Source organism: Mytilus trossulus, chromosome 12 (assembly GCF_036588685.1).
Source record: "Mytilus trossulus isolate FHL-02 chromosome 12, PNRI_Mtr1.1.1.hap1, whole genome shotgun sequence".
Taxonomy (NCBI): Eukaryota; Metazoa; Mollusca; class Bivalvia; order Mytilida; family Mytilidae; genus Mytilus; species Mytilus trossulus.
The window spans coordinates 52,831,966-52,904,054 of NC_086384.1; the positions used below are offsets into that span (position 1 = coordinate 52,831,966).

The following is a 72,089-nucleotide window of genomic DNA, read 5'->3' on the forward strand; positions in this document are numbered from 1 at the left end:
AGTCATCGACAAAATTGAAAATCCTTTTCTAAAAGGTGCAATGACAACAAACGTTTCATAAGTGAATATGTAACGAATAGGTAACAGGGGTTTAACCGAGCGCTGGAACGGGAACATACACGCTAATAGGCTCATTTTATCTCTAAGAACACATTGTTACCACCAGAGACATGGACAGAATTGAAAATCCTTTTCTAAAAGGTGCAACGTACAACAAACGTATTATAAGTAAATAGGTAACGAACAGGTAACGAATAGGTAACAGGGTATAAACCGATCTCTGGAACGGGTTAATGCGCGCTAATAGGGTCACTTCATCTCTAAGACACATTGTTACCACCAGAGACATTGACACAATTGAAAATCCTTTTCTTAAAGCTTAAGGTGCAACGTACAACAAACGTATTATAAGTGAATAGGTCACGAATAGTCAACGAATATGTAACAGGGTATAAACCGAAAGCTGGAACGCGTACATGCGCGCTAATAGGGTCATTTCATCTCTACGAATACATTGTTACCACCAGAGACATGAACAAAATTAAAAAACGATTTATTTTAAGGTGCAACGTATACCCTGCGCATCAAAAACCGAAAGAAACAAATAAGTAACCGGGTATTATCCGAGCGCTTGAACGGGTATATGCGCGCTAATAGGATCATTTCATATCTAAGAACACATTGTTACCACCAGAAACATGGACACAATTGAAAATCATTTCATAAAAGGTGCAACGTACAACAAACGCATTATAAGTGAATAGGTAACTAATAGGTAACAGGGTATTAACCGAGCGCTGGAACGGGTACATGCGCTGTAATAGGGTCATTTCATCTCTAAGAACACATTGTTACCACAAGAGACATGGAGACAATTAAAAATCCTTTTCTCAAAGTTGCAACGTACAACAAACGTATTATAAGTGAATAGGTAACGAATAGGTAACAGGGTATTAACCGAGCACTGGAACGGGTTCATGCGCTCTAATAGGGTCATTTCATCTCTAATTACACATTGTCACCACCAGAGACATGAAATTAAATTAAAAATTAAAAATGATTTATTTCAAGGTGCAACGTATACCTCGTGCATTAATTGCAAATAAGGAACGAATAAGTAACAGGGTTTATCTGAGCGCTGGAACGGGTACATACGCTCAATAGGGGTATTTCATCAAAAAGAACACATTATTACCACCAGAGATATGAACACAATTGAAAATCCTTTTCTAAAAGGTGCAACGTACAACAAACTTTTTAAAAGCGAATAAGTAACGAATATTTAACAGGGTATTATCCGAGCGCTGGAACGGATACAAATGCACTTACAGAGTTCTATCATCTCCAAGAGCCCAAATCTTCCTCCAGAGACAACAAAACAATTGAAAATGATGTTTTATTATAAGCGAATTATAATCGAGTGATGGAACGAATTAAACAAGGCAATAGCATGCTCCGAAACGATGTACACCCTGCTTACATGTTTAACTCCACCACATTATGTTAGTATGTGCCTGTCCCTAGACAAGAGCCTGAAATTAAGTAGTTATCGTTTGTTTTTGTGTTATATATTTCCGTTTATTTTTTTGTATATGAAATACGGCCGTCAGTTTTGTTGTTTGAATTGTATGAGGTTGTCATGTCTGGGCTTTTTATAGGTGACTACACGGTTTGGGCTATGCTCATTGTTGAAGGCCGTACAGTAAACTATTATAGTTGATAATTTCTGTGTCATGTTGGTCTAATGTGGAGTGTTGTCTCATTGGCAATCATACCACATCTTCTTTTTTATGCAAGCGCTAACACGGTGATTTTATCCCGTCGAACCAAGATCCATCTTCAAACATACGGACATAAAGCAGTTAAAAGGTAGAACGTATAAAAAACAAGTAAGGAACAAATGCGTATCGAACATGAAGTAAAAGGATCGGTTGAGCACAAACACATATAAATAGGTCATAAAAAGATCATTTTACCTCAACAAATTTAGAACTATTACCATTTGTAAGAGTATTAAAAACTAAATTTGTAATTGCTAGCAATAACGGATGGCACCCTTCCCCCTATTACCAGGTGAGCGGCAGCCATTTTGACAATTCCAAAGTCAAAGAGAGCATCTACAGATGTTTAGTAACATTTTTGCAAAGTTTCATTAAGTTTGACCATTTTGAAATTTTTGATATTTTTGTTGTTTCCATGGTTACGGCGGCCATTTTGAAAATTCTAACTTCAAAATCCAACTCTGCCTATGCCAGTTACCATTCCTGTAAAGTTTCATCCAGTTTACTCAAAATTCTGATTTTTGACCTTTTTGTATTGTTTCCATGGTAACAAGACCTATTTTAGAATTCCAACTTCAAATGCCACATCTACCAATGTTGCATATCATTACTGTGAAGTTTCATGAAGTTTTGAGCTTTTTAAGAATTTTGAAAATTTTGGTGTAGTTTCCATGGCAACTTAGTAGTTCCAATGATCGCCAAAATCATCCAACACCTGCATGTATATAGAGGGCATATACATTGTTTTAAAATATAATGATTCTGAGTTGAAGCATATCCAAACAGTTCACCAAAACCAAAAACTGATTTTTTTCACAATTGTGCCGTTTCCATGGTAACGGCAGCCATATTATACTATTCCATGCCATAATAAAAAAGGGGGAAGGATATTAAAAATCAAATAAGTAACAAATAGGTAACGAATAGGTAATAGGTAACGAATAGGCAACGAATAGGGAATAGGGAATAGGTAACGAAAAGGTAACGAATAGGGAATAGGGAATAGGTAACGAATAGGCAACGAATAGGGAATAGGGAATAGGTAACGAATAGGCAACGAATAGGGAATAGGGAATAGGTAACGAATAGGTAACGAATTGGGAATAGGGAATAGGTAACGAATAGGCAACGAATAGGGAATAGGGAATAGGTAACGAATAGGTAACGAATTGGGAATAGGGAATAGGTAACGAATAGGGAATAGGGAATAGGTAACCAACTTGACGCCCATATTACCTTAGCCGTATACGTATTTGTTCCAACCTTTTTGGAATGTTTGGTCCTCAATGCTCTTCAACTTTTTTCTTGTTTGGCTTTTATATCTATTTTGATCTGAGCGTCACTGATGAGTCTCATGTAGACGAAACACGTGTCTGGCGTATTAAACTATAATCTTGGTACCTTAGAAAACTACTATCATTATTCTTTATTTTTTGGGAATAATTTTATGTCTTATTTGTTGTCCTTTCCCCTCGACTTTTGAGATTTGAAAATCTCCTTAGTATTTTCCGGTCCTTTTTAACAGAATTAAAAATCACAATATTTTCTCTCGCCTTACTTCACTTATTTTTTTTCATAGAAGAATCATAAACCGGCATACTATTTAATGCATTTATTTATTAAATAATGTAATAGTTTGCTTTTGTTTCATCTATTTGTTAAAGCTTTCGTTTTATTCATTTATTATATTTTTTGTTTTATATGTGCCAGTTAAAGCAAAATATTATATAAAAAAAAGAAGATTTATACATGTTTGTTGAGTTATTATTACAGATTATCGTTGATCATCTCAACGAGATTGATTTTCTCGCTTGAGCTTGTACAGCGAAAGTGAGAAAAGCAATCGAGTTATATTTTGTTATTTGTTTTTTTAAATGTCAAGTCGGTTAAGAGCTCTACAGAGGTTATGTTTTCTGTGTTAATTTGTACATATCATGCCCGACTCTAAATATTTACTTACTTACTTACTTACTTACTTACTTACTTACTTACTTACTTACTTACTTACTTACTTACTTACTTACTTACTTACTTACTTACTTACTCACTCACTCACTCACTCACTCACTCACTCACTCACTCACTCACTTACTTACTTACTTACTTACTTACTTACTTACTAACTTACTTACTTACTTACTCACTCACTCACTCACTCACTCACTCACTCACTCACTCACTCACTTACTTACTTACTTACTTACTTACTTACTTACTTACTTACTTACTTACTTACTTACTTACTTACTTACTTACTTACTTACTTACTTACTTACTTACTTACTTACTTACTTACTTACTTACTTACTTACTTACTTACTTACTTACTTACTTACTTACTTACTTACTTACTCACTCACTTAACTGTGTAAGGCAATGCCTAACAAATAAACATTTGGTGGTACGAACGTACACGCGTTTGCTTTATGTAATACCTAGCACAGTCAGTTTACATTGTTTAACTGTTAGCATAATAATACTATATTTCTAGCACGAAGTCCTTATGCTGGAAATTCTACATTTTATCAAATTAAAACAAATGTTTTCCCATCAGTCCTTATACTCAGTGTCTGACCATCTATCTTTGTTGTTTCAAGTGTCAGAAGAAACATCCAATGCATACTTCCTTATCCCTGAAACATTTAGTGTAGTAGGTCCATCCAGCTGATAAAGACTGGGGGATTGCAGAAACAAGACCAGGGTCAAACGACAACAATTCACATCTGCAAAGAAATAGCATCATATAGTTTAGAAAATCATAAAATCTTAAACATATAAAACTATTATTAAAAATAGAACAAAAATAGATTTAAAAGACTTTTGTAAGTCAATATGAAATTTAAAAAATACTGTGGATTCTTTTATTTTCGTTGGTACCAATTTTTTTGAATTAGGGAAACCTTGCATTTTCGTGGATATTTGATTTCGTGGTTCTTCCAAAGGCTGGATACACGTTAATAGAAATTTGTTTTTCGTTGAACATTCAAATTCGTGGTTCACGTGTACCCACGAAACCCACGAATATTGATGTCAAGCGAATAATGAATCCACAATATACATTATATTAACCTTCAGATGTCATAGCAATTTCTTGTTTCTATTGTAAGATTTCCGTTGAACTTGCGTGAGAACCACAGCTACGTGTATTTAAAATATAGCAGATATTTCATCATTGATAATTCCTATGATCCTGGGTATTTTTAAATCATTACGGTTAATGTTTTTCTTATTTATTTTTTTCGGTGAATTTGAGAACTTATAAGTATGGTCAATGTTCATTTATGTACATATTAGAATGAACCTTTTGTTATGAAGTAGAAAGTGTTACATTGCTACTTGCATTCATATAACTTGGTGGGGGACTGGTCTTTTGAGACTAAAGTTATTGTTGAATCTTATTCGCCCCTGTTTAAAAGCCCAGCATCATCTAATATTCGTGTATAAATATTATAATAGCAGTTAAACTTCTTGGAATATTTTGATTTCAACCAAATGTCTAACATAAACAAAAATCTTCAAATTCTCTACTGTAGATCACGGCATTGGTAAAGAATAAGGATTCGATAAATTCGTTCAACGGGCTTTATGTAAATTTATTTCAATAAGTCGAAGAGCTATACTGCAATCCAAATAAAATATAAAATATATTTATGTTTTTGAGTAATCCATGCAATCACTGATGAGTCTTATGTTACTCAACTATAATCGTGGTACCTTTGATAACTAATTATAAGATGATTATATTAGATGAAACTTTTAATCGTATTTTTTTAGAGATCATTGTATCAAATGTAACCTTAGCTAACATGTTTAACCCCGCCACATTATTTATAAATGTGCATGTCCCAAGTCAGGAGCCTGTTATTCAGTAGTTGTCGTTTGTTTATGTGTTACATATTTGTTTTTCGTTATATTTTTTTTACATAAATAAGGCCGTTAGTTTTCTCGCTTGAACTGTTTTACATTGTCTTATCGGGGCCTTTTATAACTGACTATATGCGGTATGGGCTTTGCTCATTGTTGAAGGCCGTATGGTGACCTATAATTGTTAATGTTTGTGTCATTTTGGTCTTTTGTGGATAGTTGTCTCATTGGCAATCATACCTCATCTTCTTTTTTTTTTTTTATATTAGATTAAAAAATATGCAAGTGTTCAGTAAACAGGAAGTTGTCGAGTGATGAATCTGAAAACGCATCACACGGTATAGCTGACTTATATAAATCCTGAAACCAAATTTCAGAAATCCTTGTATTGTAGTTCCTGAGAAAAATGTGACGAAAATTTTCAACTTGGCTATCATGTGTAAAATCATACAAGTGTTCGGTAAACAGGAAGTTGTCAAGTGATCAATCTGAAAACGCATCACACGGTATAGCTGACTTAGATCAATCCTGAAACCAAATTTCAGAAATCCTTGTATTGTAGTTCCTGAGGAAAATGTTACGAAAATTTTCAACTTGGCTATCATGTGTAAAATCATACAAGTGTTCGGTAAACAGGAAGTTGTCAAGTGATCAATCTGAAAACGCATCACACGGTATAACTGACTTAGATAAATCCTGAAACCAAATTTCAGAAATCCTTGTATTGTAGTTCCTGAGGAAAATGTTACGAAAATTTTCAACTTGGCTATCATGTGTAAAATCATACAAGTGTTCGGTAAACAGGAAGTTGTCAAGTGTTCAATCTGAAAACGCATCACACGGTATAACTGACTTAGATAAATCCTGAAATAAAATTTCAGAAATCCTTGTATTGTAGTTCCTGAGAAAAATGTGACGAAAATTTTCAACTTGGCTATCATGTGTAAAATCATACAAGTGTTCGGTAAACAGGAAGTTGTCAAGTGATCAATCTGAAAACGCATCACACGGTATAGCTGACTTATATAAACCCTGTAACCAAATTTCAGAAATCCTTGTATTGTAGTTCCTTAGAAAAATGTGACGAAAGTTTCATGGGACGGACTGACTTACGGACGGACTGACGGACGGACTGAAGGACTGACGGACTGACGGACAGACAGAGGTAAAACAGTATACCCCCCTTTTATAAAGCGGGGGCATAAAAATGTTTTCTATTTCAATAATATTTTATTCAATTTTACAAGTGTCGACCTTTTTCTGGCGTACTAAATTATAATCCTGGTATCTTGGAAAACTACTCACTATAGTGACAAACCATTGGAAATATACATTTATTGTTGATATTTGTTTTATTTCTATACTACCTTGACATTTGAGAGCTGTAATTTATTCCTACGCAATCTGTCATCTTTGCGCAAATAGCGATACATTGGACTTTCTCTGTGAAGACTACCTTAAGATTCATCAAACTTGCTTTGTTGTCATTCCTATTGCAGTTACTGAAAAATCCAGTTGATTCATCTGCAACTATTCAATTTCAAAATAGATAAAGGATTTCATTTCTTCTTGTGTACTTAAATTCAAAGATAAAATAAAATAAGAGATGAGTCTTTTTTCCCTCTATTTCTCACACTATTTGGTTGAAAGACAAAGAACACGGAACAAATTAAGTCGAAATATTCCTCCGCATATAGAATTGACAACATATGACTTCATTTTCTTACCTTACAAGTATCTATTTTATAGTATTATTTACATAAAAAATATTCTCAGTACCACATATCGTTTAGATATATGTATTTCTCTAATTTTATGGAAATTTATCCCTTTCCGAACCCATAGTATAAAAAAATGTAATCAACGTGTGGTTGCTGGTGATCTCAAAAGATCATTGGATGATTTTAAGGGTCATGACCTTTTAATCTAACGGAAGGAATCAAAATATGCTAACAGGTGTTAATGAAATTGACAACTTCGTGCAATGTGAAAGGCACTGGAGGGGATTTTCGGCTAATAAAAAAGAAAATGCATTTTAATCATTAGAGAAACAGATTTTACATAGTTACTCGTGGCACTCAGTAACTATACACATGTTTTAACCATCTCGATAGTTAAATTATAAATTTTAAAGTCCTCGCCGAGGCGGCTCAGACTTTAAAATTGATAATTTAACTATCTCGATTGGATAAATCCGATAATCCACTGGTATCAATGTAAGAATCTATATATATACATTAACATATGCAGTAGATATACAAATATTTTTAATGTCGCCTTGAAATTGTAACTAGATTTTCTCATATTCCTGATCTTGATTCGATTTGCGTTAATTGTGCATAATTTATGTGTGATGTAGAATTGTAGTTAGCATTGACACAAGATGGACGGCTGTCGTTTTATGTCTTTTAATACAACTTATTTTCCTTGAATAGAATTGAGTGCTATTGAATCTTTTCAATTGTGTTACATCGATAACACCGTGACACATCTATTCCTGATCAAATACATTAATTGTTTAAATATAGACTAAGCTGATTGCTTAACAAACAATTTAATGCAATTAAAATTACTATCTAAAATGCCCTAGTGTGTACTGTATACATGGTATTCAAGATTGTGTGACATTTCAAAATATAAATATTTAAGATTCACGAGCATAAGAAAAAATGTGCTTATTTGTGCATTTCTCTGTCTTGAAAGTTCTTGCATTCTTTTTACTGTATTCCTGTTGTCATTTTAGTGTTATATTTAGTGTACATTACCATAAAAGAGTGAGGTTTGGCTATTCACAACACTTGGTTTAACCCACCATTCTTTCTTTAATTGTCCTGTACCAAGTCAGGAAAATGACAGTTGTTGTTTTATGGTTCGTTTCTGTGTGTGTTGCATTGTTGTTTGCTCTTTTTTTTTTATACTTAAGTCGATTAAATTGATGTACTTACCATCAATTTCTATTTTCCAATCCCCATCATAATTTCTCGAGTAGATTCCTGCAGATTTAACTTCAAAGGAGTTAGGGTCTGTCCAACTACATTGTACATTTTGACCAAGTATTCCCCCTGTACCTAACGTAAGGGTTTCGTCTTCCCAGCTTGCCCACAATAGTCGATATTGGTTGCAGTCTAAAAGTCCATCGATATTGAACTTCTCGCTAACATTATTTGTATCATTACCATCCGATCGTCGGAGTGCAGTTATTTTATTTCCCCATCCCCCAATCAGAATTTCGTATCTTAAAGTTGAATCAGCCATGATTTCCGAATTAGCTAGGAATAGCTTAGCTTGTACACATATTTTTATTTCAAAGACCAATGTTTCACTTTTTTTTCGTCCATACTTTGCAAGGTTCGTAACATGATCAGTTATGACGTTGAATTGAAAGAAATCTAAAGGCTTGGAATCCAAAGTTTTGATTTGATATCGAACTCTTACACCTGAAAAAGTAGATATACTTAATCCAAATAATATACTTAACTAGAGTACATATTAATTTAGGTATTATTAAAGAAATATAAAAAAAAATGTGTCACATGAAATTGTTCTATATAGGTACTATAGGATTAAACACATTTTTTCTAGAGGTTATTGATGTGTATACCGGGGCGGTAAACTCACAAACTGAATAAAAGTCCGAAGGACTTTTATGTCAAGTTTGGGAGTTAAAGACCCGGTTTACACATCAATAACCTGTAGAAAAAATGTGTTTAATCCTTATAATTCTTCAGCCAAACATGCGCGATTATTAATTTACATTATTACTCTGATGGCTACTATATATACCTTCAGAAGCACAATGGCATGTCGTAACGAAGGAGTAAGCCGCCATCTTGACTTTCTAAAAAACTTAAATGTTCGATAAATGCAACATAATCTGAAATGAACTAGCACCTACCTCAAAAACTTCGTTTTAATTTGATATTATCCGAATTTGACGCGTACAAGTAACGAAATACTCTTCCGTCTGAAAGTTTTCAATCGTATGACGTCGTGTTTCTATGACGTAAGTTCGCCAAATCATTCGTGAAATTTCCCGGAATTTTATTTAAATTCTATTTTTATACATTTTCGAAGCTTTAGTGCATTTATTTTATTACTTTGTTTTGTTATATATGCATTAGAATAGAAACAACTGTTATGCAATTGTTTTATAATCTTAACTTGCTGAAAATCCCAGTATCCCTGCAAGAATGTGTATCGCGCATGAAAAGATTACAAAAGTAGTTTCGGAAATATGATTTATCGAAGTGTAAACCAAGAGAAAAATTCTACTTGACCAATCCAATTCAAGTATTTATAGATATGCAAATGATATAAGAATTATAGTTCCTTAACCCGACTAACTGATTCGTATATTGAATATGTTAGATGGTTTTCGAATGCTCAATTTTTAACATATTGACAACTCGAGTAATCCTTTACCATATATAGTTTATTTTTGTGGTCATCTTTTTAACAGGTGTTTGTGAAAAGAAAACATTGAAAAGATTTAATTATACAATTGTTATAAAATGTAAAACCTAGTTATCAGAATCATTGTTTTAATTTTCATGTAATTGGTGACAGCAATTTAAACATTTTCACCAAATCTTCAGTTTATAAATCAGCAAACCCGAACAATGAACTTGCTGATGTATAAGTCAATCAAACATATGTATTGAGCTAAAGAACAATTTACCTATCTGTATGTTTATAAGAAAAACTAAAGGAATAGGTCCGGTAAGGACCGATTTTGGCCTCAAATTTCAGGTTCATCTGACGAAAGATTTTGACCACTTTTTAAACAATTAAGTGTCTCTTTCATTTGAATCAATTAGTTTATGTGAACGATTTTAACTGATTTTGTCATCATATGAAAAATCTACAAAATATGCCGAAAATTGACATTTTCAGATGGTTTTCGTCAAAAATGAAAGTGGCCGCATCCGTGTTCATCCTCAATCTTTATATATGTTATGTATTATCATCAAGTACAACTTCCATTTCAATATTTTGGATGAACCCGAAAGCGACCACTTTCGTTTTACACGGAAACCGTCTTAAATTTAACTAAAATACTCGAATTGTGAAGATTTCAGTAATTTAGCATGACTTTATGGTGCTAGTACCCAATAATTGTGCATTGTATTGTCAAAAACAGCACATATTTATGTAGCAGAACCATTCTACTATGTAATAAATAACTAAAAATTTATATTTTAACAATTTTGTAAAACTGCTTTATTTTGGGGCCAAAAAGGGGTCTTACTGGACCTACTCCTTCAGCAAAAATAAGCATAGTCTAGGAACTGTGGGTCCTCTACATGAAAACAATTTATTGTAATTTCACATTTTAACTTTAATACATTTATTCATATATCTTTTATACGTCGTTATAAGAAAGTCAAGTGGCATTATCCTTCACAGTTCAACCGTCAATAGGAATATCATTAGATAATTTAGACATATGTTTAAAACTTTTTCAATATAACAATAAAGATAAATGTATGTAAGTTTAACAAAAAGTCATTGACCATTACAAATGATTTAGATCCCTTTTATAAATTCGATCTTAAAGGATACCTAATAAGGCCTAAAATATCCATAAAACATTATCTAACATTATCTAACATACAACTATCCTATACAGTTGGTGATTTTTTATTTTGTGAAATCAAAACATTTTACGTACAATTAGCACCACCATCTACTTTTAAATAAACGTTTGTGTCCCAAACTAAATAATAAAAAATCGATAGTTTAAACGAAAATGCATTGAATTTACATCAAGTTATTAAATACAATGCTTAATGTCTACGTTTTGGCGCAGATTTTATTATTTAATTTTGGAAAAAAACAACAACATCTTGCCTCACTTTTGTTGTTTTTTAGGGGTTTCAATCTGCTATATCACCCTCTCAGCTATGTGTTATTTATATAGTATAGTTTATATGCTTTTGAACCACCAGAGAGAGGCAAGTAGGTTCACAATGACATAATATCACGATCTACATTTGTGTACCTTCTACTTATTCCAAAAGCTGTAAGACAACTCTTTTTACAAACTATTGCTAATAATTGACCTTTAGATTGGTTATACACTATCTAGATTCAAAAACGATTACTTTAAATGTCGTCATATTATCTATGGATAGGATTTTTTTACTTGAAAATGGATACATGAACCGTCAACAGTAGAGAAGGTTAAACGATGTTAGTCATGGTAAAACAATAAGCAAAGAGGCAAATCTTCATTGTTTATGAAATTGAACAGCGGTATACTACTGTTGCCTCTATTTTTTATATTCTTGCCACTCCTGAAATGTCAACGTCATAAACTATGGCACGTTGTTTTTAAATATACACTGTTGTTTGCAGAAAAAAAGATTTTTTACAACGAATCAGCCTATAAAAACAGAACTATGCATATTAAAGAATGCTTATTTTTCAAAGATTTATGGCATTAATAAATATTGTACCAAAATCCTGTTAAAATACTGCTTTTGAAAGTATGCAGGGATTCTCAAATAAGCATGATCGAATTTTACATTATTCTGGTGCACATTCTTATTTTTTGGCCCACGGAATTTGATTTGTTAGTTTGAGTGTAATAAGGTCTAAACATGTCTTTAGTCATTTTCTTCTACAGACACAATACCAATTTCAGCAGCAACAAAAGTGTCCGCTGTGTTCTGACAGATGTCAGTGGCCTATCGTTGCACAAAACATTGTCTATGTTAATGGTGCTTTAATTTTATCGATTTGAATTACTAACTCTTGAGAAGTGATAAAATAAGACTCCGAAAGTGAAAGGAAAGCACTTCCGATGACATGTTAGAACTACAAGAATAACGATTATAAAACGTCGACCATGAACATTAAGTCGGAAATTTTTTTGTTGAAAGAGCAATTATTCCATTAATAAAAATGTGACTTTCTATTCGCTGTAAAATGTTGTACATGTATATGCATGAATTTTGCATTGTAGATTAATTATGTAAAAGGAACTGCGCTAACAAAGTGAACAATCCTGTTTTCGATCAGACGAAAGCAAACGAAAACAATCACAAGTGCTGTTGTTTATTTCCGATGATTATAAATGAAGACAAAAGAATATCATTATAGATACCTTAGAAATTAAGTTTTGAATATTACAAATTGTATATGATAGTACTTTTTATGGAACGAGCAGAATTGAAATGCGGGATAAGGTTAAGGTTTGATAATATTTAGTCAATTTATGAAAAACAATAACGCATCTATCATTAAAGATAATAAGTATCTGATGTTGGAACGATCGTAATAATTTGTTTTAGATTACTCAGGTTTATTTTTTTTTAAATTTTCTTACATATAAAAAACCTGATCAACGAATTTGAAGTACAAATTTTAACTAGAGTAGAAACAAGTTTCATTTTTCATCAATGCATCTTGTTTCTTCTCACAAACTATTGCATTGCTACTTTAATCCATTGTTGAATGACCATTACAAATGATTTAGATTCCTTTTATAAATTCAATCTGAAAGGAGACGTAATAAGGCCTAAAATATCCATTAAACATGATCTAACATTATCTGACGTACAACTATCCTATTATCTACCTACAATAACTTATATGTCTGCTAATTCAAATTTTGTACTTCATAATATGTTAAAGTGCAAATATGAATTCTAAAAATTATAAAAATAAGACGAACAACAAAAATGCTGATTTAACCGTGATATTTTCAAAAAATTTCTTCAAACTCATTAGAGTCTAAAAAGACAATGTTTTGTGCTCGAAAACTAATTTCGAGCACATCTTTTACCTGATCAGACTAGACACATTCTAGACAGTCATTTACTGTAAACAACTGTACTCGACTTCGTTCTCCACATCACTTAATAAGTCTGTCTCAGTATTTGATAATCGTGGTATTGTCTGACATGGTCTCAACAAAAGCTTGACAAATCACGATTCAGAATCGACCTGTCTCGACCAGGCTGGACTCAGTCACAAACAGTCTTGATCTGTCGTGACCAGTCTAAACCTTCTCGATCTGTCTAGGCTTAGTCTTTGCCTTGTGATGTAGTATCAAATGGTCTGTATTGGTTCATTTAACGCAATTATACATTGATCTTACAATATTGCAGGTCATTTGGTAGTTTTGCTCATTGCTATCCAATAAATGATTTAATTAATAGGTAAAAAAGCTAATATTTTTAGTTTTGATTAAATTCAGATAGTCATCTTTAATTATTTCTATATCTTTTTCATATCAACTTTGATTTTCATGAAACTCGACAGATATTTTAATCAAACATTGATTTTACAGAATGCCAGGTTGTTTGGTGGTTTTGATTTTTGATATGAAATTCAAGGATTTAATTGATAGGTAAAAAATGCTAGAAATTTTAGTTCGGACTAAAATCGATAGTCATCTTTAAAATGTATACATTTATTTTTCAAATTTACTTTCATTTTCATAAAACTATACAGCAATATCGGTTATATATTGACCTTACAGAATGCCAGTTTGTTTTAAAGTGTGGAAAACTGCTGTCAAATATAAGGATTTCATTAATAGGTAAAAAAAAGCTAGAATTTTTTAGTTCGGACTAAATTCGATATTTACCAAACACAAGTTATAATTAATCTAAAATTATATACACTTTTATATAGGTAAACAATATGTGTTGCTTGATTAATCTTTGTATAATGTGCTTTTGTATTTGTTCAAAAGTTTTTTTAGAGCTTGTGTTGTATATTTCAACTTATGCCTAATAAAAAAACAAATCTTATCTTATTCTTCGTATCTTTTCTTTTGTTTTGTAAATGTAACAGCTGAAATTTAAAATTCTTACCAAATTCAGGTTAATTTTTCGATTTATTGAATTATGCGAACATTTGTTAATTCCTGCATTTGAAAATGGCGACCAAAGACATACCAATTGTGGATATGACGGTAAATGAACGTCAATGAAAAAAAGATGTTCCTAACAAACACACTTCACATAATACTTTTACCAACATACTGAAATCATTTAAGGCCAAAAAGAGTTCCATTCAATTGCAGAACAAACGAGGTTAGCATATCCACTCATATTGTTTTAACAGCTATGATATCACTGTATTCCAATTTTCAGTAAGATTTCCGTAAAAACATTGTTCACCGATTTTATATTGAGTCAGCAGGCTGATTGGTCAAATATTCTCTTCTAAGTAATTAATACCTTGAGCTATGAGTTTTTGGTCTTGAACCGACATATCCAGGTAATTTATAAATACTTTAGGGAAACACATGAGTTTAAATTTTAATCCCATCCATGACAAAGGTGTTAACACCATGACCAAATAGTTACTACTTAACTGAACAATGTAAATTTTCAATATTATATTCTATACGTGTTAATTCAAACAACTTCAAAATTTAATGTGTTGAAGTTATATTTTTAATCAGACAAAAAGTACTTTTTGTATTGATAGAGAACTAATCGTTTGATTTTCGTTTGTTTGAGTTTAGATGTCATTCGTTTCGAGGAAGCAGAGCCATCAAACATATTCCGAATAGTCTATAATAAATTTTGCTTCGGAAGACGCATTATTACTATGATAACCCTATAATCACCTCAAACTAGTTTTTAAACAGTTATCAGTTCAACTATGGTTGATCCTATATACAAAATATTGTTAACAGAAAAATTAAAAAAAAACCAAAGATTCTTACTCAGCAGTGATCTGCAATTTGATTGTATTTTTTTACATCATAAATAAAATTAATTGAGTAAATTGAATATTTTACCTGCAGCTGTAGATAAACATAAACAAACGAAAGCTAATATGAACGCTTTCATTTCTAATATAAGTCCACTGTATAATGTTAACATATATATGAACAAAATCACTTAACAAACTTCTCACATTGTAACTCTTTCTGTTGATTTGTGTCAATGCCTTTAAATTACAAGTTATAATTGGCAATATTGGTGCATGCGTACATCTCTTAAAATAGACATGTGAATTATTGAATTGCTTTACTCCAGGATTCGTATGCATTTAACATCTAAAGCGTGCCTTTAACTTATAACTATATTTCACAAAGGATTTCTTTAATAAAGTACTTTTCGTAGGTCTTATACATAAAATTACATAAGTTTTCACTTAACTGAAAAAATATTAAATAGGAATATTGCTCTTTAACAATGTGATATGTGATTGGCTAACTCCGTGAACTCATCCGTGCAAAAGGTTGTTCTGATTTACATTGATTGAACAAATAATACTTTTATAACATCCATGCGTTCAATTACAATTATGGTGCGTAATTGATTTTTAATATACGTAACAAACTGAAATATCTAAACAAAAATGTACCATTGCTGCATAAGTCAAATGGATATTTTAAAGTATAAAACTATTAGTTCAGGCAAGGTCGGAAAGAACAAACAAGAAAGAAGAACATATTTTAAACAAAATAGTTCAAAGGCATTGCTGTATATTTGTCAATAGTGGAAATAATGGGTAGTTTCAGTATCAAATGAAAGCTTGGGGACTTGTTAAAAGTTTTATTTGAATAATAAAGAAGCATATGAAATTTTAATAGGAGGGCTTATATGGCATTTTGTTCAGATCAGAAGTTCCGGTTTTTGTACTATCAAACTTCCGGGAACCAGTACGCTCTAATATGCAATTAAATGTATGTTGAATTTTTCAGCACAAGTCAGGATAAGGTACAGTTTTGACATGAAATAACTGCCACTTTTTTTGAATTTAAGATATAGTAGCCAATAATTCTTTAAATTGCAGAATTTAACATAGAAAGCAATGGGACTTTGAATTAGTGGTTTTATACCTTTCACTTTTATATTCACCTTTATATTTAGTGTACCACGAAATTTGAATATTGCAAGATTCTTATACATGGACTTCTACTTGTATTTGAATAAGATTTGAAAATATAAAAGAATGCCAAAGAAAACAAAAAAGGAAATAAGAGAAAAAGTAAAAAAAAAGAAAAAAAAGGTTATCACACAAAGAGAATTCATTTATTTTGTTTTCACACACAGATAAGTGTGTTGTGTAAACATTTCGACTTCTGGTTTTTAACTTTCTGAGTTTTCTCCAGTTTTATGTTAGTTATTGTATATTGTTTATTCTTTTTCGATATTGCCTTTTCGATAGAAGATGCAAGATGAAAAGTGGATGTCGCCACTTCAATAACATTGTTTAAATGTGTATGATAATGTTATCCAAAAACTTATGTAAAACAGACGTGGTGGTTTCCATTATCTATTTGATGTCTGTATTTTATTTTTCTCGAACGGCGTCTTTTTTTTTTAACTTAAATCTTTTCACAAGTGTCATGATCTGAAATAACTAACAAAGATTAATAATGTTTTTTAATGTAACCCTGATAGTGTGATTGATCTCTTTTGAGTATTTCGAACATGTATACATAACTTTGATAGTTTTTCTTCAATATGAAAATTAAAAGACAATTCACCTCAACCTATCATTTTCATTTTCCTTTGATTAAATTATTAAATCAATGCAGGCAAAATCACTACGCTGAAAGTTTCCATATCTTGTTAAAAGTTATGTCTCGTTCACACGTACATTTAATTCGAATTGAATCGCGTTCAAACACTCTTCCCTTTTTTAATTCGAATTAATTCGAATTGGTAAATTCGAATTACCCCATTCGCATTATAAATACGCTTTTGTTAATACGAACTAAAAGGTAACGTCGTTTGGACAGTAAAGTGAATTTGACGCGCATTGTTTTTCGAATTATAATGACGTTAGGCTGTAAAACGTTTTGAATGCGAGTTAAACTAATTCGAATTAGTTAATGGGAATAGAATTCGAATTACGTGTGAACTCAGCATTACATAAAAAAGAAAGACTATTTTGAAATAATATCGAAGAAGGTTGACAATGAACAAATATTCATCAGTGTTCAAAGGAAGTAGATAAAAGCAATTATAGGCAATCGTACGGCCTACAACCATGAGAAATCATTCCGTATAGTTGGGTAAAAAAGGCAATGCAAAAATCAATGAAATAATTCAATTAAGAAAACTAACGGCCTTACCAGTTACAATTTTTTTTTCTTCCGAAAATATAGAACCAATGACAATCACTGGGCTACAGGCTACTGACTTTGAACAGACAAATACAGAATATGAATGCTTTTCTTCTTTCCCTTTTTTTTAAGTTCACTCAGGAACTGTATCCTGTATGTATATGATTTAATTGTTTCCCTAACTGCACATCAATGATAAACTACCGGAAATGTGTTTTGAGCTTAAACAATTTTTATTTAGATGTATATGCAAAGCTATAATGATCTTGATTACTCTTCCGTTTTCTATGCAGTGCTTTAATTATCTTGAATACTCTTCCGTTTTCTATGAGTGCTTTGGTGATCTTATTTACTCTCCGGTAATTGTCAATCCTGGTACCTTTGATAACTTTCTATGTAGTGTTGTGTGGTGCTTGAACTATCTTAAGAGTTCAATGCAGTTCTTTGTGGCAATTGAGCTATCGTCAGATTTATATCCTATGCTTTGTGGCAACTGAGCTATCGTCAGATTTATATCCTATGCTTTGTGACAATTGAGCTATCGTCAGATTTATATCCTATGATTTATGACGATTGACTTATTTTCGGATTCCTATGCAGTGCTTTGCGGCGCTTGAAATTTCTTCAAATTATAATGCAGTGCTTTGTGGCGATTAAACAAGCTTTAGTTTTCTATTTAGTGTTGTGTGACAATGAACTAGATTTAGATTTCTATGCAGTGTTTTAATGCGATTGAACAATCTTTACTTTTCTATGTAGTGTTCTGTGAAGCTTGTCAACAGTTTTCTATGCAGTGCTTTGTGGCGATTGAACAAGACTTAGGTTTTTTGTGTTTTAGTATTGTTATAAGCCGATTGGACAGTTTTTAGTTTTCTATTCAGAACATGCTTATCCCTTTTCGTTTAATGAAAAGTCAGTATGTTACCTTCTCATTGTCATAGTACATGACTTTCTATGTTCTATGAAATTCTATAGAGATATAGGAAGATGTGGTATGAGAACTAATGACAAAACTCTCCATCCAAGTTACAATTTATAAAAGTAAACCGTTAGAGGTCAAGGTACGGCCTTCAACATGGAGCCTTGGACCACACCGAACAGCAATACTCGAATGAATTATCAGTATAGATTAATCCTAAACGTGAACTCTTAACAACTTCACTAACGATGTTTTCATTACCCCTGAGACATTGTCCTTAGAAAAAAGCTTACTGATTAAAGATGAAAGAGAACAGAATTACAAAAACACATTTGGTATATAACTAAATGCTGTCGATCAATGAAATTGTAGAATTTGATGACTTTAAATTGTGAATACTGAATGTAAATCGTGTTACTAGTAAAGGATTATCATATTATTTGTACCTATTTACAGTTCAAAACAAAGAGTTTCTATTAATGAGTTACAAATGACCCAAAGCACATTTATCAGATTGAAAGGTTTTAATACAGTGATTGCACCTGACTAAAAGTTGTATTGTGTAACAAACAAATAAATCACAGTCAGATGAAGTATACTGGTGAAGCTGAGTTTAAGGACGACATAAAAAACCAATGAAGGATAAAAAAAAACTTAATTCAAATAGTATGGTAGATGGGGGAAGGGGGGAGGGGTCAAATTGCTGCAACTTTTGTTTAATTGACATCGATTTTATATATTTCTTATTGGTCGATAAATTTTTCCCAATTCAGTTAAGAAGGGTGGTTGTAGGGGGTCATTGAAAAAACTATATGATTAAGTTTTTTTGTACTACATTGAACTTTTGATGTCATTCCTTATACCGTTGATGTTATTATGAATAGCATTAATAACTTCAAATTACAACAAAAAAAAACAATATCAAAGCAATGCAGTGAAAGAGGAAAAACATAATAGAAAATAACCTAAATCTAAGACTTATCCCCTACATTTCGATAAACAAAACATAAACAGGTATTCCAATATATTCAAAAATTTTAAAGGCATCATATAAGAACATTTCCCTGACACAATAAAAACAATTGATTTAAAATGTGAAATAAGAATAAAAGTAAGGTAAATGTATTATTTATTGAAACTGTATATCTGAATAAAAGGCAACATTAAGTATTACATGATTTACATTTATACTCACAATCGGGAAACATATACAATTCCTACATTGTGTCACCAAACATCTATAATGCATTTTGTTTTAAAATATGTACATCTTATCAATAAAAAACAAGAAAATATTTTCCAATCAGTCCCTATTGTCTGCCTTATCAAGTCTCAGAAGAAACACCCAATGCATACTTCCTTCTGTCTGAAACATTTAGTGTAGTAGGTCCATCCAGGTGATAAAGACTGGGGGATTGCAGTAACAAGACCAGGGTAAAACGACAACAATTCACATCTGCAAAGAAATAGCATAAATATATACCTCATATAGAAGGTCGTAAAAGATTAAACATATAAAACTCGTTTGAAAATTATCATAAAATAAGTATAAAAAGAGATTTTAGGGACATTTGTAAGTCAATGAAAATTAAACAAACATACATTATATTAACCTTCAGATTTCTTGTTTCTTTTATAAGATTATTGTTTAACTGGCGTGTGAAAAAAAGTAAAGTCACCTAAATACTTGAAAAATCAAAACGGAAAGTCTCTAATCAAAGGAAACATATTCCTGACTTGGTCAACACAGCTTGATTTTTTTAATTGGCCGAAATTACATCGTTTATAATATCAATGTTCCGTTTTTTTTTAAAATCATGTCGTTTAATGTTTTTCTCATTTGTGTAGTCCGAAATTTGAGAGCTTATCAATTTTCGTTCATACAATTTTCTTGGGAAAACATGTCTTTTGAGACTCATGTCTGAATTTATAGTAATAGTCTTATTCGACCCTATTTGAAAGCCCAGCTGTTTGTTAAATAGCTGTATAACTGTTAATATAGCAGTTAAACTCCTTGGGATATTCTAATTTCAAAGATTTTAGTTTGACGCGGGTCTGACGTCCTGAATCATAATCCTGGAACCTTTGATTACTAATTATAAAAATATTTATATTAGATGAAACCTTAAATCGACCCCTTTTTAGAGATCATTGTATTATATGTAACCTTAAACTATTTTTTTTTCATAATAATTTATTCAATTTAACAGGTATAGACCATTTTCTGGCGTACTACAAAAAATGTAAATTATAATCTGGGTATCGGGGATAACTACTCACTTCAGAGACAAACGATTGGAAATATATATTTATTGTTGATATTTGTCTTATATTTATACTACCTTGACATTTGAGAGCTGTAATTTATTCCTACGCAATCTGTCATCTTCGCACAAATAGCGATACATTGGACTTTCTCTGCGAAGACTACATCAAGATTTATCAAGCTTGCTTTCTTGTCATTCCTATTGCAGTTACTGAAAAATCCAGTTGATTCATCTGCAACTATTCAATTTGAAAATAAATAAAGGATTTTATTTATAATTGACGTTTACGAAACAGTGAATTCTTGTGTACTTAATTCAAAGTAAAAAAAATTAAAGAGATGAATCTTTTTTTTCCCTAATTTCTCACACTCTATGGTTGAAAGACAAAGAAAAAAGAACAAATTTAACAGAAAAATTCCGATGCATATATATATATATATGACAACATATGACTTCATTTCCTTATCTTTTTTTTTGTATTATTTACATATAAAATATTCTCCGTACCACATATTTTTAGATATATGTATATATATACATTAACGTATTCAGCAGATATACAAATATTGTCGCCTTGAAATAGTAACTAACTGTATAATAAGTTTTCTCATTTTCCTGACCTTGATTCGATTTGCGTTTATTGTGCATAATTTGTGTGATACAAATTTGTAGTCTGAATTGACACGATAGATGGACTGTCATGTATTCTCATGTCTTTTTATACAATTTGTTCTCCCCTTTTTATGTTCTTTTCAATCATATGTGCATTAATAACATCGTGAAACATCTCTTTCTGATCATACTGTATATATGGTACACAAGATTTGGTGACTTTCCAAAACATAACTGTGCAAGATTCATGAGCATATGAGACCATATTCATGATATTATGTCGATATATTTAACTTTAAGTCAATAGACCACTTTCGAGTTTGTTCGTCACCGGAAAAAAATAGTATATGATACGTGCCTTCATGGCTTCATTTACCAGAAAGAGGTGATCGCCTGTATCCCTTCACTATTAATAATCATCAAGCGTCTAAGTAATCTTCAATAAGCAGGATAAACTTCAAATACAGTGTTTCTGTAGGTACTTAATCAGAATTCCCTAATGACGACAGTGCTGATTGTCAATTGTGAGAATTCAGTTTGCCCTAAACGCAGAAAGGATTTTTTGAAATGGAATGAAAGTTTTTGACGGAAATACATCAAACTCGAAAGATGTCTATAAGAGTGATGAACTTACCATCGATCTCAATTATCCACTCTCCATCATTATTTCTGGAGTAGATTCCTGCAGATCTAACTTCAAAGGGGTTCGGGTCGGTCCAACTGCATTGCAAATTGTCACCAATTATTCCCCCTGTACCTAACTTTATGGTTCCGTCATCCCAGCTTGCCCACAATAGTCGGTATTGATTGCAGTCTAAAAGTCCTGCGGTATTAAACTTCTCGCTAACGTCATTGGTTTCAATACCATCCGATCGTCGGATTGCTGTAATTGCATTTCCCCATCCCCCAATTAGAACTTCGTACCTTAAAGTTGAATCAGACATGATTTCCGAATTGGACATGAATAGCTTAGCTTGTAAACATACTTTTACTTCGAAGACCAATGTTTCACTATTGTTGCGTCCATACTTTGCAAGGTCCGTAACATAATCAGTTATGACGTTAAAATCAAAGAAACCTAAAGGTTTGGAATCCACAGTTCTGATTTGATATCGAACTCTTACACCTGAAAAAAGAAGATATACTTGATCCAAATACAAAAAAAAAAATTACGTTTATAGATACTTAACAAAAGTACATAATAATATTAAAGAAATATTAAAAAAAATATGTCATAGAAAATTGCCCTGTAAAGATACAACACTTGGTAGCTTTATAAAGGATGAATGATTTTTAAAACCGACAAACTGATTCGTGTTTGGAATATATTATATAGTTGTTGAATGATCAATTATTCAAACATTTACAAATCGAGTAATTCTATAATTGTATACCGTATATAGTTTATTTCTGTTGTCTTTTCTTGAACAGGTGTTTGTATTAAAAAGGCATTTTAATAATATTTCATTATTTATTGTTATTAAATCTAAAACCTACTCATTGTTTTAGTATTTATGTAATTTGTGACAGCGATTTAAACTTAGTTTCACCAAAGGTTTATAAATCAGCAAACACGAAAATGTACTTGCCGATGAATATGTCAATCAGACATATGTATACTGAGATAAAGACCTATTTACTGATTTGTATCATTATAACACACACCAAATTGATCAAAAGAAGCATCGTGGGTGTTCTATATGAAAACCATCCATTCTAATTTCACAGTAAAATTAATGCAATGTTAGCACATATATTCATTCAACTTTTATGTGTGGTCCATAGATAGCCAAGTGACAACAGCCTTCACTGGTAGCTGTAACTGGTTTACACAATCATCGCCATTTTATATACCAAGTCAGGATTTTTTTCTCTCAATTGATAGATTACTACTACTGCTGCCTTTCTTTATGTCTCCTTTCTTGTTGTATCTTTCAATGAGAAACTGTGCTTCTTATATCTTGAAATTTAAAATCCTTGCTGTTAAAATATAAGGACAACAAGCTACCTTTCAATTTAAAAAAAAGCAAAGTCGATTTTACAACAAAACGCAATGCAATCTTGTCATTCTGGCTATTTATGTACTTATTTTGTAAAGACAAACAAAAAATTCATAAAAAAATATTTAGTGTACGAAATTCGTTTTGCAAAATCATTTGAAACAAAAAGACCAAAAAAAATCCATTTTTGGACATTGATGTGTTTGATTATAAATACCTAGTGTCAAAATAGTTAAAGGAATTATAAAATGTCAGCTGCAATTTAAAATGGAAAAATTGAGGTTATTGAACGTCCATATTGAAATCAAGGCACAACAATAAATTTTGGTTGCTAACGGTTAATTCCCTTTGCATACACGAATTTTTGTATCCTGTTTTAAGTTACAGATACAATCTGTATAACATTTGTGATCAATTGAAAACCCAATATATGACAATTATCCTTCGTATTCTAGAAATTATCATTTTTGATTGAAATGTCTATGCCCAGTATGTGTTGACAAAACTTAGATTTTTGGAAATACTAAGTCTCTTCTATCTCAAGAGAAGAATACTTAATCTGTATTTTGCAAAACTTTTAGGAAGTTTTAGTCCACAATGCTCTTCAACTGTGTACTTTATTTGGCCCTTTTTAACATTTTTTATTCGAGCGTTACTGACGAGTCTTTTGTAGACGAAACACCCGTCTGGCGAAAATCTAAAATTTCAAGCCTGGTATCTATGAAAAGTTTATTTATATTCATTTTTTTTCAAAAATGTTTTTAAAACTTATCTTTGAATTCATTTTGATTCAAGGGCTTTAAAGGTGCTCCAGAAAGGTAAGCAGATCAGCCCCTTATGTGGCAACCGTGACTTGTCAAGCATTTGTCGAGACATTGTCAGACAATACCAAGATTATTAAAAACTCAGACAGACTAATTAAGTATTTGATAATCTTGGTATTGTCTGAAATAGTCTAGACAAAAGCTTGACTAGTCACGATTCAGAATCGACCTGTCTCGATCAGTCTTGACTCAGTCTCGACCAGTCTTGAATCAGTCTCGATCAGTCTTGACTCAGTCTCGACCAGTCTTGACTCAGTCTCGATCAGTCTTGACTCAGTCTCGACCAGTCTTGACTCAGTCTCGATCAGTCTTGACTCAGTCTCGACCAGTCTTGAATCAGTCTCGATCAGTCTTGACTCAGTCTCGACCAGTCTTGAATCAGTATCGATCAGTCTTGACTCAGTCTTGACCCGTCTTGACTCAGTCTCGATCAGTCTTGTCTCAGTCTTGACCAGTCTTAACTCAGTCTCGATCAGTCTTGACTCAGTCTTGACTCAGTCTTGACTCAGTCTCGACCAGTCTCGACCAGTCTTGAACTGTCTTGATCAGCCTAAACCTGCATCACCCGTCTATACTCAATCTTCAACTTTTAATGTAGTATCGACTGGTCTCTATCGGTCCATTTAACTCAATTTTATATCGATCTTAAAAAATTCCAAGTCATTTAGTATTTCTGTTCATTGCTATCAAATTGAGGATTTAATTAATAGGTAAAACAGCTAGAATTTATCTTTATGATTGAATTCAGATAGTCATCTTTAATAATCTTTTTAATATCAACTTTGATGTTCATAAAACTTGCCAGATATCTAAATCAGACATTGATCTTACAGTATCATAGGTTGTTTGGTGGTTTTGGAAATTTTGTCAAATTTAAGGATTTGATTAATAAGTAAAAAAGCTCGAATTGTCAGTTCGGACTAAAATCGATAGTCGTCTTTAAAATGTTTAATTCAATTTTCGAATATACTTGGGTTTTCATAAAACTGTACAGCAGTATCGGTTATATATATTTACCTAACTAGAAAACCAGTTTGTTTTGAAGTTTAGAGAATTGCTGTCAAATATAAGGATTTAATTAATAGGTAAAAAAAGATCGAATTTTCAGTTTGGACTTAATTCGATATTTCAAAACACAAGTTATACATAATATAAATTCTATACACTGTCATATAGGTACAAAATGTTTGTTTCTTAATTTCTTTTTGCATGCCTTGTATTTTAGATTCAGATTTGTATTACAATATGTGCATTTATGTTCGTTCAAAAGTCCTTTAGAGCTTGTGTTGTATATTTCAACTTATGGCTAATCAAAATTGTTTTTTCTTATCTTATTCTTAATATATTTTCTTTTGAACTCTACGATTTGTTTTGTATGTATAATAGCTTGAATTATAATTTCTGACCAAATTCCTTTTTCGATGTTTATTGAATTATTTGAACATTTTTTATTTCATCATTTGAAATTGGCGGCCCAATACATACAACTTTTGGATTTGACGGTAAATTTTAGCACATGAAAAAAGCTTTTCCTAACATATGCATCAGAACTACTGCTAATGTCGATCATCAATCATAGTTCACATAATAATTTGACCAACATACTGCAACTATTTTAGGTCAAAAAGAGTTCCATTTAATTTTAGGTCAAAAAAAGTTCCATGGCAGCATAAACGAGATGGGCTTATAACAAAAATGTATTATTTACACCTATGATATCACTGTATACCAGTTTTCAGTAAGATTTCTTATACATGGTTCGCCAATTATATACCAAGTATTAGCTAATTGATCAACCCACTCTTGTTAGTCAATAGGACCTTAAATTATGCTTTCGTATATTTTTTTTAAATTTTTAATCGACTTCTCCAAAGAATTTATCGTTATTTTAGTAAAACACATATTTTCCAAAAATAATCCCAAACATGACAAACATGTTTTACTTTATACAACAATCAAAAGTAAATGTGTTGACGTTAAAATATGTAATTAGTTATTATTTACTTTTTGTATTTAAGAAGAATTAATCGTTTGGGTATCATCACTGCATCAGCTATATAATTAAAAAATCGCTAAACTAAACACGATTGTCGTCTGTATGAGTTTCGTTAATATTCCTTCCGAAGGACCAGAGTCATAAAATATAATTGTCAAAAAACAATTTGTTTCGGAAGACGCTCTATTAATACTATGATAACCCTATAATGACCTCAATATAGTTTTAAAAAAGTTATTCGTTCAATAATGGTTGCTCCTATACTCAAAATATGGTTATAACTATGTTGTAAGGTTAAAAGAAAAAGAAAACAAAACAAAGCTATTAACTCAGCAGTGATACGCAATTTTTCTGTATTTTTTTTTTTGCATCATAAATAAAATTAATTTAGTAAATTGAATATTTTACCTGCAGCTGTAGACAAACATAAACAAACGAAAGCTAACATGAACGCTTTCATTACTAAAATAAGTTCACTGTATAATGTAATCATATATATATATATATGAACATAACCACTTAATAAACTTGTCACATTGTTATTCTTTCTGTTCATTTGTTTCAATGCCTTTAAATCACAAGTTATGATTGGCAATATTGGTGCATGCGTACATCTCTTAAAATAGACATGTGAATTATCGAATTGATATACTCCAGAATTCGTATGCATTAAACAGCTAAAGCATGCCTTTAACTTATAAGTATATTTCACAAAGGATTTCTTAAATACTGTACTTTTCGTAGGTCTTATGCATAAAATTACATAAGTTTTCACATATCTGAGAAAAAATTAAATAGAAACATTTCACTTTAACAATTTGTGATTGGCTAATTCCGTGGACTCATCCGTGCAAAAGGTTGTTCTGATTTACATTGTTTGAACAAATCATACTTTTATAACGACCTTGTGTTCAATTACAATTATGGTGCGTAATTGATTTTTAGTATATATAACACAACTGAAATATCTAAACAATAATGTCCCATTGCTGCATAAGTCAAAAGGATATCTTAAGGTATAGAACCAATAATTCAGGCCAGGTCGAAAAGAACATACAAGAAAGTAGTACATATTTTAAACAAAATAGTTCCTACGCAAAACAGGACATTTGGGTAATTTTAGTATCAAATGAAAGCTTTGGGACTTGAGATCACTGTAATACCATTGTTTAAAGTTGTATTTGAATAATAAAGAAGTATATGAAATTTAAATAGGATGGCTGATTTGGCCTGTTGTTCAGATTAGAAGTTCCTGTTTTTGTACTATGAATTTTGCGGGAACCAATGCGCTCAAAAATGCAATTAAAGGTATTTTTTCAGTACAAATCAGGATAAGGTACCGTTTTGACATGAAATAACTGCCACTTTATTTGAAATGAAGATAAAGTAGCCATTAATGCTTTTAATTGTGAATTTAACATAGAAAGCAATGATGCTATGAATCAGTTGTTTTATAACTTTTATTAAAGGACGAGCATGTAAAAAAAATATATGTTTAAAGCAAAATGTTCCAGAACATATTTCAACATAAGTGCAGAAAATTTCACGCAGACAAATTTGTTTCCATGGGAAGATTATTATAAAGTATATTATGCTCCATTTTATTTAACTAATGTTTATACAATAAGAAAGATCTACCACAGGAGCAGTTCTAAAAGGCAAATGTTTGATACTCTAGAAATATGTTAATAAAATATTTACTTAAAAAAACATAATTTATCATTGGGGTTTTTTTTCAAACGCATTTTATCTTTGTTATTTGTCCAATGGAGATGGGGAATAACATTTTTTATACGAACATATTTGTCAACTCTTATAATTTAGGATCAAGATTTAATTATTAAATTCGTCTCCATTACGTCTATTTTAAATAAAAGTTCTTTTTACTTTCCTTCTGCACTCTATATGTGTATACTAGTGAACACATATCTTAATAATGGGACACTAGGGTTTGATGGAACAACCAACTGTTAATTGAACGTGATTGTTAAGTAAATCAATTAGCTAGTGTATCACGAAATTTGAACATTGCAAGATTCTTATGTATGGACTACTACTTAATATTTTATTTAAATTTGAAGATGAAAAAGGATGCAGAAGGAAACAAAATAGGAAGTAAGATCAAAAGTGAAAAAAAAACAAAGGATATTACCCTTCGAGTTCATTTAATCACATAAATTTAGGTTATTTTGTGTTATCATTTCGACTTCTGGTTCAAATTTTCTCCATATTTCCGTTTGTAAATGTATATTGTTTTCTTTTTTGCTTTTTTTTTAACTTAAAATGCAAGATGAAAAGTTGATGTCGCCATGCAGCGGCTTCAATAACATCGTTTTCATGTGTAAGTTAATATTATCCCAAAAACTATGTAAAACAATAATTCTTTGTGGTTTCCATAATCTATTTGATGTCTTGATTTATTATTACTTGACCATTGTTTTTTTTCTCGTATGCTTTTTGTTTTACATCTCTTCACAAGTTTCATGATCTGAAATAACTCAAAAAAGATGAATAATGTATTTTAATGTAACACTGATAATTTGATTGATTTCTTCCAAGTATTTCAAACCTGTATACATAACTTTGATAGATTTATTCAATATACATATAAATTACAGGGCAATCCACCTCAGCCTATCATTTTCATTTTCCTTTGATTAAATCAATACGAGCAAAATCACTACGCTGATAATTTCCATTTCCATTTCTAGCATGTTGACAGTTACAAAAAAAGAATATTTGAAAATTATATCAATGACAATGAGACATCAATACACCAGTGTTCAATTGAAGAAGATTGAAGCAATTATAGACAATCGTACGGCCTTCAACCATGACAAAAAAGTCGGGTAAAAAAGGCATTGAAAAAAAATGAAATAATTCTATTAAGAAAAATAACGGTCTTATTAGTTACAAAACAATTTTCGAAAAGAAACTAGAACCATTGGGCTACAAGCTACTGTGGCAACTGAGATAGCTTTAGATCTCTATGTAATGCTTTTGTGGCGATTGAACTATCTTCAGATTTCTAGGCAGTGATTTGTGGCGATTGAAATATCTTCAGATTTCTAGGCAGTGCTTTGTGCCGCTTGTACTATCTTCAGATTATTATGCAGTGCTTTGTGGCGATTAAACAAGCTTTAGTTTTCTATGTAGTTTTGTGTGACAATGAACTTTGTTCAGATTTCTAAGCAGTGCTTTGTGGCGATTGAACAAGCCTCGTGTTTTTTTTTGTTTTAGTATTGTTATAAGCCGATTGGACATTTTATAGTTTTCTATTTAGAACATGCTCATCCCTTGTTTTCCACTTATAGTGTATGTGATGACCTAGGTTTTGAATTCGTTTCAAAAATCGATTTATGACTTTTGTACACCGGATACTAGACTTGCTACATGTCCCTTCCTAATTATGTTTTTTCTTCTTTTTTTCAATTTTGCCCCTTTAATAGTTTAACTGCTATAACTAGGAGATTACAATTATACTGACATCTGCAGGAGGAACTCCAGGCACTTATCAGTAAACATATAAATTAGTAAGAGAAATATAATAGAAAGGGAATTGAAGCAAGTCTAACCGGATACTATTGATACCTTTACTTGCTTTTATTTTTATAAAAATATCTTTAATGACATAATCAATGATGTTTTATATGAAGACGGGATATCTTTTGACGAACAAATACAAGTGTTTCTTTAATTTATAGTCTTCGCCAATATGTTAATGTACCTTCAATGTGCCAAGCCCAAAATAGTCTCGATAATTAAAAGGTCTTTATATTTTTTTATTTAACTTGTCAAAGATCTGGAATTACATAAACATGAAAGACATGCCATACGTAACGACCTACATGGTTATTATTAAAGGTAACGCACATGCATATTACAGGATTTTACATCGAAATGTATTTTCGTAGAATGTAAGTCACAACTTCAATTCAATCAAAACGGAAAACTCCAATGCCTATAAACTAAGGTTTCCATAAAAAAAATGTTTTGTACTTGAATATGGATTATATCACATTAAATGAAAAGATATCGTTTATAAATATATACTGCTATCTCTTTGATTGCATAGTCACTATACACGTAGCAACAATGTATTATTTTTTATAACCTTATCTTTAGTGCATTTGTTTCTAACACAAACGACACAAACGGCTAAGCGCGCACATGTTTTAATTATTTGTTTCTAACATACGCTTGCAAAGTTAACATTAACTTTGACAAACTAGTCACTCGTTAAAATGCGTCTACAGTTTGTAGTTCATCGTTTTTTTTTTAGTACAAACGCTATAATTTTATTTGTTTCTAAGTTTAACCTGAAAAAACAATGCACTTTTTTTCTACGTTTGGAAGAGGACTGTTTACAAACAACACGTGCATGGATTATTGAAAGTTCGAACAGGGTCAGTAAACACTAATTGAACAATGTATTTGTTTCTACTATTATAGAGTTTGGCAAACCTTAACAATCGCCACAAATGAATCATATCCTGAACACATAAAAATAAAATATAAAGACCCATTACGTCTGTCATAACCCTATATTAATGGAAAAAAGTGTTGAAGAGTGTATAGCAAAAAAACACACAAAGTCTAAGGTGTTCGTCAATGAAAGTCTTGCAAAAAGTAAAATCACAAAAATACTGAACTCAGAGGAAAATCAATTTGAAAAGTCCATAATCACATGGCAAAATTAAAAAACAAAACGCATAAAAAACGAATGGACAAGAACTGTCATATTCCTGACTTGGTACAGGCATTTTCAAATGTAGAAAATGGTGGATTAAACCTTGTTCTATAGCACTAACCCTCTCACTTTAATAACAGTCTCATCAAATTCCGCTACATTTACATGATGCGTTAAATAAACAGTGACACCCAAATCAAAAAAGGTTAGGTGAAATTCAAATAAAATACGAGGTTTAAGGGCACTGAAAATGTTCCCAAATTGATATCATGTAATGATGTACTCTCGCAGTCTGACACGTCATAAATAGCATGCATAAAACAACGTATTTTCTAGAATTAGACTATTTACCGGATTTTTATCACATAAGCAACACGACGGGTGCCACATGTGGAGCAGGATCTGCGTACCCTTCCGGAGCACCTGAAATCTCCCCTAGTTTTGGTGGGGCTCGTGTTGTTTATTCTTTAGTTTTCTATGCTGTGTCATGTGTAATATTTTTTGTCTTTTCTTCTTTTTCATTTTCAGCCATTGAGTTGTCAGTTTGTTTTAAATTTATGAGTTTGACTGTCCCTTTGGTATCTTTCGTCCCTCTTCTATATTCAACTATCCAGAATACCAGCAAAATCGTTTTACTCTAGCTTAAAACTGTACATTTACAAATTGTTTATCCTACAAAGCACATGACGCCTTGTTGAACAACAACAGTACATATACACTAGTTTGGAGATGAACGATTGGACGGCTGGACGCACAGACGAAACGACACGGTCATTATTCTACAATTCTGGAGACTTTTCCCCGAAATAATAGGAAAGAATTGAAATAACAAATAAAATGGCGTACTGAAGTTACCTTTTGGATTAGGTGAACGTCATTGGCTATCAACAGTTATGATTTGATGCATATGCAGGTACACTTAAGACCTTCAGGTCGTCGTTTAAATATGTAAAAAAAAAATAGACGCTAGGAATGATTTTTTTTTATTTGCGCCAGACACTCGCATTGTCTTCAAAGACTCATCAGTAACACTCGATGAAAAAAAGTTAAAAATGCCAGATAAAGTATGAAAATGAAGACCATTTAGGACCAAAAGCTCCTGAAAGTTTTGCAAAATACTTTGAAAGTAAACTATTGAGTTAGAAAAGCCTAAGTAGTACAATAATTGAAAAAAAATTTAACAGTTCATTCAGAATTATGACCATTCATGAATTAATGATAATCCATGTAACACAGAAGGGCTGGCTATTATTGCTACCCTCGGGAATAAAAAACTCTACCAGCAGTGACATCGACCCAGGGTTGTGAAAAATTTCATCATAGATAATTACAGTATAGAAATTTTCGCTAGACGCGCGATGTCATTGTATTTTTTGTTTTTATAAAATCAGTTAAATTTTACAGTTTACTTGGCTTTGAATGTAAGATTGAATTGTTGAAGTTGATTAAAATATTAAAGATAATACGAAATACCAAAATTCGAAATATTGTTCCCACAAGATCGTGATTGAATAGTTATCGCTTTCTAAAAACGTGTAGGTCTTAGAATGCAGGAAACTTGTATTAGTTTCAGGTAAGTTTCACATCATTACTTCAATACGAATGTTCAGCATTTGTTGTATAAGAATAAAACAAAAGATTTCAGTATGTTTATCAATCTGTAATTTCCTGATTTTGATAAAAAGAAAAAATCATCCATCGAAACAAATATGCTTTGAATCACGAAATCAGAGCAACTTGATGATGTAAATTTCTGAGATTTCTTTAAATGAAACAGAGTGAATTTTCACAAAGTCAGATGTATCCCTCCTAAAGACAAAATACTACGGTATTCATACCTTAAAAAAAAGCAGCATCAGCTGTTTCAATTTGTCTTTTGATTTGGAATGGGAGTTATTGTGTACATGGTAGAAATATCAGATTATTTAATATTTTTCAAGATTAAAGAGACATAATATTAGTTACATAGTGTGTTAGTGACCTAATACGGTATATATGGGGTCAGTTAATAGATATAGGAAGATGTGGTGTGAGTGCCAATGAGACAACTCTCCATCCAAATAACAATTAAAAAATTAAACCATTATAGGTTAAAGTACGGCCTTCAACACGGAGCCTTGGCTCACACCGAACAACAAGCTATAAAGGGCCCCAAAATTACTAGTGTAAAACCATTCAAACGGGAAAACCAACGGTCTGATCTATATAAACAAAACGAGAAACGAGAAACACGTATATATTACATAAACAAACGACAACTACTGTACATCAGATTCCTGACTTAGGACAGGTGCAAACATTTGCAGCGGGATTAAACGTTTTAATGGGCCCAAACCTTCTCCCTTTTTCTGAAACAATAGCATAACATCACAACATATAAAAACATACGATAATTATCAATTGGCAGACTTAACTCAATCAAAAAACGTATGATTACAACTCCATATGGGGTGAGAGCGAAGCTCGAATCCCCATATGAAACTTACTGACCCCATATATACCGTATTACGTTACTAGCACACTATGTAACGAATTTATCTTACCGACTATCTGAACGTGTGAAATTAAGACTAGTGATTCTCAAATTGAGTAAGTCTTTAATACTGTTAGCATTAAGAAAATACTTCCATTGATCCTACAAAAACAGATGCCAACAATATCGACTTGTAAGGTTTAAATGTGTTTTATGAATTTATTTTTATCTTAATCATCAATTTCTTCGTCTGTTGGAACTTTAAAGATTTTTTTCTCAGTACCGTTTTGATTTTATAAAGGGACATACCACCATTACTAACCGTGTATGAAATAAGGCCCACCCCCTTCTTATCTAATATTGAATCTAAAGGAACGTAACTCCACTACTAACCGTGTATGAGATAAGCCCCGCCTCCCTACTAACCTAATATCAAATATACACGGTTTGCACGCGGACGCTTTTAACCAATCAGATTCCTGAAAATGTATAGAAGGTAAAAATAAAGACAGTTCTCTGACGTCTTTACATTAAATACATCCGATGTTAATTGTAAACTGATTGATATTTTTGTCTTAGATGCATGAGTCTGTCATGAGTTGCTATTGGCTTTTCACTCGTTGTCAGTAACTGTGAGTATTGTTAGGCAGATCTGTAATGCTTTTTTAGCCGACCGCGTGGAACCGTCATAGGTTGTTAAGGTCGTTAAAAACCTTTCTCATCACCTGTATATTTGTTGGGTGTATTTTTGCTTTGTAATAATATGAAATATGTCCTTTGCAACTGATTTATTTATAGACATGTTCACCGTAAGCCGATACCAAAACCGAAACCGATACCGCAACCGATACCGAAACCAAAATTAGTAGTGATTTACATTAATTAGTTCAACCTTTTTAATCAATTATACTGTTTAAAATTTGAATTTAAAAAAAAACCAGAGTAGAACTTCAATTCATTAATCCACATGAATCTATCAAACAGCAAGGTACATTCAACTATTATTTAAATACACCAATGCAAGTAATAAAGTAATTTTAGATGTTGATACAATTTATTTATGATGTACAATAAGCAGATTTTGTCGTAGGGAAATAGCTTCACAAAGTTCTAGAACATGTGCAATTACGGTTCGGATATATCTATAGAAAAAAAATACTATTTGATAAATGTTTATTCGTCTTATGGAATGTTTTACACAAACTTTTCTGCTCGAATCTTTTAATCGACAAATTTGCGTTTATCCTCTTCCAAATTTTGGCCGATCACCCTTTATAGGTTCCCATGTTTCAGCTGACGGATACGCTACCAATGATCATTAAGCTTGATGAAGAATTTGCCAAAATATCATGGATAGTTTTATGAACAAATAATGAGCAATACGTTTAAAAATATAAAAGGCTACTGGTCGCTACTGTAAATAATATGTCCAAGCATTACAAATGTGTCAAAGTCAGTTTTTTTCTTGATAACAATTTATTAAAATTAACGGTACCAATTTTCTTGCACCAGATGCGTATTTAGACAATACATGTCTCTTCAGTGATGCTTGTGGCCAAAAAATTTGAAATCCAAAGCTTATATAAAAGATAAAGAGCTTTAATCTAAAAGGTCCTAAAAGTATAGTAAATTCCGTGAAAGGAATCAGAGCTTTGCATGAGGGAGATACATTCCTTAATTTATAGTAATTTCTAATATTTTGTAACAGCAAATTTTAACTAGAGGCTCTAAAGAGCCTGTGTCGCTCACCTTGTATATGTGAATTAAACAAAGGAAGCAGACAGTTCATGACAAAATTGTGTTAAGGTGATTGTGATGTGTTTGTACATCTTACTTTAATGAACATTCTTGCTGCTTACAATTATCTCTATCTATGATGAACTTGTCCGTGTAGTTTCAGTGGAAAATGTTAGTAAAAATTTACAAATATTATGAAAATTGTTAAAAATTGATTATAAAGGACAATAACTTCTTAGAGGGTCAATTGACCATTTTGGTCATTTGACTTATTTTTGAGTCTTAAATTGCTGTACATTATTGCTGTTAACAGTTTATCTCTATCTATAATAGTATTCAAGATAATAACCCAAAACAGCAAAATTTTCTTTAAAGTTACCAATTTAGGGGCAGCAACCTAACAACGAGTTGTCCGATTCATCTCAAAATTTCAGTGCAGATAGATCTTGATCAGATAAACAATTTTACCCCTTTGTCATATTTGCTCTAAATGCTTTGGTTTTTGAGTTATAAGCCAAAAACTGCAGTTTACCCCTATGATCTATTTTTAGCCGCAGCGGCCATCTTGGTAGGTTTGCCCGGTCATAAAACACAATTTTTAAACTAGATAGCCTTATAATGATTCTGGCTATGTTTGGTAAAATTTGGCCCAGTAGTTTCAGAGGAGAAGATTTTTGTAAAAGTTAACTAAGATTTACGAAAAATGGTTAACAATTGACTATAAAGGGCAATAACTCCTAAAGGGGTCAACTGACCATGTTGGTCCTGTTGACTTATTTGTAAATCTTACTTTGCTGAACATTTTTGCTGTTACATTTTATCTGTATCCATAATAATATTCAAGATAATATCCAAAAACAACAAAATTGCCTTAAAATTACCAATTCAGGGGCAGCAATCCAACAATGGGTTGTCCCATTCATCTTAAAATTTCAGGGCAGATAGATCTTCACTAGATAAACAATTTAACCCCTGTCAGATTTGCTCTAAATGCTTTGGTTTTTGCGTAATAACCAAAAACTGCATTTAACCTCCATGTTCTATTTTTAGCCTTGGCGGCCATCTTGGTTTGATGCTGGGTCACCGGACACATTTTTTAAATTTAATACCCCAAAGATTTTGGATTAATTTGGCCCAGTAGTTTCAGAGGAGAAGATTTTTGTAAAAGATCATGGAGATTTACAAAAAATAGTTAAAAATTGACTATAAAAGGCAATAACTCCTAAAGGGATCAACTGACCATTTTGGTCATGTTGCTTCATTTGTAAATCTTACTTTGCTGAACCTTATTGCTGTTTACAGTTTATCTCCATTTATAATAATATTCAAAATAATAACCAAAAACAGTAAAATTTCCTTAAAATTACCAATTTAGGGGCAGCAACCAAACAATGGGTTGTCTTATTCATCTGCAAATTTCAGGGCAGATAGATCTTTACCTGATAAACGATTTTACCTGTGTCAGATTTGCTCTAAATGCTTTAAAAAATGCCAAAAACTGCATTTTACCCCTATGTTCTATTTTTAGCAATGGCGGCCATCTTGGTTAGTTGGCCGGGTAAAAAACACAACTTTTAAACTAGATACATCAATGATGATTGTGGCCAAGTTTGGTTAAATTTGGCCCAGTAGTTTCAGAGGGGAACGCCGGACGACGGACGACGGACGCCGGACGTCAAGTGATGAGAAAAGCTCACTTGGCCTTTTAGGCCAGGTGAGCTTATAACACAAAAAATCCGTATTTTCATGCCAGTACCGAAGTACTGGCTACTGGGCTGCTACTTTGAATGTAAAGACATAGATTTGATGCATGTCTAATTGATAGATACACGTATATTTGATACATATGTCTTATTACATGTAATGGATACACGTAGATTTGATACATGTGCCTCATTAATTGATACACGTATATTTGATTCATATGTCTCATTAATGGAAATACAAAAGTTAATATATCCATATCCTGTATTATAAACTTCATTTAGATTTTATGAAAAAAAAACTGATTATCTCCCTGTTAAGAATTGTTGTTTGATTTACATGTAATAAAAGGATACAGCCATCTGTAAATCCACATTGCGTTTTAAATATTTTTATTTTGCAAAAATTCCCACGAAACAAGTGCAATGGTTAGAGGAACACTTTGTAATATCTCAATAATGAACAATACAGTACATATATATATATGCATAGAAACATTTGTGTTTTATTGTTTGAACAAACACCCAACACACACTTCAGCACCTCTTAAACACTTGGTATAGTAGTTCCATCCAGCTACATAATATTGTGGAATATCTGTCAGGAGACCAACTCCAAAAGACAACCATTCACATCTACAAAGAAAAGACAATGATTTAATAACAATTATTTTTTTACTGTATACAAAGGATACTATATATTCGGAAAAAAAAATAAAAAAAATTAATATGTTTGAAATTTTCAAAAAGGAATTTCTTCAATATCATGAAATATTGATGAAAAAGAAGGCAAATATGGAAAATTTCATAATCTGGTTGCAGCAACAATTAATAAATTAATTCTATTGAATTAGAATTTATAATACATCATGTTATCATACTTCTATTCAGTTACATACATGTCAGTATTACTATATATATCTATATATATTGTGCACTAGCAAGTACTAACTTTATCAATGAAATGTTATATACTAACGATAACGAGGCCTGAATAAGGTATCGGTACTTCATGAATCTCTAACAAATGTAAAAATAAAATAAAATATGATAAAACTTAAAAAAAAAAAAAAGAGAAAAAAAAGACAGAACATAAGAACCTGTCAAATACAAGGATGTCTTTCAATATTAAAAGCTCTTCATTGGTGTTTTAATCTTTTTAGTATTTCTCTTAAATATATAGGCAAACGTATGATACAGAATGTTATATTTTCAATTTCAAATAAAAAATATTAAGCGTAAAAGGGTAAATAACATCAATTCATTTGTGTTTTGATAGAATGGTAGTTGAAATGAAACAAAAACCTGGTCAAAGATCATAATTTTATACGATTAGAAACTCTTTAAAGATATTTAAAACTATCAACTTGTTTTAAAATAAATGTGGGTTTTTTTTAAAATGCAAACACCTATTTTGGATTCAAAAAGACTATCATTAATATCTCCAAAATGGAGAAAAAATCGTTAATACCAAAAAAGTAATGTTATTGCAAATAATCCACCGAATAAATATAAACAAAATATCAAACTCAAAACTATCAAAAAAACGTGAAGTCTATATATCAATCAGAAAAGCAAATGATAAACGCTAGAAGTAAAAAAAAAATACATATAATAATTTTGAAAGTAATACAAATATATATAAACAAAAGTTAGAAGAGTTGATAAACAACTTTAAACTTTATGCAAAAGCCAAAGGTAAAATTGAGAATGGAATCCTGATTTGTTTCATGTGAGTAAATAAATGATACTGTTAGTTTCTCAAGTTTCAATTTTTTGGAAAATGTGCGACTATTAAACGTGAGTTTACTGTATTGTTGGTGGAAGTTAGAAAGTTTCAGGCATGACTTATCGAAAGAAGGGTAAACACGAATATTTGTATTGTCAAAATGTTTTATTTTAGCGATGGGATTGTTTTTGGATAAGCGGTTTTGAAAATTGAGATGTATAGATACCCTTTGAACGAGTTTAGTTTTTATTATTTTTTGTCATTTCTAGGCTTCCCATTTGTTCTTTTTATCCGAATTAACAATTGAAAGGAGCAAATACTGACATTCAGAATATGATCCAGAACACAGAACTTGAATGAAAGAAACATGATAAAACTGTTCGAATAAAGACGTCAAAGGCAGTTATTAAATGCAATACATTCCTGCAATAGTTTGAGCTAAAACATAAGTAACAATTTCATTATATTTAAAAGTGTTTAATCAATGCAAATGTGCAAGTCAACAACGGTCACATTGATAGACCAAAAGTTTCTGGACATTTAAGTTATACCTAAACTTTTAAATAAATTTATGTTCTATTCTCTTGTTCATATATCAAAAAAAAATATTTTAATATTGATATTCTGTGTGTACGACTTGCAAAGAAAATGCTTGTCACGATCATTATTACTGCAACAATTTAATTTTCAATCCTCCATTCGTAGTCTCATTCGTGTTTCTCTGATAAGTCTCGACAGAACAAGATAGGCAGTTAATAGAATTATTCTGTTTAATAGAATACGAATATCAGTGTATTATATATAGTTTGATTGACGTTGGTTTATCTCACGCAATATCTTAATTGATCAAAGATCAGTGCAGGATATTTCAGATATAAAGAAACACATTTGTTCTTTCTTAAAATTTGTATTTTTATAAATTTTATAAAAACAGAAGGTATTACAATAAGTGATTTCTCTGATGATATAATAATAACTTCACGTTTCAGTTTTTAATAAATGCAACCGTTTTTTAACATTTTTTATTGGGTAATATTTCTTTATCTTACCAACTACAGCAATGGGATATAAAAATTTAAAAAAAAAACACAATACTTGTCTTACCAATTTTTTCTTCTTTTCCTAAGTTTTACCTGTTCATTTCTTTGTTAAAATTAATGCCAACACAATCATTGAGTTTAGCACAAACTGCAATACACTGTATTTTACTCATAATACCAGTACCAAGGTTCGCTAAGTTTGCTTTCGTATGATTAGAATGACAAGTACTAAAATATCCAGTGAAAGCATCTGCAACTATACAAACACATTTATAAAATCAGTTTAATTTAACTCGTTAAATATAGTTCATTTACTGTGGATTCCTTTATTTTCGTGTGAATCAATTTTCGTGGTTTGAGAAAAACTTGCATATTTGTTGAAATGTAATTTCGTTGTTTTGACAAAGTTTGGATACTTTTCTTTAGAAAATTTGCAATTAGTTGAATATTTAAATTCGTGGTTGCTCAGTACCAAGGACATTGGTATCCAACGAATATGAGTGAATCCACAGTACATATCTTATTTGTCAGTACATTACTTAAATTGTATAAAGATATACTAGTCTCTGCTACTTCAATCTGGATCACTTTTTTTTCATTAGATACTATAATGTATCCGGCTCGATCTCTCCCGGAATGAACATAAAGCCATATTGTATAAAGTAGACCAATTTTGTGTTATAGAATATGGAGATCAACGTATTACAAACATATTGTTTTAGGAAGACACAAATCATACTTTGTAGATACAATTACTGTCATTCAAACTGAAGATTCTTTATGTTTGACGGATGTGTTTTTGCTCAGTCTTTGGTGTTTTATGCAGTATTTTGTAGACGTTATAAATAAAATGATCTAGTTTGTTTTGGTTTCAGAAAAACAAATATGACAGGTGTGATATAAAAATAAGCACTTAGCTACAGGGTCCTCACGTTGTTCATGCACATAATAAATGTCTTGGGTTGATACATTTGAATGTGTCCCTTCCAACCACCGGGGCACAATGATCAACGTCGTCACTAAAAAGGATTGTATGTCTCTATTACAATCTAGATTCTTATCGATATAAGATTAATTGACGTTTTTAAAGCTTCAGTGACTCTGCAAAGCATTTGTTAGTATCAAATTTCCCATTACCTCTCTATAATTTTTTTTTATCAATGTTTCACAAGCATCATTGAAATTGAAAACTTTTTAAAAGAATACCACCACATGTTGTGTAAAATCATCGAATAAAACTGTACTATCGGCTGTATCTGCTACCACCACTTGTTGTGTAAAATCATCGGATAAAACTGTACTATCGGCTGTATCTGCTTAAATAGAGTTACGAGTAAGAACAAAGGAATTCACGTACGCTCACCATTTCAAAATGTCTGCACTTTTACAGATTGTGTCTCATTCAGACTGTGATAATTTTACTAATTGTTGATTCGCATGGCGAGAGATTCATATATAGCTGGAGACGATTACACTTTTGACGCATCAAGTCTCGGTTTCTGAGTCCATAAGATTCACCTTTGTTATGAATAGGGGCTAACACAATGAGTAGTCTATCTGCTTTCCTCTCTGAATCAACCACAGATTCATGTTGATGGGTTATTTTGCTCTTTGTGTTTATGCTGCATTTTGTACAATGTTGTCTAGACGCCATCATAATTGTACTATCAGGACGTTTACAAAGGGGTACATTTGCGTCATTTATATCCTAATATCCATATGTAGTTGATTATTTATGATCCGGTTTTATTCACCATTGTCTACATAAGAAAATGACTGTACCAAGTCAGGAAAACAACAGTTGTTTTCCATTCGTTTGATATCTCTAAACTTTTGATTTTGCGTTTGAATAAGATACTTTCCGATTTTATTTTTCTTGCATGTCGTTTTTTTATTACTTAATGTTTTTGTTAGTCATTCAACATTGAACATCTTCTCATGCAATTTTTGAGCATTTTTTTGTGTTTATGTTGTTGTATTATTAAGAAGGAAAAATTTCTATTAATCAATATATTATTGATTTTGTATTACATTATATAATGACGAATACCTTATTTAATATCATTATATTTGATAAGCCATTTGAATTATAATTTTACAGTTTATATCGAAGACGTATTATACATACATTGCCTCTATTGAAAAAATATATTTCAAACCTGATTATTATTATTCGTCTTATGACTTACTAGTTCAAATAATTATAACGTCTGGAAGGCTATTTTAAATTTTTGCTTTGACGCATTCCTACGATGTTCAGCGTCAAAGAAAAAAAGTAATGATAGCTTTTCAATACGGAATAAATATTTGAACTAATGACTTACCATCAATCTGTATTCTCCAATCTCCGTCATTATACCTGGTGTAGATCCCAACACTTCTGACTTCAAAGGGGTCAGGATCAGTCCAACTGCACTCCAAGTTTTGACCAACAATACTCCCAGTACCTAATCTATGTTTCCGTTTTCCCAGCTCGCCCAAAATTGACGATAAGCATTGCAGTTTAAAATTCCAACATTATCAAATTTAATACTCAGAATGGTAAAACTACTATCAGTACGTCTGATGGCTGACTTTGTATTTGCCCATCCAATCATCAATATCTCATACCTTAGGCTCGATGCAGCCATGAACTCAGAATTTGTCATGAATACTTTAGCTTGTACGCATGCTTTAACCTCAAAGACCAACGCAGTAGCTGTTTTGTCCATACCATATTGGGCCAAATCAGTCACGTGATCTGTTACGTCAGCGTCGAAGAAATCGGATGGCCTCGAGTCTAAGGTCTTGATAGAATGATACTGAATTTTTACTCCTGAAAAAAGGGTTTATTCATTTAATAAATGTGCTATCTTAATTTTTTTTGGCAGCAGTATACTATCCTTGCCATGGCACTGTCAGTTTTTCTTCGAGTTTTGAATTTCCTCTTGCCATATTTAGCCTCTTTGAGGAAATTGCCAAGACTGATTTGCGAAAATCAGATAAAAAGTAAAATCCCCAAAACACTTAACTCAGATTAAATCGAAAAGTACTTACTCACATGGCAAACTCAAATGACAAAACACATAAAAAACCAATGGACAACAAGTATTTAATGTTTGTAAGGAAGGATAACTTTTACGAGAAACATTGGAAAATTACATGTGGCGGGATAGTTTTGTTGTTGGCTTATGGGTTTTATCAGCTAACTTTGTACCGTTTCACAAAGTGAACATATAATAATGATATGGACATTAATCTTTAATGGGCGTGGACAAGGTTTTTGTTATCTTTCTTTGCATGTTGTTTTGTTTTGTTTATTGAAATGATTATATCAATTCGATCTTTGACCGTATATGTTTTACTATTGGGTACAAAACCAAGATATGGAACGATATCATGCAAAACATGAAAACAATTGACAGGACAGGATTTCAGCTTTAAAAGATACAGTACATGCTGTAAACATTCATATGCTCTGCCTACAATATTACAGAGACACTATGTTTTGTGTGTGTGCATCTATCTTTCCAGAGTCATGTTAATGGTTTTGGATAACAGAAATGTTAGGTGACAGTACTTAAAACTTAGCACACATGTTCATTATGAAGTGATCAGACCAGACTGTCTAATAACATACTAGTAAATGGTAAACATATTTCTGCACCAGATGCGCATTTCGATAATCAGTGATCTTCGGGGCCAAAATATTTGAAAGACCAAGCTTATTAAAAGGATGAAGAGCTGTCAACCAAAAAAAGACAAAATAATATAGCCAAGGCTGGCAAGGAATCAAAGCTTTGCATGAGGGATAAACATTCTTTAATTATTAATATTTCAAAAGTTTTGTAACAGCAAATTTTAATAGCACGAAATCTATATTTTCATGCCAATACCGTAGTACAGGCCACTGGGATGGTGATACCCTCGGGGACTATCAGTACACCAGCATAGGCATCGACCCAGTGGTAGTAATAACATAACAGTACCATTTTTGGCACAAGATGCTAATATATCCCATGTTCTCCTAACTATTTGTATTGTAGTCCTGTAATATTATGTTGTCCTTTCAATGTTATATTTAACTTGGCCATTAAAGTGCGAGGTTTAGGTGTAATACCACCATTGATTTTCCCCTATTAGTCTTTGTTAAATTTGCACTTTTCAAAAAATTGTGCAGAATTTATCTTTGTTTCAAATAAAGAAATACTTGGCATGAGTAAAGTTTTATTCTGTCCAGTTCTATAGAAAAAGTTTCACATAACATTTCATTGCATATAAGAAAATAACCATCATTGGAAGTTAACCAATCAAATTTCTCCCCTTATTCTATCTGTGTACAAGGTTTAGTCACCATGTAACCTCAAGATTACAAAATTTTCTATAGAAATCACAAATAAAAAATAATGGTGTTTTGAAATACCCAAGACATATGTTTATGACACAGAAATAGTTTTACTGCAATAAAATGTAGGATTAATTACCTACAACGGTCAAATTCAAGGGAATATTTTTTTAGACCTACTTTCGTATGCAACCGGATGTGACGTACCATGATTTGGTGGTATTACACCTTAGGCATGCCACAAAACCAGGTTAAACCCACCTTTTTTAATCCCCTTTAAAAATGTCCTGTACCAAGTCAGGAAGATGGCCATTGTTATATTATTGTTCGTTTCTGTGTGTGTTGCATTTTAATGTTGTTTCGTTTGTTTTCTCTAATTTTTGAGATATTAAGATAAGACGTGGCACGGTACTTGTTTATCCCAAATTCATGTATTTGGTTTAGATGTTAGTTGTGTTATACTCGTGGGATTTTGTCTGATGCTTGGTCCGTTTCTGTGTGTGTTGCGTTTCGGTGTAGTGTCATTGTTCTCCTCTTATGTTTAATGCGTTTCCCTCGGTTTTAGTTTGTAACCCCGATTTTGTTTTTTGTCCGTGGATTTATGAGTTTTGAACAGCGGTATACTACTGTTGCCTTTATTGAGCATAACGTCACTGTTCACTGAACATTGAAATGTAATAGTGTGAGTTCATTAACATCTTCTACAGAGACATACTCTTGTTACGGTTATAATTTCCATATTTGATATACTGGTACTGTGAATTTAGGAAAATTCAGAATGTTTTATATCTTTCGAAAATTGTGTCAGGATATGTTTCTCATTAATAAAGAATCAAATTCAAAATGCTGATAGCGTTATTGAATGCTGCATTTCTTCAACCTAGTAGCCAAATGTACCAGGTGGCGTTAAAGATTGGTGATGGGGAATGTGTCAAAGAGAGAAGAATCAGGCCAAACGGCAGAAAATAGCCGAAGGTCACCAATGGGTTTTCAACACGAGAAAAAATCTCTCCCAGAGGTGGACTTCAGCTGGCCCCTAACCAAAACGCGTCTCGTACGTGCTCAATGCAAATCGACTTTGCATGATTTGTACATTTATATAGAAAATATTGCAAATTTCACTGAAAAAAACATAAATAATTTTAACTAATATATATGGCTTATTTTTATGGTATTCGCAGAAGTTAAAAAAAATCTTATATTAATATATAAGGCCTGTCTTACGAAGAAAATAATAGTAATTAATGTAAAAAAATAATATCATTAAAATGTAAATGAATGTTTCTCCGAACTAGGTAGCTTATTTTTTTACTTTTTTGTCACTCAGTGTTCTCCGTGTTATTAATAATGTCATTTGCTAACATTTGATTTATATTAATTTAATACGAAGTCGTTGAAATCGTGATAAATCTACGCATTATTATAGTTAAATTTGTAATAGTTGTGATTTGAAGATACATATATTATACAGAGTTTGATTACTTTACCTGCTGATAAGGATAAAATGATGACAAAAACTACAATGGAATTCCAAACACTCGTTCCAGTGAACACCGCTGCCATTATCACCAACATACAGATCTAATACAATTCAGATACATAGCCGTTCATATGATTATATAAAAGTACGGTTTTTCAAGGTTTTATTACCGCATTTTTATGAACTGCATCCTTCCATTGTTATTTTCCGATATAACTGTGGTATCTTGATGTGCTGAGATGAAACGTTTTGGAGAATTGTTTCAATATCTGTGTCAGCCTATTACCATAATAACATAGAAGTCTTATGTTTGATGTCGGTTTCAGTCTTTTACCATAATTACATAAATGTCTTAGTTTTGTTTAATCAACGCTGCACACAATTTTTACATTTATTATTTTACAGTATTTATTTGAACTTAAAGACTACAAGACTACATTGGTCTTTGTATAAGTGACATCTAAATTATTATCGCTTTCTTTGATATATCTTCTTGATGGTTTCATACATATTTAAGAATAATTCGATTCTATTGAAAAGAAAAATTACTGGCTTATTGAGCATTAGAAAAAAGTTAATTGATGAGTCTATCAGACATAACCATTAAATCAAACGAAGTGAATAGTGTTTTACTGGTTTTTTGGTTTCTTTCTCATTAATTGCACAATGTCAACCAACTTATAAGACCCTAGGACTTATTGTGTTTAGTTCTTGGCTTATTATGGGACCAAGAAAATCGTGCTTTTTATTATTATGTCTGATAGGCTTATTTAATTGATAAGATTTACTTTAATTGCATTGTATAAAAAATTGTCAATTTTTGTAATAATTACAGTTTTTTCTTCAGGTAGGTCAGTGGCACGTCCTTAAACATCGATATGATAACCATGATAGCTTCTAACAACAAAGCGTCGTTTGACCATCAAATCTCTCAATCTGAATGGGAAAAACTAGGGATTGATAGAAAATAATGTTACTGAGGAATAGGATGGGATGGTTGAGGGTGGGAGAAAGGTTTCAAACCATATCCGTTTTTATTTATAAAGAACCTCGGAATAATTCAAGAACAATTAGTTAATGTGGTTCTTTTAAACATAATTTAATAGAACCATCATCCATGAGCATATCAGAATATCTTTATATCAGAGACTTGACAAATAGTTACTGTTCAAACATTATATAATTCTTTAACATTTTTGGCAATGGAAGTTTACACACGGCAGTTCTAATAGAGCAACCATTGGTAGTTTGAATCAGTACATTTCTTATGCGTATTCTACATAGAGATCTTAAAGTCACAATTTCCTGCTGTCGATGATAAATATGATTATTAATTCCCTCCATATTTAAGTATTTTGCTTGATCGTTAGGCCGTGTAGTATTGTTGGAAATCCTATATCCAGCTTCTATAAAAATATCACACAAGACCAATATGTCCTCTGATGGTATATCATTAGTACCGACCATGCCTCTAAGACTACTCTGTAAAAATCAAATTTTCATTAATTTATAGACTTTGATTTATAAAATTATCTAATTGATCTCAACACCCTTATCATTTTATCAGTATTCCTGCTTTGGTGACTATACAAATAAACACACACATGTTTATAAAATTGAGAAAGGACATGGGGAATGTGTAATCACTTTCTACTAGTTAGTTTACTTAAGCTGCAAAAAAGGGCAGCAAGAATAATTTTAGACGAACATGATTACACAAAACCTTGTTCATTGAGTTAAAAAGAAAGATGATTATTTTCAGTTGCATTTGAAATCAATTTTTGCAGCATGGCCATTAATTTTTTTTTTTGGTGCTCATGCAACATTTGCATTTCTAAAATCAGTAACTGCTATCCCCTTTTCTATCATGTCTATAGTTTGTGTGGTCTTCGAGAAAACAAATACGGAACACCACTAGGGTCTCATGGACAATGTATTACGAATAAGTGCGGACTTGTGAATACGTAAATAATAATACAATTGTGGCCGCTTTTGAATCGATGAATATCTAACATTTTCAACCTTTAAAATATTTCACTTCCGGCTTATTTTTTTTTTTGTTGCTCTTACGACTTTCTGTTGTTTTGTTGTTTTCCTTATAAGTGATGTGTTTCCCTAAGTTTTAGTTTGTAACCGAGATCTGTTTTCTCTCAATCCATGTATTACTTTCGAACAGCGTTATACTACTGTAGACTTCATTTAGACCTCAGTTAATTGCTTTCGAATTGGTTGTACATCTTACATGTAATCTTAAGCTTTTTTTCTCATGCATAATTTTAATTTTCTTTAATTCCCAAGTTTTTGACATTTTTGCCATTTTCCAATCATTTGTTTTATTTTCAATTTACTGAAGTGTAATGGTTATTATACTAGCGATATTGGGGGTCTCATTGGGGGGTTCCTATCCCGGATTCCGCTTACTGTTTTGTCAGATTCCCGTATCTCGCTTACACTATATACGTAAACAATTCTCATTTTTTTGTCATTTCCCGGGTCCCACAATACCTCATTTCCCGTTTTCACGACACAATAATTTGACTTTCATCACGTGTCACGCTTACAAAATATCGGCAATCCCGCGTCACGCTTAGACCCCAATGAGACCCACGATATTCTCATCATAGTAGTAAACTGATTTACCAATTTTTACAACTTGTTGTTGACTCATACACGTTACAATAATTTGTTTACACTTAATTTCAATCCTGGTATCTTTGATCAGTGTATTTACATAGATATCCAAAGAGATGTTTTTCTATCGATCAAAAGGTAAAACCTTTATTTCAAGTGTGAATCCATCTTCGCTAAACATGGTATAATGATTTTCATTGGTTGCAGTCGTAGCCTGCTGCATCCAATCAAAAACCATTTATAACATGATCATGTGTAAATATAGAAAATATAGGTAAACAATTGCCACGTGCTGAATGTACAAAAACTCTTTACACCCCAAAAATACGATAATATTGGTACTTTTGTGAGAATTTAAATGATTTTTAAGAAGTTCCTGTGTTTGTTTCTTGCACAAATGATGAAATGTCAAAGTATATGTTGTGTCCTTCTTCACCAAATTTATAGACACTAGACACTGAAGATGGTTCAAGTGCTACCATTGGTCACGAATAATGTATTCGGAATGGGCGTGGCTTTAATCAACCGATAGATGACGCAACATTGGTATCACAAATGTTGGCTTAATATGCCAAAGGTGGAGAAGAGGGGAGTGGATCGTTACCCTAGCCCAGTAGTCAGAACTTTTTGTGATGACATGAATTGTCATTGATATGGTTATATTTATAAATTAACTGTTTACATATTTTTGAATTTTTGAAATACTAAGGCTTTTTTAACTCAGGCATAGATAACCTTAGCTGTATTTGGCAAAACTTTTAGGAATTTTAGTCCTCAATGCCCTTCAACTTCGTACTTTATTTGGTCTATAAAACTTTTTTTGATTCGAGGGTCACTGATGAGTCTCTTGAAGACGAAACGCGCGTCTGGCGTATAGACTAAATTTAGTCCTGGTATCTATGATGAGTTTATTTGGCTAGCGAAGATAGTGTGAATCTAAACTCTCCCCCTTTTAATGTTCCTCGTACTTTAATTGGTACAGTGATACCTACCTTATTAACCTTTGCACCTTCATATATTAAATATTTAGCAAATTCGACATTGTGATTACACAAAACCTCATACAGTGGATCAAATTTTAGCTGAAAAAAAAACAAAGCTAAAAATATAATCCTAGTTGCCAAACTGTTAGTTAATTATATACAACATTTAAAACCAGTAGGCAATACTACTAGAGCTCCCATATTATTTATATCATCTACTATCTATACACATCATCAATGCAATTAACTTAATGTTTATGTAAAAGTTACATACTATCTATACATTATAAATTCACAATTTACAAAACTCTGAATTATTCAAAACACTGTTGATTTTATACCAAGGCTCAGATAAACTTAGCTGTATTTGGCTTAACGTTTTGAAATTTTGGATCCCCAATGTTCTTCCACGTCGTACTTTATTTGACCTTCTTTACATTTTTGATTTTTTTTATCACTGGTGAGTCTTTTGTAGACAGAACACTTGTTTTGTTTGCAAAGTTTTAAATGTGGGATCTACGTTGACATTGATGAGTTTAAATACAATCAACTAGAGATTAATGTATTGATTTCCCTTTATCTTCAGATTGTTGCAAAAGAAATAATTAGAGGTCCCTGTGGTATTTACCTACTATGACATGATATATACATAGCACTTATGGAACAGCTAAATCTCCATGTATTATAAACTTTTATTTTTACATTGAAGCCATGGAAACAACTATTTGGTATTTCATTATACTTTTAAACAAAATCTAATTACTATATCATCAAGCAAAAGTAAGAACCTAATATATAGGAATATGTGAAATGAGTGCCATCCAAAAAGTAATTTGTAAAGTAAACCATTATATGTCAAGGTATGGCCTTCAACATGTTATGATGAAGCCTTGGCTCACACCAAACAACAAGCTAAAAGGACCCCATAACTACAAGAGCAAAATATTCAAACGGGAAAACCAACGGTCTAATCTATATACTTTTCTTATTTTTTTTAAATGCTTACAACCAAAGAAACAAATAGAAGTACCTGTATAACACCATTTCTTTAGAAAATTTGCTAAGAATTTATAAATATTAGACTTAAAAAATAATTAACCTTGACAATAAATTATTTTTTTAAACTTTAGCACTTACATAATTAGTACAGTTCAGACATGCCCCATGATCCACCAGTAACTTGGCTACTTGTAAATCATCTAACTTAGCTGCGGCGCTAAGAGGTGCAGAAAGATCCTAAAAATAAAATTGAAAACGTCTCTGAAAATAATCCTCAAACAAATCTCCTTTTAGTTAAAGAATGAATATTTTTGAAAACATAAAACGTTGTAAAGATGAATTCTAATAGTCTTTACTGGGGCCTGAATCTCTTATCTGGCAAATACATATACCATATATACATATAATTAAATTCTAAATGCAACACATCTTCTGATTGGCTGACATTATTTTGTTATGAGCCCATAGACATAATTAAGTCATGTGATCGTGACGTCATCAACGTTTTTGCATGGTTTTCTACGGTTTAAAATTGACTTTAGAATTAAATCATAATAAAAGGCTGAAATATTTTGTCTATCTATTCGAAATAACATTAAACAAATGTGGTGCATACTGTTAAATTAATCGCTACGCACGTTATTCAGTGTGCACCAAATTTTTTATGTTATTTCTTCATAGACAGAAAACATATTACAGTCATTCCTCAGATAAATTTACATATCATATCAATGTTAAAATAAATTAAGACATATGAAACAAGTGAAACTGTGAGCTACTGCTCACTGATGATACCCCCGCCGCAAGTGGATAATATTAATAGTGTAAAAATATGCAAGTGTTCGGTAAACAGGAAGTTGTCAAGTGATCAATCTGAAAACGCATCACACGGTATAGCTGACTTAGATAAACCCTGAAAAAAAAATTTCAGAAATCCATGTATTGTAGTTCCTGAGTTAAATGCGACGAAAATTTTCAACTTGGCTATCATGTGTAAAATCATACAAGTGTTCGGTAAACAGGAAGTTGTCAAGTGATCAATCTAAAAACGCATCACACGGTATAGCTGACTTAGATAAACCCTGAAACTAAATTTCAGAAATTCTTGTATTGTAGTTCCTGAGAAAAATGCGACGAAAGTTTCATGGGACGGACTGACTGACGGACGGACTGACGGACGGACAGACAGTGGTTAAACAGTATACCCCCCTTTTTCAAAGCGGGGGTATAATAAATTATAGTATTTACAGTAAGAAGAGTGCACAGGCTGGAATGTATCGCCTGCATAAAAGAGAGGGGCGAAAGATACCAAAGGGACAGTCAAACTCAAAAATCGAAAATAAACTGACATCACCATGGCTAAAAATGAAAAAGACAAACAGACAAACAATAGTTGTCTGCATAACTGATCATGATTGAATATACTTGAAAGTCTATTTGATAAAGGATTTGCTAAAAGAATAACATAAATTCAATTAACAATTTCAACGATGTAAATGAAGTCAGAGGCAATCCACCAGATACACATTTGTAAAGGTTTTCCCTTCAAACATTCTATATACCAAATATAATTAGATTATAAGTACTCTTGGTTTCCGGTCAAATCAATCTTTATTAAGTTTTGTTTTAGCAGTTGCTCAACCATGAAAAAAATGGAGCCGAGGATAAAGGAAATAGAACAGACAAAAACTTCCATAGGGATCTGTAAATAAGGTATGAATTCACCATGTCTTCAACCTTCTGAAGTAATTGTATGGTAGGAAAGACTAATTCATAATAAATTTGTAGGACTCTTAAGTGCGATGGGGACGCTAAAGTGTGTTGGTCTGTGCTAAAGTGCGATGCCTACATACGCTAAAGTGCGATAGTCCGCGAAAGTATAGACGTAGGAAACGTGATGGATTATGACGTCAACAGTTGTTTATACAAACCATAAATGGACATTCTGGGAGATACATTTCTTTGATATATCTTCATTAAGAACTTAGAAATCATGCAGTTAGAAAACTAGAGTTCACGACTTTATTTATTTAAACCTAACCGTGCTTTGTCGGCTGAAGCAAATGTGTGTTTTTCTAAGTTGCTTGAAGGAGGACATGAATCTGAAGTTTGATATATGGATACAAAATAGTATACGCATACTTATCCTGTATCCTGCTTTTATTGGAAGTGAACGGATACATTTAAATTATTTTTACGTTAATTGGTGTTCAGTATATCTTGCTTTGCAGTCCCCGGCTAGCTCCACACTAGTGGATTTAATGGAAAAGAAACGTCTGTAAGTTAAAGCTACATTTTTTTAGGCTTAAATTATAGATTGTCAGCTAAATCAGTAGTTTGTACATTTTAGGAAAATATCACATGTATTTGTTCTCGCTACGAAAATGTAGAAAACTTGGACAACATCTCCTTTCTCTCGAATTTGAATTAAAGCTTATGCAATAACTGTTATACATTCCGAAAACTATGATGAACAAAGTTTATATTAGTTATTTACAATCACGACTATAGGCTAGGCCTGGGGGATTTGTTAATTCACATAGTTGTTATACAGTGTGAACGGTAAGCTACACCAATGATCCAAATATTTGAAACGTCCGAATTGTATTTTATGTGACACAAAACATATCATGATAAAACGACTAGATAGTATCTTACATACTTCAACGGTAAACAGCGAGTTTCTTCAAAATAATCCAAAGCATTAATTAAATTGTCTATAAGAATTAAAAACAAAAATTGAAAGAAACAATCAAAGCGAGTCATCATCGGCCAATAATAAATGATGATGTGAAACATACAAAAATTGAAATACCATACCCTTAACCATGTATTCTATACACAGAAGTGTTGGCAAGGATGATTTATAGCTAGATCATACTTTAATTCACAAACTAAAAACTAAATACAGAGTCAATTAAGGTTTAAATATACTTTGACAATGCATTAATTCTCAGTATAAATACCTTATCTTGCAAATTTACATCAGCACCAGATCTAAGTAAAAGCTGTACCATATCTGTTTTACCACGATACAATGCTGCATGTAAACCTGTCGTTTTATCCTGGAATAATCAATCATATTAATTTAAGAACCAAATAGGCCAAAACTATTGTTTGAGGTTATGAAGCACTTTGAGAATGCATTTTAAAGATATTTTTAAAAAATGGCGGAAAAGGGTTTTTTCCTCACATTTTCATTTATGTTTTTTTTTGTCTCAAACGAAAAGAAATGTACAAACTGCTAATATTTTTAATGTTTTTTTTTATATGTTATTGAACTTTTATACGAGAAGAAAAATTAGCAGTTGATACTGGACAGGCACAGACAGAATGTGGTGGTCAGTAAACCTTAGTGTGAGTGTTCTAACATCCCCAACCTTATACAACGGTGCAATACCACAGTATAAAAGCTACAGTTGTGATTCAAAACCAATTGACTTTGTGAGAGACCTCTCTTTAAAATACCTCAGTCTGCATGTTAGTATCCATTCCTTGGTCGAGTAATAACTGCAAAGTCTCAAGGTTCCCATCAATGGCTCTATGTAGAAGACCTTCTCCCCACTAAAAAAAAGTTGTAGTCATGTGTGTGAAATTTTACTGATAATATCAAGATGATGAAGGGCAACAACAAAAAAATTGTTTCAAATGATTTGAATAAAATTTTTTTTGAGTGAAATCAATATCAACACTCATTTAATTCGACATTGCTTTAATTATTATATTGGTTTAATATCCGTTTGAATAAATAAAACATGTAAAAGATATCAGAACGTTTTTGTGGGGATGGTGTTTCTTCACTTATTTCAGTTGGTACATGACCATGAATTCTTACAAAAAGATATATTAATTTGAAAGCATTTAGTTTCTTTGATGAGTTTTGAACCGCGGTATACTACTGTTGCCTTTATATATGATAAGTCTTGCAATCTTTTCCTTTCGTCACAGGCGAGACAAAAATCAGTGAAGAAATTCACCTTAAAAATCATACCTTATTTTTTATATTCATATCACTGCCTTGTTCTAATAAGAATCTGGTCATATGTAGGTCCCCCTGGGCAGCAGTCCAATGTACTGATGTACCATACTAGAATTGCATGTTTAATTCAATCAAATAAATTACTTTTAGTGTATATTAAGGTGGTACCCAACACTTCCACTAAAATAAATTTCGCTCGTTTAATTTTCATAAAATTTGGTAAAAATATTTACTTCGATCCTTTAACAAAAATATAAAAACTTTATAAACATTTTAACCAACCGTTTGGTCAGAAAAATTACACTGGTTATATAGCAGTTTGACAAACATCAATTTTGATCATTGAGAATATTCCTTTTACAACACAACGTAATTAATACGTTTAACTGACTTAACAGAGTTATCTCCCTGTAGTGTTAGGTACCACCTTAATGGTACAAAAACATATTTACACTCAGTATTTACATACTTTTTCGAACAAATTACCAAAAAATATATATAACACATAACTCATGAAACATTAAGACATCTGAGATAATCGTTATATCGTATCATTAAATCATTTAAATTGAACATAAGTTTTGTTAATTCTATCAACTTAAAAAATATACCCTATAAAATAATCTTTATTACTAATAAATACGAAAATTGAACTACAAAGTATGCTTAAATAAAATGCTTATTAACACTCCCCAAAATATTATTATAACTACTGTATAGGATGTGATGTTATGAAACACGCCTACTTTTGAAATTCCGTAAATATAACTTCATATATCAGTATCCCTTAATTTATCTAGAACGTAGCTAAAAACTGAATATATGTTTCAGAAATGTTTCTTTATGGTTAAGAAAAGCTACATGTTTTTACATGTATAATAGATTCCGATCGGATGTTCAAAGATGTGATTTTTATAATTATTTACAAGTACTACAAAAAAACAGAGTACATATATAAGTGTATCAAAACAATGCGGGAATTTCTCGCTACATTGAAGACCTGTTGGTGACCTTCTGCTGTTGTGTTTTTTTCTATGGTCGGGTTGTTGTCTCTTTGATACATTTCCCATTTCTATTCTCAATTTTATTGATACTTAAAACAGTGGATACCAATTATACCTTATCACAATAATTTACATCAGCACCAAGATCCAAACATTGCTTAACGTCGTCTATGTTTCCTTTTTCTGTGGCTTTCAGAAGTTTCTATGAGTCAGAATAAAATGGCTTAGTCTAAGATGATTTTACACAACAAGTTACTATATCAATATATAAAACACAAGAACGTTGATCAGAGTTCTTTGTTGAATACCTATAAATGTATCCTTTTTTTAATAATCTTTGTATAGTTGTCATTTAAACGTTAACCATATTTTTTTCGTAAAGATGTATTTCATAAAATAAAAGGGTCAACAGGTCTGTGAATGAAAATATGAAATATCTGCACTTCAAAAGAAACAAGAATGTGTCCATAGTACATGGATTTCAAATTCCATTATATTTACAACGATGCGTAAATGAGGCATAAAAATGGGTTTTAAATTATTAAAGTAATTGAATTGTACGTGAAATGCATTATTGTGATTTAACTTCTTCATTATTTTACCACTTAAAAGGCTGAGGATACCAATGTTTACATTCGTTTACCAGGTTTCCGTCCAAGTATATTAATCCTTTAAATGTTTATGATTACGATGCATTTACTCCTTTATCATGCTGAAGTTGCATGCGCTTCTTGTATCATTGTTTTGTGTCACTAACCATGATTTCCCTTATTTTTTATTTTTTATTAGTATTTGGACACATTTCTCAAAGCACGTTCCATTTTGAAGCATAGGCTTATAGAAAACTTGGGTTTGGAAGTTTGGCAATACTGATAATTGAATATGACAAACAAGATAAAAAAAACAATTTTACGCTGATTTGCCAATTAACATATTTTGTAAAGGTTATCCACTTACAAATGTGTGGTAGTATTGAACATTATCTTAGGTGGTTATTGTGTTATTGGCAAGCAAACCTCATCTCCATATATGTTTATCTTAAAATGTACAAAGGTCCGTATTACCTACCTTATTAATAGATTCAATCTGAAAGAACAATGTTTTGATATATTAGATAAATAAATGTAAGTGCAGCAGGAATATTTGTGTTCATGATATCAACTGTGCATGGAAAATACTGTCGTCCTGATCATTCCTTAAAGACACAGATTTTGTCTAACCCCTGAATGGAGTCAGTTGAAGAAATGATTTTTTTCAACACTGGGTATTTACCTTTTAAAAGTGCAATAACTCCTATGAAGAGACAGCTAAATATAACTTCAGCCATTGTCCTGCTTGGTTTTTCTTACAGTTTTTTCACGGATATTGTAAAAAAAAAAATATATTAAATGTTTATAAAAGATATGTTGGTGCAAATATTAAGGGTGTTTTCAAGACAATTTGAATTTTCAAGAATTTACAGCTTTTTTCAATAAAAGAAATTGAATTGTATTGGTATGGTAAATACCACTGTTTTAATTTAGAAACCAGTCCATATTCATATTACCATGGGTTAACCTAATAAATGTACAAACGTAATAGATGAAGCCTAACAACATTAACGAATTTCATGTTTAAAAGAAAATGATTCAACATAAAAATGTCACAGCTCAAAAGTATATATAAATTAGAGGCCCTACTGATTTCAGCAAAATATTTCGTTTGCAGATCGTGTCTTGTTGATAACTTTTGCTATAAAAATGTTTTTCTATCTTTAAAGACATGCGTAAAAGGGAGGAGGTATCTGCACAAAAGAGCATGAAATAAAATTTCAATTTCACGATGAACGATCAATTAAAAAATTCTTGAACGTTGATCTTTTTACAGATTTCAAGAAACACGGTGAATAACGAAACTTTTTCACGGCTGTACGTGAAATAAAAATGGCAAAACACGTTACAAGAAAATATCCCTTTACGACCCTCTTTATAGTTTTCGGGATAATCGGCAAACACGCAAAACATATTGATAGATATCGGTAAGATAAACTAGAGGCTCCAAAGAGCCTGTGTTGTTCACCTTGGTCTTTGTGAATATTAAAAAAAGGAAGAGAATGGATTCATGACAAAATTGTGTTTTGATGATGGTGATGTGTTTTTACATCTAACTATACTGAACATTCTTGCTGCTTAAAATTATCTCTATCTATAATGAACTTGGCCCAGTAGTTTCAGTGGAAAATGTTAGTAAAAATTTACAAATTTTATGAAAATTGTTAAAAATTGACTACAAAGGACAATAACTCCTTAGGGGGTCAATTGAATTTTAAATATAAAAGACCTTTATGATAATTGTGGACACTTGTGGTAGCAGATTGCCTGTCAATGTGATAGATAATGAACAACAGACAACAAGTCATGGCAATAGTTCTTACTAGTCAATTCGGTCAGATAAGCTAAAAGAAGAAATATTTTAAAGCAATCTGTGAAATAAGATTTATGATAATGCACTTAATAAGATATGCATTTATTTGAAGCCAATGCTAATAGCACAAGAAAATAATGACTGACATCACCCGTCATCTTTATTCAAATATTTTTCAACAAAAAATAAATACATTTATTGGTAGTATGGCTGTGACAAGAAATCTGAATTTGAATTTCAATGCTGATCAATAACGAAAAAGATGTTTGATTGATGCATTAAACATACTATACTGTTTAAAAATAAGTTTTAATTCAAAGCTTTTTATTATTACGTATTAAATAAATTAATTAGGATGTTTTCTCATGTTAAAACTACATCTTTGGTTTTATCTGACTAATATATATGTTGTATCAATCTTGACAGAAGATCAGTTATCAATCAAAGTTGAAAAGAATTAATACAATCCTATTATGATCTCTCTATGGCACATGTACTATAAATATCAATGCATTGCAAACACACAACAAAGAAAGTTATGTTCTAATGTATTTACAGTGGCATTGGCTATCAAACCCATGTTCATCGATTTGACTCAAATTTTCATATTGAATTTATAACATACTAAAATCGTATATTCAAATTATATAAAGTCTAAAATAAACAATTTACAGGGCATGGACTCGATAATATGTGTCATAGTTTTCGTGTGTATTCTAGCTTAACTATTGAGTTGACCCTCAACGGCTGTCGACGGTCATATAAGCGATATAAAACTAAATATAGATAGTGCAATCGTACAATTGGACATGTCTTTGTAAGTGTATGTTAATATTTTAGGTTAAAAAATATGTTAATCATCGTTTTCATCTCTATAAGAATGAGTGTTTGTGGATCGAATCGGTCAATCAAATGATTTACCTTTATTTTATTTTCAATATTGACATTATTTTCTTTTAAATAACTAAAATGCCGTAATCCATATTTAGCGTTGGAATTAAATTGAAGGTCAGATGAATACGGATTGAATTAGGTCAAATTATTTACTTCTAGTTGAATAATTATTCATCGATGTTTCTAAGCTTATTTTTGGCCAAATTGAACCATATTGTCTGCTTAAAGCGAATTATTATTTCACTATTTCACTTCCGTTAATGACATATTTTAATTTTGTTTATATAGCTCGTAGCTTGTGTCTCCTTTTAAACAAAACACTAGATGCCAGACTTATAATGTTGTACGCCTAACAAGTGTTTCGTCTACAAATAGTCAATAGTGGCGCTCTATGTCAAACAATTAAAAGCTCAAATAAAATACAAAATTGAAGAGCATTGGAGATACAAATTTCGGAAAGATATTGCCAAATAGTTATTCGTATGGTAGAAAATAGTTCGTATAATGAGCAATCGAAAGTATTGTTAACAGTTAATTCAAAAGATAAGGTCAGATGAAACTAGCTAGATTAAACGGAATTGCTCATTGTTTAAGACTTTAAAATAACCTTATAGTTAATAACTTCTAAATAATTCGGATTTTGACAATCAAACCACCTCTTTTTTTTATATGAGCAGTTACACCTTACAAAATAGAGCATGCGTTATCCCTCATTTCTAGCTTCACTTATAGGAGCAATCATATATATATTTTTTTTAAACTAATTTCTCTATAATGTGTCTAGTATTATGAGTATCAAAGTACTTTTATTCGTTATAGATACCGCTAAACTTTCTCTTTTCATAATGCCTAGACCACTGGTCCATAAAGTCAAGAACAGTGAACCTCTGTCTAACAGACAAAATACATTGTGTAAGGATCCCATTTGATACAAAATATAGTTATGGTTTTTATTATAATAAGTGAGAAACCTATTAAACAAAGTCTATGCAGTTTTTTAAGCAATCCATGAACCCAAAAATTGGGTCAAGAACAATGGACATATGGGGAAGAAACCATAAGGAATGTATATACAAGGAATGATAAACTAATCATAGAAACCAGGATTGAAATTTAATATTTGCCCCAGACGCATGTTTTGTATACAAAAGACTCATCAGTGACGCTCGAATAAAAACAAATTATAAAGGCCAAATAAAATTTAAAGCACCAGCACATCATCTTTCTTGAGAAATATGAACTTTTTAAAACATTTAGTGCAATCCTCACATAAGAATCTTTTTGTCTCGAAATCTGCGAGGTAGAAGTAGCAGGCAAGAGAAAAACAACTTTAAAAATGAGAAATCAGCTTGCCTGGTATGCTTCCAACTTTATTAACAACATTTGACATTTACACATGTTTAAAAATGTATGAACCCGAAACAAACAGAAAGCATACAAACATTTGAAAACAACACAATTAATTATGGGGGTAAAAGGGTGATGTACCAGGCTTATAATTTGATATACCAGACGCGCCTTTCGACTATATAAGACTCATCAGTGAGGCCAAGATAAAAAAAATAGTTATTAAGCGAAACTAATAAGTATAAAGTTGAAGAGCATCGGGAACTCGATATCCCAAAAAGTTGTGCCACGTCTCAGATTATCTATGCCTGGGATAAGAAAAACCTTAGTATTTCGAATAATTCATACTTTTGTAAACATTTAATTTAAATAAAAAAGGACCATATAATTGATACTTATGTCAACACCAAAGTGCTGCCTACTAGCTGGTGATACTCTCGGGGACAAAACTGAGTTTTGAATCAGTAAATATTGTGAAAACTGTGAATACTGTGAAAACATTCATTGTTTTGATTTGAGAAACAATTGAATCGTTTGTAGATAGATGGTTTTGCCAAAGTCTCCATTCAAGCCTAATAAAAATTGGTACTCTGTGAAACTTTTAAATTTGTGGTTCTCCTCTACCCACAAAATCAACTAAATATAAAAATGTATGTATCCTACTTATGGAAATAAGACTACAGTGATATATACATATACTGTATAAAAGTAAGTGTTTAAAGAAAAGAAAATATTGACCCTATTTTTATTTTTGAGCACCGTCGCAAGTTGGAAATTTAAACCCATTGTTTAACATAAGTTAAATAAAGGCAACAGTAGCATACCGCTGTTCAAACTCATAAATCCATGGACAAAAAACAGAATCGGGGTAACAAACTAAAACCGAGGGAAACGCAATGAATATAAGAGGAGAACAACGACTAACACTAAAATCTAACACACACAGAAACGGACCAAGCATCAGACAAAATCCCACGAGAATAACAAATATAACATCAAAACCAAATACTGTGAAAGTACTTTTATTCGTGGGGTACCAATTTTCGTGGTTTCGTGGATGACTCTTCCCACGAATTTAAGTATCCAACGAAATAAAACAACCATTGTCCAAATCTAGACAAGAAAGATCCCTATGTAGGTTTGACTACTGATATGATCTCAAGAATGTATTGAATAACGCCAAATCTAAGAATACTTTAATAGCAGTCACAGAACTACACCTGCATGTAGGATTATACTAATTTAATCTTTAATAACCTAAACTGTACAACTTTTGATCTTTTTATTCTCATAAAAAATATTTTTGATGATGAAAGTCAGATTTTCGGTATTGATATGCTAGTATGATAAAGTGTTCATTTTATATCCAATTAGTTTTCGTACACATGGGAAGTAATAATTTCATGCTGGGCTTGATTTTGATGGGGAAAAAATGTCAATTCAAGATACTTTTATAGCATTTGTTTATGATCACTGTTTTCTTTAGGTAACATGTTTATGGCCTAATCAACAGCTTTGATGGTCTTTAATTTGTTGATCACTTTTTCTTGGATTAATTAGTGTCGTCACTAGGATTTACACGGGTCAATGTTTACTTTGCAATTTCCTTCAATCCAAACTATTTGTAACTTTCGTGTCTGGAGGTTTTTTTTCAAGTATTATTTTTTTTAGGAAAACTTAAATCCACGAATTAAAAAACCTACGAACATGTAAATATTGCTCAAACCACGAAAATTGATTCCCACGAATTAAAGTACTTCCACAGTACATGAATTTGGGATAGACAAGTACCGTGACACGTCTTATCGCAATGTGAATTTACACTTAAAAAAATAGGGAAAATAAACGACGCAACGTTAAAATGTAACACACACAGAAACGAACAATAATATAACAATGGCCATATTCCTGACTTGGTACAGGACATTTTTGAAAAGGATAAAAATGGTGGGTTAAAGATCAAATCAAAAGGTAAAATCTGATCAATGGTTATCTTATATTGAACAATATAAACAATTACAGAATGATCACATGTATTTGATAACAAGAGTTCAATACAGTTTGTAATTTTACCTCTTCTGTAAATTTATTAGAATTTACCCCGTCTTTTTCTTTCTCTATCTTTTTTTTACTGCCTTGAAATAATAAAATAAATATATATGTCAAACAAAACCATCAGGAGAATGCATCATGAGTTTCATTTCAATTGTTATCGTACATATTTTCGACATAAACAAATGAATAGTTCAGTGTAGGTCAAAAAGTCGTAGATATAGTCTTACCAAATTACATCTAATCTTATATCTGTATGACAAATATGTGAACAGTTTGTGGAACCCTGTGACTCACTTGCATTTGTTGCTGTCAGTGTAAAAGTGTAATGGTGTATGTACAAAACAATTCCAGATGACATTTCTTGATTTTGAATATGTGTTTCTGTGCAAGTTAAACAACAATCAATGAAGGTCTACATAATTTCATGTAAATCCCAGACTGTCTGTAAATATCAATGCAAAAGAAATGGAACTTTTCCCAGAATGAGTTCAGAACCGTTGGCAGGTTAATTTAATATTTGAAAGTTCACTGATCCCATTTTATAAATACGATAGCTCTTCTTCTCTGTAGTTTAAATCTATGAATATGAAAACTCGAAAACGCTAGGCCGAAATCGCGAAAAGTAAAATATTTTTTCTTACCCCTTTCGTGTTTAATGCAATTTTATGATATACATGTGATTTTATTATAACATTTTAAAAATAAATGAAGACAAGACTGCAAAGAATAAGTCGTTTTCGCGATTTCGACTTCGCAATTTCGCGTTTTCGCGTTTTTGCGATTTTGCGTCTTCTTGATTTTGCTATTTCGCATTTTCACGATTTCGTCTTTTTGCGTGTAAAACATTTAAAATAAATCACAAAAATGAAATTTATATGACTATCATTTGAGTGACTTATACTTTGTAGTCTTGTCTCCAATTATATATCTAAATATTATATTAAATTAACATATATATCGTTAAAACGCTAAAAGGCAAAATCGCGAAAACTTGAAAACTCGAAATTGCGAAAACCCGAAATCGAGAAAAGGCGAAGTCGAAAACGCGAAATCGGAAAGAAAGAAAAAAATCGCTTTTTCGCGTTTTCGCGTTTCGACTTCGCACTTTTGCGCTTTCGCGTTTCGCCCTATAGATTATGAAAGTCGGAAAGCGAAATGACGTTAACCGACCACCATATTGTTCAATATTTTATCAAGCAAATTTAATCAAATTAATTATTGGCAAAAAGAATTAAAATAAAAGTTGAATAAACTTTACAGAAAGCTTTTGCATTTATAAATGATAAAGGTGAACTATACTAACAAAGAATCAAAAACCATGACAAAGAGGAAGTCATATAGTGGCAAGGATTCTTTCTTTTATGAATTCTATAATTTTTTTTATTAAAAACAGTCTTTCAAGGATAATTACTCCTGTGAGGGTATACTTATGATTCAACCATGTCGATTAATTTGTAGATCAAGTTACTCTGACCATTTAAAGTCTCTTATTGTTTTCGTTTCCTGTTAAAGTTTTAAAGCTTAGAACCAAAATCTGTAAAATTTGCCAAAGATTTAAATAGTTTTAGGGGCATTAACTCCAAATCCAAGATGAACAGTTCAAATTTTCAGAAAATCCAATAGAAAATGGACGTTGACCTGTTTTATCATTTTTAACATGACAGATTCCCCCAACAAGCAGGTGTGCACAACTGCAATATCTTATTGTTTTATAAAGGTTCAAAGATCTGGGTATTTCACTGTAGTAAAAAATATCACCATCCTGGTTACAAATTTCATAAATTTTCATGAATAAACAACCTGTTTTTAAAGTCTGGAAAAAGGGTTAACATTCCTCAAATAATGCTATAATAGCAGGGGCATATCATGTGAATTTTCAGAGATCTACGTTAACAACTGAAGGATGAGTTGATTGCAAAAATCAAGTACCTATTTTCCCTGTATTCCAGACACCACACAGCTAGTGTTGGACTTTGTTAAGACTAGTATCAAGAATTTTAATGTCTCACTTTCTGCCATATATGGCACAGACAAAACAATAAAACAAAAATAATCAGTTAAATCGTGAATCTCTTACCATTCATAATTCCTTGATTTCCACTTGATTCTTTTTCTTTTTCCATATTATATACATACAGCTAGTCTTCTAACCAATAATACCTAGACTAATTTGGTATCAAAGTCCTTAATTTAGTATGCTGCAAAACAAGAAATAGAAAGCCGTATATTTTAGCATTCATTAAATTATTTGTCATAAGCCAATTGGGTTGAGGTAAATAATTTGATAGGAAAATGCAGTAATTTGTGTAATTTGGGTTTTCATTTTTTACTCCAAGATATTTATCTGATGATACAATTTCTAAAATATGGCTACGCAGGAATGTATAATTATGTTTAAATGGTTGGCTAGAAGGACATGAGATATTATCTAATAATCAATCTCATATTAAGCACCAGTGTAAAGTTCTGCTTGCTGTTTTGTATTGTTTTGATGGCATGCAATTAATTGTAGATAAATTATTATGTTTTGTCAGCAAAGACTTAAAAATCTTCATTTGCATCAGCAATCAGGTTATTGACCATTGGGTTTCAACAGCCTCCGGGTCTCCTCATCTTGGAAATGGCATAGTGATAATTTCCCAGCGTGTATTATTTCTAGCATTAATATTATTTAAAGAAGATAAAACTTATACATTGTTTTATCTAAAATTTAGACCAGTGCACAATTACCATGAACTAATAAACTTACAACTATCCTGAGTTCTCTAATAGTTAAAGCCGTCTTAAAATAGATATAGGAAGATGTGGTGTGAGTGCCAATGAGACAACTCTCCATCCAAATAACAATTTAAAAATTAAACCATTATAGGTTAAAGTACGGCCTTCAACACGGAGCCTTGGCGTACACTGAACAACAAGCTATAAAGGGCCCCAAAATTACTAGTGTAAAACCATTCAAACGGGAAAACCAACGGTCTAATCTATATAAACAAAACGAGAAACGAGAAACACGTATATATTACATAAACAAACGACAACTACTGTACATCAGATTCATGCAAAGAGCTTATAATTACTGTTAAATCATAATTCCACTAATCCACTTCCTTATACTCTTATTGACATGATTGAATACGGTAAATATTTATTACGTCTTCACACTTCTTAAAATCTATTATAAAAAAAATGTTGGGTTTATCTATTCATTATTTAGGAGTTTGACTATATAATAGTCAATTGCATTAAGTAGTTCAATTATGAAATTTCCCTTTAAGCTTCAACTCTTAGTGCTTACTACAGATTAGACATACTATCCTTTATTTAAAGAAATTTGCAGTACATACCACATAGTGAAAAGTGTGGTGGCTTTCTGTGTTGTTTATTTTTACTTACTTATTAAGATTTTCTTTTTCTGGTGCAAGCTTTAAGCCTTTTTTTTTATTTACTTTTTAAATTCACCTACCTGGTGCATTTGAGTCAATGACTCAAAATATTATAATTATGGAATGTAAATGTTATGTTTGGTGTGTGTGTTTTTGGGTCTGCATAATCTGTTGTTCAGATTTCATTAAAAATACTATGTTATTTGATATTTGTTTATAATGATGTCGTTTATGTGCTACATGCCCTCATTGGGCCCTAACTCAGTGAATACAAATATTTTATAATTTTTGGATAGAGTCGCAGATCAATGGGATTTAGGATGACATAATATCCAAAAAAAAAAATTTTGACGAATTTTAAATGCTTTTTTCAAACTTTTAAATACTTTTAGTTTATTTTGGGGTTTTACCTAACTTGACCAACGTTCTTTTTTTTTTTCTAAAGTTATGAACATGGTTAAATAACTACAAGGGTAGTGTAAAAATTACACATTCGGGTATTCTAACGGTCGATTTCGTGGCAGGCTTGTTAATTCAATACACAACGAACAAGGTACATGGATAACGTGCGTGATCGCTAGTGAAGCTGGTGTGCACAGGTTAAATTTATAAAATTTCCTTACAGTCGATGTATGGCGTCAAACTCAAAGCCAAAAAATATTTGTACGTCATAATCATTTGGAAGTGTCTACGGGGGTGTGGGGATCCCGGATCCTGCTTATTGTTTAGTGAGAACCCCCAATCCTGTGTCCAACCGGACTTCGTTTCTCGTTTTCAAGATAAATTATTCGACTTTCACGTGTCACGCTTAAAAAAATCGGCAAATCCCGCGTCACGCTTATGCACCAATGACACTCACTTTGCTATACTTTTGATGCTATAAATTCTAGTTAATTTTGCAGTTTTGTTTTTAATCACATCAATTGACAAAATGATGTCCTTATCAAAAACACAATTTCATTAATTTCAGATTAAACATTTTATATAAATGCATCATTCTCATTTTCAGATAAAATTACCGTTGATGCTGATGACGAACAAGGTAAAAATGAAACCACTTCAACCACTTAAATCACTTGCTCGTCATCAATCTCTTCAATTTAATTTGAGAATGGAAATGGGAAATGTGTGAAAGCGACAACAACCTAACCATAAAACACACGAAGGCCATCAATGGGTCTTCAATGCAGCGAGAAACTCCCAACAATACGCACAGTAAAACACAGTTTAAGAGACGTCCGAGTCCGATGTTAGAATATGTAATCAAAGAAACAAAACAAAATAACAATTATACATTAATAACAGCAGACTACTATCAGTTACTGACATGTCAGCTCCAGACCTCAATTCAACTGATTGAAAGTTTGTGTCTTCATCATATGAATATCATGCACATTCTTTCCTGTTAATGGTTAAGTATCATACATCATAACATATATGAGAAGAACATAACCCGTGTCATGCCAACAACTGGTTTTAGAATAAATGTGTTTAATTCTGATGCAAAGACCCTATAAGTGAATCAATATTAAAGCCAAAATATGCAATACTAGTATTTTTAAATGACCTGGCAACAGTATCGTAACTATATATCTTCTTAAAAAGTATGTTTAAAGGTTTTGTTAGCTTTTGACTAACATTTTTGTGCTCTGTAAAGAACATTACCATAAAAGATTGGATGTGAAATACCTGAACGTATAAGATGTCTGCATGTTGAGTTATATTTATGAATGATTTCCTAATACCGATGATAAAATGTAGTAAATGTGTTGACTAGTTTGTGATATCGAAAACCCTGGTGTTATAATTTTTCAGTAATACATACATTTCTTTCGCTAAAATCGAATACGTTGTACATACACGAGCGAATCGTACACGTTGAGATATATAAACACCAGATGCACTACATGGTCCACACCCATATGACTGCTTCAACTTGTTCAACTACAACTGGCACTCAAATCTCATCATCATACACTGACGTGTTCAATCTGATGTGATTTCAATCATTACAAACTGTTTTCATGATGATAAAATTGAGAATGGAAATGGTGAATGTACCAAAGAGGCAACAACCCGACCATAGAACAGACAAAGCAGAAGGTCACCAACAGGTCTTCGAAACAGCGCGAAATTCCCCCACCCGGAGGCGTCCTTCAGCTGGCCCCTAAACAAATATACTAGTTCAGTGATGATGAACGCCATACTAAACTCCAAATCGAAAACAAAAAACTAAAACTAAAAATAGTACAAGACTAACAAAGGCCAGAGGCTCCTGAATTGGAACATGCGCAAAAATGCGGCGGGTTAAACATGCTTATGAGATCTATAGAATAGATTTTCTTCATAGCCACCAATTGTGCTTAAATAGAGGCTGTGTCAATATCAGCAAAAATTACAAAGACGCACAGAAATGTATACATGGCAAATTTCAACATCAATGGTTGAGTTAATGACTAACGTGTTCAATCTAATGTGATTCCAATCATTAAAAACTGTTTACAATAGATTTTCTTCATAGCCACCAATTGTGCTTAAGTAGAGGCTGTATCAGCAAAAATTACCCAGACACACAGAAATGTATTATACATAACAAATTTCAACATCAATTGTTGAGTAGACGAATTGTCACATTGTGAGTCGTCTGGGTATTGGTGGCTCATTCATGAGGAGGGACTTGGAATGTTTCGTCTTCTCTGCAAGGTGCACAATATTCTAACATCTGGAAAAATCATGCTACATGAGCCAAACGATTAAAAATACAAGCAGTTTATGACCATGCAAAGTCTGCTACTCACAAGGAAGTTATAGCAACTGAAATGACAAGATGGGTGTAATTTGTCCATATAGAAATCACAGAGAAAGAAAAAGTTGGAGAGGATGTTAAAAAAAAAAGAATTATCAAATTAGAAGTGTGTTTCCCTCATTCACTAATCTGGTAAAAGTCTGGACTTGATTCCATGAATTTTTTTAATCACAGATCCCAAGGTTCTATGCAGGAAATTTTCTTATTGATTGAGGACACGTTAAGAAAGAATTTTAAGTTAGTTCTGTGATTTCACTTAGTTTCGTTTGTATCAATTTCCATGGATTGAGAAATACCAGCATTGTCGTTGGTATTTGATTTCGTGGTTTTGAGCATACATAGCCTATAGAAAGTGTGTATTTCGTTAAAAAAATAGAATTCGTGGTTCCCATGCACCAACGAAAACCCCGAAAATTGGTATTCAAGGAACAATAATGAGTCCACGGTAAATAAAGTGAATAATTCAACGCAATTCAGTATTAAAGTTGATAAAGTAACAGATATATCAGTTAAATGTCAAATGGTCGTTTTCATATTTTGACTATTTTATTAATTGTGACTGTTTATTTAACGCATCATGAAAATATAACGGAACTTGATGAGACTGTTATCAAAGAGAGAGGGTTAGCGCTATAGAACCAGGTTTAATCCACCATTTTCTACATTTGAAAATGCCTGTACCAAGTCAGGAATATGACAGTTCTTGTCAATTCGTTTTAGATGCGTTTTGTTATTTGATTTTGCCATGTGATTATGGACTTTCCGTATTGATTTTCCTCTGAGTTCAGTATTTTTGTGATTTTACTTTTTCATCCAGTACCTTGACGAAATTTACAGCCATGCTGTTAACTTTTTTGAATCCCTTTTATTCTGTATCAGCTGACAGTGCAACTCTCACCAAGTTGTGTGGGCATGTCACTAATGCATGGAGCAAGAACCATGAAAGGCAAAAAGAATGGACTTGCTGCTGGAATTAAAAAGGAGCACCCAACAGTTGTGCCAGTCTACTGCATATGTCATCTCGTTGCATTTGGCATGTACAGCTTTAAACAAAGACTGTAAAATTGTAGCTGACACATCTGACATACTTCGATAGCTATGGAATTTTTTGAGATTCTCCAAAACCGACTGCAACATTATTTAGAGTCCAACTGGAATTGGCAAAATACAATAAACAACTACCAAAAACTTCATGGATGGATCTCTATTGTCCACACACTAAAAAAGGCATGCTCAACCAGATGGCTGTCATTTTACGCAGCAGTTCGTGGATGTTATGATGACTTTCAAGCAATAATGCAATGCTGGTCATTGTCATTACTTGAGAAAGATGTTGTTGCCACAGGCCTTTTAAAGACGATAAAAAATGTCAGATTTGTTACCAGCATTTTCATTTTGAAAAAATCTTGCAAATTCTTGCTAAACTGAGCAAAACGTTTCAAGCCAGAACAATTATTTATGAATGTAAACAACGTTGCATTGCTACAGACGCACTAAGAGACAGTAGTTTCAAAGAAAAAGTAAAATTGTCAAATAAACCATAGGTAACGAAAGACTTTATGTTTTAGAGTTAAAATCCACCATATGTCCACTGATGTTCAGTTCAAGGAAGCAGGAAAGATGGTTAAGTATGTTGAAATTTGTACCGTTAATGTTATTGAAGCCTTAAGAAACAACTATATATCTTCTTAAAAAGTATGTTTAAAGGTTTTGTTAGCTTTTGACTAACATTTTTGTGCTCTGTAAAGAACATTACCATAAAAGATTGGATGTGAAATACCTGAACGTATAAGATGTCTGCATGTTGAGTTATATTTATGAATGATTTCCTAATACCGATGATAAAATGTAGTAAATGTGTTGACTAGTTTGTGATATCGAAAACCCTGGTGTTATAATTTTTCAGTAATACATACATTTCTTTCGCTAAAATCGAATACGTTGTACATACACGAGCGAATCGTACACGTTGAGATATATAAACACCAGATGCACTACATGGTCCACACCCATATGACTGCTTCAACTTGTTCAACTACAACTGGCACTCAAATCTCATCATCATACACTGACGTGTTCAATCTGATGTGATTTCAATCATTACAAACTGTTTTCATGATGATAAAATTGAGAATGGAAATGGTGAATGTACCAAAGAGGCAACAACCCGACCATAGAACAGACAAAGCAGAAGGTCACCAACAGGTCTTCGAAACAGCGCGAAATTCCCCCACCCGGAGGCGTCCTTCAGCTGGCCCCTAAACAAATATACTAGTTCAGTGATGATGAACGCCATACTAAACTCCAAATCGAAAACAAAAAACTAAAACTAAAAATAGTACAAGACTAACAAAGGCCAGAGGCTCCTGAATTGGAACATGCGCAAAAATGCGGCGGGTTAAACATGCTTATGAGATCTATAGAATAGATTTTCTTCATAGCCACCAATTGTGCTTAAATAGAGGCTGTGTCAATATCAGCAAAAATTACAAAGACGCACAGAAATGTATACATGGCAAATTTCAACATCAATGGTTGAGTTAATGACTAACGTGTTCAATCTAATGTGATTCCAATCATTAAAAACTGTTTACAATAGATTTTCTTCATAGCCACCAATTGTGCTTAAGTAGAGGCTGTATCAGCAAAAATTACCCAGACACACAGAAATGTATTATACATAACAAATTTCAACATCAATTGTTGAGTAGACGAATTGTCACATTGTGAGTCGTCTGGGTATTGGTGGCTCATTCATGAGGAGGGACTTGGAATGTTTCGTCTTCTCTGCAAGGTGCACAATATTCTAACATCTGGAAAAATCATGCTACATGAGCCAAACGATTAAAAATACAAGCAGTTTATGACCATGCAAAGTCTGCTACTCACAAGGAAGTTATAGCAACTGAAATGACAAGATGGGTGTAATTTGTCCATATAGAAATCACAGAGAAAGAAAAAGTTGGAGAGGATGTTAAAAAAAAAGAATTATCAAATTAGAAGTGTGTTTCCCTCATTCACTAATCTGGTAAAAGTCTGGACTTGATTCCATGAATTTTTTTAATCACAGATCCCAAGGTTCTATGCAGGAAATTTTCTTATTGATTGAGGACACGTTAAGAAAGAATTTTAAGTTAGTTCTGTGATTTCACTTAGTTTCGTTTGTATCAATTTCCATGGATTGAGGAATACCAGCATTGTCGTTGGTATTTGATTTCGTGGTTTTGAGCATACATAGCCTATAGAAAGTGTGTATTTCGTTAAAAAAATAGAATTCGTGGTTCCCATGCACCAACGAAAACCCCGAAAATTGGTATTCAAGGAACAATAATGAGTCCACGGTAAATAAAGTGAATAATTCAACGCAATTCAGTATTAAAGTTGATAAAGTAACAGATATATCAGTTAAATGTCAAATGGTCGTTTTCATATTTTGACTATTTTATTAATTGTGACTGTTTATTTAACGCATCATGAAAATATAACGGAACTTGATGAGACTGTTATCAAAGAGAGAGGGTTAGCGCTATAGAACCAGGTTTAATCCACCATTTTCTACATTTGAAAATGCCTGTACCAAGTCAGGAATATGACAGTTCTTGTCAATTCGTTTTAGATGCGTTTTGTTATTTGATTTTGCCATGTGATTATGGACTTTCCGTATTGATTTTCCTCTGAGTTCAGTATTTTTGTGATTTTACTTTTTCATCCAGTACCTTGACGAATTTTACAGCCATGCTGTTAACTTTTTTGAATCCCTTTTATTCTGTATCAGCTGACAGTGCAACTCTCACCAAGTTGTGTGGGCATGTCACTAATGCATGGAGCAAGAACCATGACAGGCAAAAAGAATGGACTTGCTGCTAGAATTAAAAAGGAGCACCCAACAGTTGTGCCAGTCTACTGCATATGTCATCTCGTTGCATTTGGCATGTACAGCTTTAAACAAAGACTGTAAAATTGTAGCTGACACATCTGACATACTTCGATAGCTATGGAATTTTTTGAGATTCTCCAAAACCGACTGCAACATTATTTAGAGTCCAACTGGAATTGGCAAAATACAATAAACAACTACCAAAAACTTCATGGATGGATCTCTATTGTCCACACACTAAAA

At 31.9% G+C, this 72,089-nt stretch overlaps 3 protein-coding genes across 3 annotated transcripts; all 3 read right to left on the minus strand.

The window, feature by feature from the left end:
• Nucleotides 1-4,380: 4,380 nt before the first annotated feature.
• Nucleotides 4,381-9,474, minus strand: LOC134692571 (uncharacterized). The gene is made up of 4 exons (XM_063553029.1): nucleotides 9,429-9,474; nucleotides 8,591-9,082; nucleotides 7,013-7,175; nucleotides 4,381-4,504 (listed from the first exon to the last, which is right to left on the minus strand). The coding sequence occupies exons 1-4, from the start codon at nucleotides 9,472-9,474 to the stop codon at nucleotides 4,381-4,383; spliced, it is 825 nt and encodes a 274-aa protein (XP_063409099.1).
• Nucleotides 9,475-19,942: 10,468 nt separating this feature from the next.
• On the minus strand, nucleotides 19,943-45,568 carry LOC134692572 (uncharacterized). Its single transcript, XM_063553030.1, has 6 exons — nucleotides 45,493-45,568; nucleotides 42,292-42,496; nucleotides 37,436-37,548; nucleotides 22,124-22,615; nucleotides 20,953-21,115; nucleotides 19,943-20,066 (listed from the first exon to the last, which is right to left on the minus strand). Exons 1-6 carry the CDS (start codon nucleotides 45,566-45,568, stop codon nucleotides 19,943-19,945), a joined length of 1,173 nt encoding a protein of 390 aa, XP_063409100.1.
• A 1,009-nt stretch (nucleotides 45,569-46,577) lies between these two features.
• Nucleotides 46,578-57,642, minus strand: LOC134692573 (putative ankyrin repeat protein RF_0381). Its single transcript, XM_063553031.1, has 9 exons — nucleotides 57,631-57,642; nucleotides 56,150-56,167; nucleotides 55,197-55,283; nucleotides 54,090-54,185; nucleotides 53,567-53,662; nucleotides 53,065-53,163; nucleotides 50,237-50,335; nucleotides 49,109-49,198; nucleotides 46,578-46,967 (listed from the first exon to the last, which is right to left on the minus strand). Exons 1-9 carry the CDS (start codon nucleotides 57,640-57,642, stop codon nucleotides 46,647-46,649), a joined length of 918 nt encoding a protein of 305 aa, XP_063409101.1. The 3' UTR covers nucleotides 46,578-46,646.
• Nucleotides 57,643-72,089: the final 14,447 nt, after the last annotated feature.

Coding starts and splice junctions, on each gene's coding strand:
- LOC134692571 (XM_063553029.1), bottom strand. CDS start 9,474: ATGGCGGCTTACTCCTTCGTTACGACATGCCATTGTGCTTCTGAAG. Junction 7,176..8,590: donor TTGGAAAATAGAAATTGATG/GTAAGTACATCA, acceptor GAAATTGAATAG/TTGCAGATGAATCAACTGGA. Junction 4,505..7,012: donor TACAGCTCTCAAATGTCAAG/GTAGTATAGAAA, acceptor ATTTCTTTGCAG/ATGTGAATTGTTGTCGTTTG.
- LOC134692572 (XM_063553030.1), bottom strand. CDS start 45,568: ATGGCAGCGGTGTTCACTGGAACGAGTGTTTGGAATTCCATTGTAGTT. Junction 42,497..45,492: donor CATTTTATCCTTATCAGCAG/GTAAAGTAATCA, acceptor CCCTTTTTTCAG/GAGTAAAAATTCAGTATCAT. Junction 21,116..22,123: donor GTGGATAATTGAGATCGATG/GTAAGTTCATCA, acceptor CAAATTGAATAG/TTGCAGATGAATCAACTGGA.
- LOC134692573 (XM_063553031.1), bottom strand. Junction 50,336..53,064: donor ATGTAAATTTGCAAGATAAG/GTATTTATACTG, acceptor TTTTATTTTTAG/GATCTTTCTGCACCTCTTAG. Junction 49,199..50,236: donor GTCTGAACTGTACTAATTAT/GTAAGTGCTAAA, acceptor TTTTTTTTTCAG/CTAAAATTTGATCCACTGTA.